Source organism: Ostrea edulis, chromosome 8, assembly GCF_947568905.1.
Source record: "Ostrea edulis chromosome 8, xbOstEdul1.1, whole genome shotgun sequence".
Taxonomy (NCBI): domain Eukaryota; kingdom Metazoa; phylum Mollusca; class Bivalvia; order Ostreida; family Ostreidae; genus Ostrea; species Ostrea edulis.
Window position 1 is genome coordinate 33933475 of NC_079171.1, and position 72089 is coordinate 34005563.

The 72089-nt window shown below is 35.6% G+C and overlaps 3 protein-coding genes across 3 annotated transcripts in view; all 3 read left to right on the top strand.

Moving 5' to 3' along the window:
- Positions 1 to 1232, top strand: part of LOC125663125 (ficolin-1-like) — a 23862-nt gene extending 22630 nt beyond the window's left edge. Inside the window, exon 6 of the mRNA XM_048895437.2 lies at positions 1000 to 1232. Within this exon, the coding sequence (XP_048751394.2) occupies positions 1000 to 1232 (233 nt within the window). The remainder of the gene's footprint in view (positions 1 to 999) is intronic.
- Positions 1233 to 23208: 21976 nt separating this feature from the next.
- Positions 23209 to 41010, top strand: LOC130049679 (notch homolog 2 N-terminal-like protein A). Its single transcript, XM_056147581.1, has 12 exons — positions 23209 to 23325; positions 23837 to 23911; positions 24379 to 24412; positions 24934 to 24960; positions 26008 to 26118; positions 26736 to 26846; positions 30568 to 30678; positions 32159 to 32269; positions 33752 to 33862; positions 36440 to 36550; positions 39423 to 39533; positions 40991 to 41010. The coding sequence occupies exons 1-12, from the start codon at positions 23209 to 23211 to the stop codon at positions 41008 to 41010; spliced, it is 1050 nt and encodes a 349-aa protein (XP_056003556.1).
- A 4117-nt stretch (positions 41011 to 45127) lies between these two features.
- LOC125663127 (ficolin-1-like) lies at positions 45128 to 54461 on the top strand. Its single transcript, XM_048895439.2, has 4 exons — positions 45128 to 45246; positions 47696 to 47792; positions 48819 to 48983; positions 54229 to 54461. Exons 1-4 carry the CDS (start codon positions 45205 to 45207, stop codon positions 54459 to 54461), a joined length of 537 nt encoding a protein of 178 aa, XP_048751396.1. The 5' UTR covers positions 45128 to 45204.
- Positions 54462 to 72089: the final 17628 nt, after the last annotated feature.

Sequence of the window (72089 nt, forward strand, 5' to 3'; positions counted from 1 at the left end):
AAGCTATGAATTGTCATAACAAACGTGCACTCTAAACATTTTACCAAAGATGCTCTTTCGCAAGTAAACACGCTGTAAACATTCAGTTAACAGCAATATGTACATAAATCTCTTGTAGAATAATTTGCATATAAAATGTCAGGTTTAACTTACCATCTTAGAAGTTTCTCTCATATAAAAAATGTAGGGCTTTCAGCACAGGTGACTAGTAATCTAACTAAATGGCTGGTAAATTTGTACTGAAGCTCGTGTACCCGCGAACAATGTAAAATCCAAGCTAAACCGGATATTGAAACATTAAAATAAATCCAGTAAAATATGGAACTGAAAAATCCGGAAAATGTTTGGTACAATGTTAAATTGGCCATAACAAGCATATCATACATTTATATCAGTTTACTGTATACGGTTGTTCCTAAAGCTTTGTTAAAAACCTATACTTGTTATAACTATGTAATCAAATTTACAAATACAATCTGCCATGAGGTCGAATGCTGTCTGGCGTGCTCCATAATACTTGTTACATAGTTATTTAGCTCACCTAAGCCAAAGACTCATGTTTGTTTTCCCTGCTGTCTGTCCTTGGCGTCGTCGTAAACTTGATATTTTCATCTTATCTTGAAAGGTTTAAAAATTTGAATATTACCGTAGACCAGATATTCTGTTACCACACGTACCATGGCCATGGTTCTAAACCATACACCAGATGATGAAACTATGTCATTCAGTCGATTGAATGATCACTAAAAGGCCTGGAAAGGCGACTGAATGGTAGAGCTCCATTTTGCAATGGCATGGTTTCATCCCGTGCGTGCTTTTAATGACGAGTTCATAGAAATTAATGGAATGTTATCTACAAGCCTCAGCAAAGTTATCATGATAAATATGTTACTGACTGGCATCAATGTACATGTTTTAAATAGTTCTATATATAAATATATATATACTTATACATATTTATATGACTTATATATTTAAACTGACAATACTGTATTGTAGGTGATGGTTTCGTGGGCCTCGACGGAAGAAAGTTCAGTACACACGACAACGATAATGACAGTAGCGGTAGAACAAACTGTGCGTCACTATATGGCAGTGCGTGGTGGTACGCCGGCTGTGGTTTCTCCGATCTGAACGGGAACTACTGGATGTCTAATTCCAAGTATTTCATGTTTTGGAGAATTAGGCGCTCAATGAAAGAGACCATCATGATGATCAGAACAAAGAAATAAAATAGCATATTTTACTTACTAGTCTTCCTTTTAATGACATATTCATCTCGCTTCTCACTTTTATTTTTATGTTCTTATGAGGCAGAATTTAGTGAAAAGCTTCTATAGCATTTCGCAAATTCTATGGTCGTTATAACGATCTAGTTCGTCAATACAACCTCGCATTGGGTCAAATGCTGTCTGAAGTGTTTCATACCGATTGTTAAGCCGTTCTTGGCACACTGATTTTGACTACGGATAACTCCGTTTACTTGATCAGGATATGGGGCTCACGGCGGGTGTGACCGGTCAACAGGGAATGCTTACTCCTCCTAGGCACCTGATCCCACCTCTGGTGTGTCCAGGGGACCGTGTTTGCCCAACTATCTATTTTGTATTGCTTGTAGGAGTTATGAGATTTATCACTGTTCGTTATCTTCACCTTGCATGAGAAGACAAATCTTTGACTGTGTCCATCAATTCGATATTTAGATGTATCGACGACTTCTTTATCTACTAACAATAATCATTTTCAGTCATACGTCGATTCGATATATTCCAGTAATACACAACCGTCTACCACATCTTCTTCGTACTTCGATATTTAATTGAACATAGGTGGACGTCAGACAACGTTTGGCCCAATGATAGGTTGTATTGGCAAACCAAATGTTGAATTTAAAGGAGACTGTTGAAACCCCTGTAACATTATCTTGTTTGACAATAAGCTGCCTCGATTTAACATGAGATCCATAGGCCTTATAGGCCACGGGACTCATCTGAGTACTAGTTAAAAGTATCACTACTCACAAGGGCTATGGAATTTAGAAAAATTATGTTCTGAATATCTAAGCTAATTTCAAAATCTAATATTCAGCAACAGTATGAAAACAATATGTGTTCTTAAAACTTCAATTCCCTCCAAAGTGCATACACTGATGAAAGACTAAATAATATAATATATGTATTAACATTAAACAATATAACTAATTTAAATCCATCCTGGAGTTAAATACCCTGGGGTTGCAAAATGTACCATTTATTGTACATCCTTTTCTGCAATTCCTAATTATGCATTTAGATTTGATACGGTATTAAGACATTTAAATAGGTCCTTCAAATAATTATAAAATTTTGAAACCAACCCGAAACCAAACCCTTACTCTCTAGGATAATGAAATTTACAATTTTGGTAAAGGACAATCTACTCTTATACATCCATTTAGTTTCAATAGCATTAAAGGAGGCATCATTTATATGTTTTGCACATATACAGTATACCTACCAAATGTGACCCACCCTGGAGTCAAAACCCTATCCCGGGGATCCAGAAATGTACCATATTGGTAGAGGTCTTCCTATTTTATATTATTATGCATTTAGGTTTTCTTAAAGATATGCAGCTGTAGAGAACATTTTAAATATTGGTTAAATTTTGGCAGATTTTGCCCCACCCCTAAGGCTCCGGGGGTGCAGGAGTCCTGAAATATACAATTTATGTTCCGCGACTCCCAGAGTTACTTCAGTAGTTAAAGAACTTGGATTTTGACTTTTTCAATTGAAATGAGATCAACAAATGAAATGTTTTATACCGATTGTTAAAGTCAGCATCCTAAAGTCAAAACACGTCATTACCGTCTCGTGGGGATCAGGGTTTGAATATTTCCTCAGTATCCCTTGTTTTTCGTAAGAGGTCACTAAATGCGACGGTCCTTCGGATGATACCGGAAAAATCGAGGCCATGAGCAGGTATGCCATGAGAAAGACCCCTCCCTGCTCAAATTCCGTAAACGACGAGTATAGGCCTAAATTTTCCAGCCCTTTACCAGCAATGGTGACGTCTCCACACGAGTGAAATATTCTCGAATGAGACATTTTGGCACGCTGTTTTTGGCTATAATAGCTCTAAAACTTCATTGTTATTTCGGATTTCAATCATTTCGGTTGAACATCACTGAAGAGACATTATTTGTCGAAATGCGCATCTGGTGCATCAAAATTGGTACCGTACAAATTTTACATTATGACCCCTGGGTCGAGGCCTCTGCTGGTGGACTGCTAGTCCTCGAGGATCTCTACAGCCCAGTAGCTAAGTACTTCGTTACTAGATTGAAAATACGGATGTATATTTAATTGCTGTTATGAAATTTAGAAATTCATTTCAAAATTAAGGATTATCTCCCTCATGCATAGCTCTGATCCTTAGACGAATTTGACTGCACTTTTTTTTGGCACGCTGTTTTTGGCTATAATAGCTCTAAAACTTCGTTGTTATTTCGGATTTCAAACATTTCGGTTCAGCATCACTGTAGAGACATTATTTGTCGAAATGCGCATCTGGTGCATCAAAATTGGTACCGTATAAGTTTTACGTTAAACAATATAAATACAATCATAACGTAACGTTATGTGAGTCTATACAAAACGATGCTTTTAAGCATGCGGTAATACATTATCTTTACCATGTCAATAAATATTTCCATAATGAAAGGTGAAAATAACGAACAACGATCGATCTCATAACTCCTATAAGCAATACAAAATAAAGAGTCTGGCAAATACGGAACCTTGGATATACCAGAGGTGGGATCAAGTGTCTAGAAGGAGTAAGCATCCCTTGTCGACCGGTCACAACCGCCGTGAACCCTATACTTTGATCTCGTAAACGGAGTTATGCGTAGTCAATATCGGTGTTCCAAGAACGGCCTAACAATCTCTATGAAACAAGCCAGACAGCATTTTACCCAATGATAGGTTGTATTGGCAAACTAGATTGTTGTAACGACGATAGAGTTTACGAAATGTTGACTTTAAACGAGACTGTTGAAACCCATGTACCATCAACTTGTTTGTCAGTAGCCTGTCACGATTTAAAAACTGATCATACGCAGACGCGTATGACTTAAGGTCATGTGTAAGAATTATTCAGAAAAATGAAGCTTTGTATCCCATTGTTTTGGGTGTAGTTCATTTATTAATATTACAAAACTAAAGACACTTTCCAAGTACCACAACATATATACTCCTCCTGCACTTTCACTTCGCATGTTTACTTAAGATTTCAAGGGTCGTATGACGTCATTTGAGCAGATTATACAAGACGCAAATAGATGATCATAAATCGACACGGCGCACAGGCAACTGTACATAAATCAATAAAAACATGACATGATAGAAATGTATAAGTTTCACAGAATCGAGTATTCACTGTCCAAATTGCATCATCCGCTTGCAAATAAGTTAAAAATGGCCCGCTAGATGAAAATATACCCCTGCACTTTGTTTATTTGTGTTTTTTCTCGAGTTCAGTGTATTGTTCAAGAATATTTCAAGATTTGGACAGTGATTTCTAGATAAAGCCTTGTTCAAAGCTTTCAAATAATCTCATGGTATAACAATACATTTATTTTCCTCTTACCGTCGTCCAGTTTTATCTTCGATATGCATGTAAACACGCTATCTAATTAATATTCAAACGCAGCACTGATGTAGAATATTGATCCAAAATTAGATACTGGAAAGGGAAGTAACACAGCGGGAAAATTACAATTTATTATGTAAATGTATACATGATACATGTACGCAGGACAACCAATGTATTTTAATCAAGAAACATTGACTTTAGTTTTAATCTTTTAACTCTCTCTATATATATTGTTTATTCACCAATCAAGGTTCCTTGGGGGAAAAAAAAGGGGGGGGGGGCATGTACAGCAATGAAATTAAAAAAAAACCCAATCATTCAGAATTACTAATACTATCAGAGTTCACACTTCTGCACTACACATATCTATAATTATATGTGAAATACTGATTGCAGACAATATTTAAATTAACAACATGATATAGGCGTATACAATAAAATAACCCAACTGCCCCACACATCAGTTTCTGAGACAGCGGATAAGTGTGTTGTTTGAATACATATAAAATTGTAATCAAATCAGTATTAATTATAGTTTAGTAAGTACACACAGGATCCAGTTCTGAATGTTTTATATGTTAATGCAGGGAGGTTAGAATAGACTGATTATATAAATGAAAACAATTAATTGTATGAAGTGTTCAGTAAAGAAGGTATAAATTGTTGACTTGATTACAGGGGCACCAAGGGACAGTGCCTGTTAACAGTCTGGTAATAAATTTATTGTACCGGACTGTTGGTCTTGTACTCCAGTAACCAAGACAGTTATATTTAACAACTAATTTCAGAAACATTTTAATCTCTAGTTTGTATTCAAACATTGTACGTTTGTAACGAAATAATAATAACGGTGCGGATCAAAGATCTGTTTACAATCAGATTGTTTAAATTCCAGTCTTAAACCTCATGAATGAATGAGTCTGATTACCCCCCCCCCCTTTCCCCTATCGTCGTCAGGGACCATTAGAAGGGAGCTGGTTTTAATCAGACTACACACATAAATATAAATGCACTATCCATCTACCCTCGATCTAGGCCTAAAACGAAATAATTCCTTCAATGTGAATGTGTTAAACAAACAATATACAGTGTATGTATTACATATATTCAAAAAATATTTCCTCGCTTTGGTTTGAATACAACAACACACTAGTATCTATATATTTTTTTGGAAATTTAATCTGATGCAAGGTAAAGATAACGAACAGTGATCAATCTCATAACTCCTACAAGAAGTATGCATTTGATTTCACAGAGATAGGTACGTGAGAGCCATTAGTACAGCAAGTTCTTATATTTCTGAGCTTAATAACAGATCGAACTCAGTGCGTAATTTGTAACTGACGATTCACGGTGCATGCAAATCATGTGCTGATCCAGGAATATAGTATCGGGTGTCAATCCCTGCATTAGGGGTGTGTGTGTGTCTAAACAAGGTTACAAACATGCAGTATCTACTAAATAGATGTATAATATATACAAAAATATGATACACTACATGTATGTTTTCATGAAACACTGTTGAAGGGTGGTTGTCTATATCTGGAACCATGCTGCTCTTGCAATGAAATACAGTTTAGGGAAAGGCATAACTTAATTTTATACTTTTAAAAACGATGAAAATGTCATGGAGTTATTACTTTTCAAATTGAGTGGGTATGGATAGGAATCTGGAACCATGCAGCATCTGCTTTTGTAATGAAACATACAGAATGAGGGGGGTATATGTACCTTGATCTACAATGAATATTTGTATTATATCACTGTGTATATAAAAAAAATCCGTGGGAATACTTAACGACTCGAGTTGGATTTCTTTTAGAAATAGTTTAAGGTGACAACTTGAAAATTAAATTTGCTTTCAACAAAATATGCATCTAGAATACAGCAATCATACCAGCTACCAGAAAACCAGAAGCGAAACATACTCCTCCATTGCTTGGGGAGGGGGTATGTTTTCCATTTTTAAGAAATATTCTTAATTCATCATTGAAAATAAAGATAAGTGGCTGCATTGTGTAAAATATCTAGTTCACCAAATGAGTGTATACCTTTTTACTTCATATGACACACCCCCCCCCCTCACTCTCAAACACTTTTTATCACTTGACCATGAAAATGTAGAAAGATTAAAATTGGAAGTACTCAGTCAATGGAAAGTAATTCAAAGTGAATTTCAATTAAGTTTCAATAAAACCATTTCTCATTTTGTTTTGTGTTTAATTGAAAACATTTATACGACACAAGATTAGATGCTTTTTCAGCAGTAATTTTCTTCATATTAAAACTTGACAGTTTACTAAAGTTCATAAGCAGAAATGTAGATGACAATTCACATCACTGGATGCAATTAGTGGATATCCTGGTTTGACCACTAAATACAGTGTAGTAACCAGCTGATGGAGGTAAATATTATCCACTGGAGTCAATATGGCTGTCATATGTGGGTACTAAATGGAAAAAAAGAAGAAAGTTGCCAGTCAAAAATATTTAAAACACAATACTGTAGGTTTAAGTGTTCAATTTTATATGTGCATTATAACGTAAAAACATTCAAATTTCATACCATACAGCAATATCAAAACATGCTTCATATGAATTTTCTCTTATTTATCATTTTGAGGAAATTAATATTGACTAGATGTAAATAATGCCTATATTTATGTATATTCAGTGCCTGATTGGATTACTTAAAGTTTGTAGAAATTACCTTGTATGTACATTTGTGGTCACTGCTCTAGAGATGTGGAAAATTGGAAATATCATGCTCTTTGAAAAGTTCACATTCTTGTTGGTATCACGCACATCTGTAAATAACATTATCTCATATTATAAAACATATCCCGCAAACATTCGATATATTATGGGTTTTTTTCTAGTATGTCACTTGATAAAATTGAATGTGACTGTAAATCTAGAACATCAAAATTAATGTAGTTATACGGGCATTTGTACACGATATTAGCACAGGTACCTTATACACTGATACTAACCCCTCCCCCTCTTTCCCCCTTTTTTGAAAATATGTTTTGCAGCGATAAATCTGAAATGTGTTGATTCCCTGTCTAACTCATTTCTATTTCGATTTAAGTACTGTAATCGTTTCACACTTTTGTAAGCTTTAGAGATTGGCCTTGTTAAAACAAATGGGCTAGCCTAATGTTATACATGCAATACTAAATATATACAGTTTGACGTCATTTGTACATGCCAAATATTTATAAACGTTTTTACAAATATGCATATGAACTGTTAGTATTTAGTTCGTCATCATTATACATATCTCATCATTGTGTAACATGATTGTATGCCAACTAGGGCTGAAACGATATGTCCCCTTCACGATACGATACATATTGCAATACTTATGCCACGATTCAATACCTTCAATACAATAGAATTTACAGAAGAACCCAATAATAACATTGAAGAAGAAATTAATTATCAAGATTCAAAATCATAATTTTAAAAGCAAAACTGCCAAACGGTGAGATGCCTGTTCGCTGTAGTTTAAAACTGATAATTAGTTTATTATTATTTTCGTCAACCTCAAGGCAAACAAAAGTTTGAACATTATTCGACACTATTTTGTCCCACACGCAGGTAGAAATAATATGTACAGGCCGAATCTGATGTATTTTACTGAACCCATTTGTATTAAACGTATTGAACCGAATATCGAGGCAATGAATCGAACATTGATTCCAGCGTTTATATTGAACAGTATTGATATTTCGGTGAATCATTTCAGCCCTAATGCCAACATGCTTGGTGAATCAATAAATTCAATTCAATTCAATTATTTATTGATTCACCAAGCATGTTGGTATACAATCATGTTACACAATATGAGATATATAATGATAATAAACTATATACTAACAGTTCATTTACATATATGTAAATACAAGTATATATTTGATATGTACCTGTGATATTAGACTATGTATGTAATTTAGTATTGCATATTACATAAATTAAATTTTGTTATAGCACTCTACTTTTTGTGTGCAATTCAAAATATTCATGTAAAATTTCACAAAACCTTCTAGCATGAACTACATTGACAGAGTTGCATAGTACTTTACAATGGTTTTCCTTTGATATATCATCGTCTGAATTGTAAATGTTCAAAGGGTAATATTTCTTTCTTATATCTTTATACATGAAGCAGTCATATAAAAAATGTAACTCATCTTCAACAGTAGTTTTACAAAATTGACAATAACGACATTCTTTTGGAATACATGGTTTTGAATATCTACCAGTTTCAATTTCTAAAGGTTGGGCAGATATTCTTAGTTTTGTTAATCTAGAGCATTCTACTTTCGCAATTGGAAATTTCAAATAGTCTTGTAATTCATAGTTCTTTCTAAAATTACTGTAAAATATCAATTTTCCACGTTTAGAGAATTCAGTATTTTTCAGTTGCATGTTAATATTATCAATATAGTAATTCTTCATGTAATTGTAAAATGTGCTTTTATCAATATCCAATGATGGAAGATTTAGCTTATTTCTTAACTTTATTATTTGTCCTTGCCAATTTTCCTGTATGCTAGTACTATAAAGGTTATCATCTTCCAGTTTAGCAGCCATAAGTATTGGATTTTTAATAGCATTTTCACCATCATAGCTTTTTAGTCTTTTGTAAAATTTGAACATAGGGAGGAGAGCTTTAAAGCAGATGGGGAATGTTCCTAGTTCATATTTGATGACTAAATTTGAAGGTTTTTTTCTGTAAACAATAAATTAAATGATACTGGTAGAAGCTTACAAAGAGCGTGAACGGATTACATGAATGGAAAGAAGGATGAGATAGACAGGGAATCTACTTATTTCAGAGAAATTATAGTAAGAACAAAAATCAAAAGAAAGAGTATGGGGGGGGGGGGAGTACATGTAATATTCATACTTTAGGTGCCTGTGGATTTTACTGCCTAGATACCCGCCTATACACATGTAAATCATGTTTATATAAACAAACAACAACTGGTACCCTTTGAGCATCAGTTCTCTAACATATAAGGCTTATTTTGCGTGTGTACACCTAATATGCTACACATCGGCTACGTGTGACGTGTGCAGTATGTAAACAAAGAACATCAAACTATGTATATACTACAATTAAAAGAATTTACCTTGATTTTTCCGATTTCAAGTTTGTACAGCTGACATCTTCTGAACGTCGTCTTTGCCATGTACCTAGTAAGCGCATTTTAGACGCTGATTCCAACCATACGACAAACTTCACCGGGGTATTTCTCATCATAATGCCTTGTGATGTGTTGTCAAATCAGGGAAATTTGACTTATTTTCAGTGTAGAATAAAGGCAATATTCGGATATATTTTTTTATGATCCTAAAAATAGAGTTTGTGTATCTGTATTCAAATATGGATTGATCAAGGCGGAGCAACTGTCATGAAGCATCCCCTCATTATGATGTAAAACTTATACGGTACCAATTTTGATGCACCAGATGCCCATTTCGACAAATAATGTTTCTTCAGTGATGCTCAACCGAAATGTTTGAAATCCGAAATAACTATGAAGTTTTAAAGCTAAATATAGCCAAAAACAGCGTGCCAAAAAAGTGGAGCCAAATTCGTCCAAGGATAAGAGCTATGCATGAGAGAGATACTCCTTAATTTAGAATTTCTAAATTTTATAACAGCAATTAAATATACATCCGTATTTTCAAGCTAGTAACGAAGTACTTAGCTACTGGGCTATAGAGACCCTCGGGGACTAACAGTCCACCAGCAGAGGCCTCGACCCAGGGGTCATAATGTAAAACGTATACAGTACCAATTTTGATGCACCAGATGCGCATTTCGACAAATAATGTATCTCATTATCATACCGAGTTCATTCGTTACCTTAAGTGTCCTTCGGAACAATATTTTGCGTATTGAATCAGTTGAGAGACCTAGACACCATATGCAGGTAATAATGGAATGTTGCTACAAAATATGATGGAAAAGCTGAATTGATCCCGTTGATTATAATGTTCAGTTGTTAGTTTGCCGTTAATATTTATTTCATTTGCCGTTAATATTTATTTTCCGTTGACGTTTACTTTCAATGAAATATTTAAGTATGAAGCAGAAGTGGACGAATCTGTGGTGTATTATTTCGTGTTCACAGGGATATATGGAATAGACATATGGATAAAAATTATTATTGCTGATAGATAAAACGCCGTCGATACATCTAAATGTCGAATTGAAGGCAACATCAAGATATGTTTTTCCCTCACGTACAAGTTTTTGAATAAATTTTGCTTCATAAGAATATAAAAACAGCTCAGGTAACAACGGAACACAATTCGTGTCCATGGGGATTTCAACAGACTGTTGGAAGACCTGATCACAAAAGACCACGAAAATATTGTCAATGGGGAACTCCAGTATATTTTTGATTTCAACTTCAGAGTACTTGTGCGTGGAATCAGAGTTTTGTTTAACAAAGTAATTTTTAGATGACTGATCACTAGATATGAATATATCCGTTTTCCATTTTTTGTTGAAGAAACATGATGTCAAAAGTCTAGTCTTTAATTCATCGTGAGAAATGGTCATGTAAAGTGTTGAAAGGTCATACGTTTTGATGTTGTGGATTTGAGAAAAGCTTTGCGATTTCAAGTTTACTTAAAGTTCTTCAGAATTTAAGTTTTAAGGGGAGGGGGTTGTTGATGAAAACTGTGAGTTAATTTTTGTCAGATATTTCGCAGTTGATTTCACCCATTAGCAATAAACCTTGTAAATTCGTTTGTCATTCTAATGTTTTTGAAAGAGTGTTTTTATTTGATTGTTAACCTATATAATCCCATGCAGACGATTGAAAAAGGTTCAAAATACAAATCTTAAACGTTAAACAATATCCAATTAACCAAAAAGAGTTCTCCACAAAATGTGTTTTCGTCATAGATATTTTACAGCATGATAAAGAGTTTGGCACCGTAAGCTTTTCTATATCCTGCTATTTTATGTGAAGTTTAGGACTGTGTAAAAATATGTAGCCCAAGAATATTTGTAAAAAAGGTGTTCACTTAGTCTACCACTGCTTTTACAAAGAATGGAGGGAGAGTTTGTGTGTTTGTGTGTGTGTTAAAGGTAAGTTTACTTGCCAAACCAAATCTTATTAAATACGAAATAGTTTTCCTCAATATTTTACATGTGTTACTATTTAATAGTATTTTTTGTATCTAAAAGTTGCAATCAGGTTGGTATATTTATTTTCCCAAAGCAAATAATGGTATCGTAAATTTAGGCTAGTAAAAAATTCTCTTCGACACAGACTCGCACAATACATCAAACACACTTTTCTAAACTCTTTATTCATCGAAGTACATGGTTACCGCTTTCATTTATGAGGTTAGTTTCTTGAACATTTTAACGATACTCGATAAAATAATGCTCCAGTTTGACATGTTACATGTGATTTCTATGTGCAGGCCATGTGATTTGTGAATCCCATGCTGGATCTGGATGACGTAACATCGATTGTCGATTTTCTTGTCTTCTATTGATAGAATACATCGTTATGCAAAAGGTGCTTATTAATGTTTTTGACATTTCAAATTTTACATATCACACCACGGTCATAATATATATATACATGTAAAAACTTTTGTTAAAACAAAACAATAAGTTGAAGAAATCATACATTGATGGTACAGGGGTTTCAACAGTCTTGCTTGAAGTCAGCATTTCGAAAATTCTATGGTAGTTATAACGATCTAGTTCGTCAATACATCATATCATTGGCTCAAATGCTGTCTGACGTGTTTCATACCGATTGTTAGGCCGCTCTAGGCACACTGATTTTGACTACGAATAACTCCGTTTACCTGATCAGGATATATGGCTTACGGCGGGTGTGACAGGTCGACAGGGGATGTTTACTCCTCCTAGGCACCTGATCCCACATATGGTGTGTCCAGGGGTCCGTGTTTGCCCAACTATCTATTTTGTAATGCTTATGGGAGTTATGAGATTGATCGCTGTTTGTTATTGTTTACCTTTCACTTTATTAGAATACTTTAGCGGTAACAGACATCTGTCCCACAGAAACGCATGCGACTTCTCAATTGTTATTTCATATAATGGTCTGACTCGTGTCGGTCTATAACAAGATACCAACATATCATATTGGTCACCTGAGTGCTAGTTAAAAATATCACTAGTCTGCTGGGAAAAAGACTATCCAGAATAAAATTCTCGAAATGTGTTTATACTACAGCGTATATATTAGTTACCTGAGTGCATCGAACTTTTATTTTGAACATCCACAAAGAAATGATGCACGTTATAAACAGCAAATCCATTTAGTCTGAAATTTCTTCAAATGAAAACATTTCAGGGCTGTAGTACGCGAAGAGGGAAGGGCGAGGCGATCCCCTCCCCCATTTTAAGATTTTCAAAACAAAATTTCACATACAAAATTTGGATCAAGATTATGCCCCCTTTCTCATTTTGAAAAAGGCTGCTACATGATTGATTGATTGGGTTTTTACGCCGTTTTGGCAATATTTCAGCCATTTTACGGCGGTTAACTAACTCAATTATGTTTGGTTGTGAGTGTTTGAGTATGCCTAACGGCCCCGAGGGAGCCTACTCTTTTTCGAACATCAGGGAAAGAATCTTTTGCGTGCCAAGGGGGTTGTGATCCTTGACATGGGACACCCTTTAACATAGGTCAACGACGGACATAAAAGTTAACCTTCAATTTTTATAACCAAAGTACAATATGCACATGTTAAATGCGCATGATAATTATAAATTTATCTGACAACTATTACTAACCATAGCTGGAACTGCTCTCTCTTTATAAACTTATATCGTTCTTATTCACTGTGTCGGAGGCAAATGAAAAATGAACTGCAGCTCAAACAAATCAATACATGATTATATTATACTGACAAATGTGGTGTCAACTTTGCTGCAAATACTATAACAAGTCGTTCAAATTTGGTTGACGTAAGCTCTCTGATTTAAATAAGACGCCTACGTGAAGTCATCATAATATGTTGCGATATTAACTGCAATATTTAATTTTAAGCGGCATATTTTATATGCATTATTTAAGAGCGACATTAGGGAATTTGACTTTGATAATGAAAGTGTATACATGCAAGTCGTCCAAAACTTGTAAAAAAGTGTTATTCATTAGAGATTATTGTCGTAAAAAAGTGTTATCCATTAGAGATTGTTGTCGTAAAAAAGTGTTATCCATTAGAGATTGTTGTCGTAAAAAAGTGCTATCCATTAGAGATTGTTGTCGTAAATAAATTACCAAACTTTGATGCAGCTGTATTTGACAGGTTTTTTTTATAAGAATATATCGCATTCTAACGCAACAACACGAGGTGGTTATACGTTCAAGTAGATACTAAGTCGTAATAACGAGATACTAAGTCGTAATAACGAGGTGGTATGTCGTACTGACTATATACTAAATCATACGAACGAACTGACAAGTCGTACGGACGAAATAATCAGACGTACGAACGACATAATCAGTCGTAATAACGAGATACTAAGTTGTACGTACGAGCTAATAAGTCGTAATAACGAGATAATAAGTTGCAATAACGGGATAACAAATCGTACGAACGAGATACTAAGTCGTAATAACGAGATGATCAATCGGAATAACGAGATAATAAGTTATTACGACATTATTAGGCCGGATGAATGACATGATTTCATCTAACAACCATGTATGGACGGCGTAGAAACAGTTGACGTGTTTGTTAAGTTTTATTTCAAGGAAGGATTTAACCACTAAGAAATTCTACAGTCCTAGCTCTTTATAATGGGATCGTTATTATTATTAGAACCTTGAGACGTCTTTTGGCAAAAATTTGTTTATTTTGCCGCAAATTATTTATTATTTATTTAATTTTTCTTTAGGTGGCTATGTTTATAACGGAAAAAGTTGACAAATTAAAGCTGTATGATCCGATGTTCATGTATTATTTTTGTACATAATTACTTTAATGTAGCTTAATTACTTTATAAATTTATTAACTTTCCCTTAATTACATGCTTGAAAACATCTGCATGTAAAAGAAAACAGTGAGAATATTATTTAGAAAGTAAAAATAGTGTGGTACATATATAAATCATCCCATACATTATACAGTGTTAGACGTCTATAGATATATCAACGCGCGTCAGGGGAATCACAACATGATGTATGAACCCATACGCAACTGTCTAGTTTTAAGGCTGAAAGAGCATAAAACAACGAATTACTGAGAGGTATTTTATATTTTTATTTCTATAAAACTTATGGCACGGTCCTGTTGCAAAAACATACACAGATAACACCACCGATGATCCGAAAGTTTGAACTGGTCACGTGACTGTCACTTGAAATGGCAGAGTGACGCGGTTATTTGTAAACATCGATTTAAAATCAAATAATTTTGGTTAAAACAGGTGAAATAATGAATGATATGTCATACAGCCTCATAACTACTAACGTGCGATGATTTAATAGCGTTTAAAATTACGAGATGGAAAGAAAAAAATTATAATTCGGATCATACAACTTTAAGTCAGTTACATGGATATAAATTTTTGCACTTGGAGTGTATCAAGAATGGTTTTCTTGTGAATCAAGATAGTGTTCAATTGTTGCTTCAAGGGATTCAACCAGAGGACGTTGCAACAAGACAGCGAAACAGACTTCAGAGGCGGACATGCAGTGGACTAGATTTTGTATAGCATGTAGACTCTTATGATAAATTGAAGCCATACGGATTTTGCATAAAAGGTTGTATAGATGGGTTCTCATGAAAAAAATCATATGGTTGGAAGTTTATACCTCTAACAGTGACCCCCGTTTGATTGCTAGTTACTATATGAACGCAGTTACATTTAGAAAAGGTTGCCCAATAAGTTGCGATAAGATCGTGGTGCAGAAAACGTTTCCATTGCTCAAATGGAAATGTTCTTTAGAAATGAAGATGGCGATGTTAACGGCTGTGTTATATTTGGATCTAGCAACCATAATCAGAGGATTGAATCATGGTGTGGATTTTTCTGAACGCATTGTAGTCAATATTGGATGAATTTAGCCGACAATTGGTCCTTAAACTATTTACCACATTTTCATTTAGCCCCCTTTCTCACCCCATTGGTAGTCACAGCACACCAAGGCAGTTATATTTGACTAAAGAATATACTTGAATTACTTCCTTAAATGGACATATCACATGTTGAAGTGTTATCTTGCATGAAGTTTGTTCAAAGCTTATATTTTCAATTTGACAAATCGTTAAACATGTAGCTTCATACCCTGGGGTATCATCAGCATATAAACAACAAGGCTTAATTACAGGAAAATGAATGGACACCCAGCCAAACAGAAACAGTGATTTAAATATGAGCACGGACGGCCCTAAATAGCAAGTGATTATAAAAAAAGATTAAAATATGTCAATACCTTATCTTCGCATAACTTGTCCAATTGGCCTTTATGTACACCGCGTTTGCTCAGAAACTCTTTATAGTTCTTACAAAATTGATCACTGTTATATTTACCTTTGTCATTCCAATAATTCTGTATAACTGTTAATTTTCAGCCTCACCGTCTCTTTACTGTTGTAGAATTTTCTCTTACTAAATTTACTCCATGTCTTTTCAGAGGACAAACATAATATAAACATGCAACCTTTCTGAAGTTTTGCAACATTTGTAGGATATTTCGAGGGAATTTTGAAAAAAGTTAATATTTCATAAACTTTTATGACAATTAATGCGATTCGTATTTAGACATTCTGGTGGACAGGGATAATTTTATTAACATTTCCACATTTCGCAACATACAAGGTTTCCAACACCTGAAATTAATGATTTTCCTTCCATGTAATGAAAGTATAAAACATTAAATACAAGACACAATGTATTAAATATCTGAACTTATTCATATTCCTTCTATTTAATGTAAGCATAGAATATCAAACACAAAATCCGCCAAATACTAGCATTCGTATCGTTTAAACCTGCGGTATTGATCTCTAAACAAAATAATTCTCTTACAACACATAATAAATCACTATCTTCATAAAATCGCTAAATTTCCATTATTAGATAATACAGACGAACTTGGGAGGTTCAACATCCTGTTTTATTACAAATCTCAAATTAAATTTTCACATTTTATGTAGATAATAAATTCGCATACAATGGCTGCCGTGAATTAATGCATCATTCTGCGGGGCGATTAATCAAAACATGTAAAAGTAAAGTCTTCTTATACCATCGATGTATAACATACGGTACTTTATCGCATCTTAAGTACTTTCACATCATCCTACTACAGAACGTGGTTCTCGAGAAGGACGTTAACTAACCCACAATCAATCCATACTACGTTATGTGAATTTGATAAAATGTTCTCCCTGTGCAACTAGTCGGGACAATGCAGATTGACAGTATAGCATTATACGCCAAACACGCGATATTTGGTTATTAGGTGGGATGCTTTCATATTAATTCAAGTTTAAAGCAATACAAGCTGTAACTGGCGGTAAATAAATTGAAAAATAAAAGAACAAATATTTAACATATTTTTATTAAATGCAAACAACTTAATAGAATCAGAGTGAATGCAAGGTGAAGATAACGAACAGTGATCAATCTCATACCTCCTATAAGCAATACAAAATAGACAGTCGGGCAAATACGGACCCCTAGACACACCAGAGGTGGGATCAGGTACCTAGGAGGAGTAAGCATCCCCTGTTGACCGGTCACACCCGCCGTGAGCCCTATATCCTGATCAGGTAAACGGAGTTATCCGCAGTCAAAATCAGTGTGCCAAGATTGGCTTAACAATCGGTATGAAACACGTCAGACAGCATTTGACCTAATGCGAGGTTGTATCTGAAGCAATAAACCCGTCAAATCAGCAGAAAATGTCGATTCATGAATCATTGTCATCCTGTCAGTAATTCCTGCGCGTAATCGTCGATGTGCATTGACCTCGGAGGTCACCAGTTCGGAAAAAAGCGAAAGAGAGGTACTGATCACGTGTCAGATTTCTAAACAATTTTACCTGCCACTTTTATAGAAAATTTAGATGATCAAAATTTCATTTGAGTTGCACATTTGCGTAATCATTGCTTTCTTACACTTATAGTACTTCTTGTCATTCATGAAACAATGTAATATTTTAAACAAACGAAACGTGTAACCACTCACGTCAGTTTCCATCTTTGTATATGACGTCGGTCTCATCAACCCGATTATATTCGGCAATCATCGTTCCCGTATCCATGTATACGACGCAATGGCGGTTTATACGAAACGCTCATTGTAGGTATGCTCTCAAACAATATTCCATTGTTTATGTTGTTGAATTTTTCTTCAGATCTTGGGGATTATATCAGGTACATACCGATAGGAGTTAATTGATTCATAATTGGATAATTGAAAAAATACCGTCATTTACAGCTTCTATTGCTTTAAGAATACCAGGCTGAAATATCAGTCTATTGTGAGACATTCAAATCAAAGTACTTATAGTACTGAAAGCCGGGCTTTATGATGATATACTTCATTGCATAGTCGAGGTGATTAATAGCAAAGTTTTCTACCTCTTAATTGCTTGAGTTTCTTAATTCAGTACTAGTTAAACAGGTTTTGAAGCAGACACCATCGTATATGTTGTATTGAGGCCCAGATATAGCCTTTTAAAAGGTCATATATAAGAGAAAATTCATTTTACATAAACGATTTTGTAATGAATTGGTACATGATGGAAAGGAACAAAGAAATAAAATTGTAAATTGTGTCCGTGATTTTAATTAATTTCACAGTGATGTACATCCACAAGTACATGTAATTACAAGAAGCAGTATTTATATATTGTAAAAACAAAACACTGAAAACAATGACCAGAGCAACAATATCCATAAAGAATGCAGGTTATTGGGGGTAGTATTTAAGCACTAAAATCTCATTATTTCATGTTGGAGATATGGTATTGTTTGTGGTGCAAATAATATCTAACTATTTTCATTTTAAAACAACTACATAAGGTGAGTGTAAGATCATATTATATTAATGGAAAGCACGATTTTCAAAGTTTGAGCATCAATTCCATCATTACTAACCGATATCTAACCACCCAAGTACACACACACGTTCACAAAAATTACAATTACATAATTTCCCCAATTATATATATATATACCAATCACCATCTAAATCTACAACATAGTATATACAAAGTATATACAAAGTATATACAAACTTTGGAAAGGCAAGTAGCAAGGACTGTATAGGGGCAGTCAGTTTTTGTTATCCTTAGATAAGAGGGTAGCGGCATCTCGATACATACATATATATCCAGAAGTCCGTATTTGCCCAACTGTATAGTTTGTATTCCTTACAGGAGTCATTAGATTGATCACTTGTTGTTATCTTTACCTTCTCATACCAATTCAAATTTCTAATTTTCTGTATGAAAACATTACTAAAAATTCAAAACGTGCATATATTCAGTAGTATCAAATGAAAGAACTGTTGATTTAAATATGATGAAACTCATGGCGATACGTTCCAATGGCAGATTTGTAAAAAAAAAAAGGGGGGGCAATAAGCTGGAGAAGGGAGAGGGCTCTCCTGGACCTTTAGGGTTTTTACTTTACTTTATACGTAATAAAATCAATAAATAACAACATGTAATTGATTTTCAAAAAGGAGTAGGCTCACTGGGGACCGTCAGGGAAAATCAAACTCTCACAACCAAACATATTTCAATTCTTTAACCGCCGTAAGATGGCTGAAATATCACCAAATCAGCGTAAAATCATAATCAATCAATCAATAGGCCGTTCTTGACACCCTGATTTTGATTACGGATTACTCCGTTTACCTGATCAAGGTATAGGGCTCATGGCGAACATGGGACAGACTGACAAATGGGGAAGAAAACTAAGTCGCCTTCTGTTTTACGAACCGGTAGCGTACTAATAATGGAGAACTCAATTATGCCAATTTTTATCTACACAATCTGATTGGATGAGTTTGTAGTCTTCTTCAAAAAGACTATCGTCAGACAATTTCATAATTCACTAAACACCAATCCCGTGGGGATCCAGGTTAGAATAGGTCCTCAGTATCCCTTTGCCTGTCGTAAGAGGTGACTAAATTGGGCGGTCCTTCGGATGAGACCGCAAAAACCGATGTCCCGTGTCGCAGCGGGTGTGGCACGATAAAGATCTCTCCCTGTTCAATGGCCATAAGCGCCGAGCATAGGACTAAATTGTACAGCCCTTCACCAGCAGTGGTGACGTCTCCATATGAGTGAGATATTCTCGAGAGGGACGTAAAACAATATTCAATCAATCAATCACTAAACACTACGATGATCCACCATTGTAATTAAAGTTGTAAAAGAACTTAAGTTCTGAGGTGTCATTTTTGATAATAAATTTTCTTTTACTCCTCATATAGCAAAAACAAATGTACAAAAGCCCATGATATAATTAAAGTCGTTGCAACTTTACTAGAATGCTATCTTTACCGAAAAAATGAATAGTTTGAGAATACAACTGTTTATTGTACACGAATTTTTTTTTTACCTGTTTTATGTATATTAAATTTTTATGTCTGTCGGATGGGATGTTAAAGGGGGTCCCGTGTCAGGGATCGCAACCTCCTTGGCACGCAAAAGATCATTTCCATGATTCTCTTAAATGGTAGACTGATTGGGGATTCACAACTATAGATATTTCAATTTGTTAACCGCTAGAAAATGGTTGAATTATTGCCAAAACGGCGTGAAATCAATCAATAAAAAAACTAAATGATCGATCATGACTGACACCATCCAAGAAGAAGAAAAAAACCAAAAAAACAAAAGGCAAGTGGGAGGAGCTATAGTATAAGTGGGAGGAGTTAATATCTAGATTTTTTTCGCCCAGTATGTGTCACTCAGATTTCGTGGACGTTATAAGGATCGCATGTGAAAAATAACAATTTCATTAACCAATCGCTGTTCTCATAATTATTTTTGAACAGATAAATAGGAGACGAACTTCACTGTTGGTATACCAGGATCACCATGCACTGTTTAGAGGTAAATTACTTCTTTTTCAACAGAAATTAAAATGAATTGATTTTCGTTTCTTGTATACAGTTATTCACTTGACTAAAATGTTCGAGTTTGTACTGCAATATACGTAGATGCTTTATGAAAAACTAATCAACTTACTGACTAAGCTATAATATTGGCGGAAATGTGTTATCAAAAGCACATAGATGCATACATTGTATTTTTGTTTATATATAATTCAGTTACATGTGTTTTCCAGGTGAGATTACTACACACACTTTTTAACTGGATAAGTGTATGCGTTGTCCAAAGCTAACTTGCCAATAATATGATTTACTTTATACAAATTAGATCTTTTTGGCTGCCGTTGTGCTTATTGCTGTCATAAATGGAGGGGATACAAAATTCCTACGCCTGTACCGAGGTAACACTATTTACTGAGAGATAAAGATAGCTTGTGTAAGAGATTCAGAAGACAATCCATAAAACATATTTATAATGTTCAAGATGCAAATGTTACATTGTTTTATTCGCATTTGCATACTAGCGTGATTTCGGTGTTTCAAGCTTAATTTACATTTACCACAGTGGTTGTTCGATTCATTTGAGTACCATTTTTGGAGGATCTTATGAGGATATGACGTTTATGATTAAATTATATACGGATATTGTGCCATTTTTGCAATTGCACTTGAAGAGATCGGTTTGAATCCGTTCGCTGTATGTGCGGAAAGTGTTCAAATACCGTGTAAGTATGTAACAATCGCCCGATCTTTACAGGTTTTTCTCGAATGCCATAAACTCAAATCCCTGGGGTTGCGAAATTAACCGTGTTTTTTTGTTGTTTTTTTTTTACATCATTTTCTGCTATTCCTAAATATACATTAAAGTTTTATACGGTATCAGTAAACCTAGCAAAGTCCTTGAAATCATTATAATAATTTTGGCATCATCCTGAATCCAAACCCTTACTCCTTATCATTATGAAACTTACTATTTTCGTAAAGGACTACCTATATATACTCCTTTTAAATATCCATTTAGTTTCAATTTAGTATGAATTGCATTAAAGCAGATATCATTATATGATTTGCATATACATGTATATATATACTATATATATCAAGCGTGTTCCGACCCTGGAGTGAGACTCTGTACCCCGGGAATCATACAGGCTATCATTGTGGTAGAGGCGTTTCTGCTCTATGTCGCTATGTATTTAGTTTAAATATCCAAGTATAAAGAATATTTTGGAAATTCGTAAATTGTTTGGCAGTTTTTGCTCCACCCTTAAGGCCCTGGAGATGCAGGAGTCCTGAAAATTTATGTATATATTGTCCCAAAGATACTTCATGCGAAATTTGAAAAGAATTGGAATGGCAGAGTGAAGAAATTAAATATGATCTATTGTTCACACATTTAATAACTGACCATTTTGGCGCCACCCTGATGTCAATTGCACTAAAGATGTAATTGAAGTGTTTTACACATAAACACTATATAGTAAGGTTTCCCCGCCCTGGGGTCAGAACACCTTCCCCGGGGATCATGAAATTTACAATTTTGATAGAAGTTTTCTTGCTCATTATTACTATAAACTCACTTTCTGTGCTAGATGCCCAGGAGTAGAGAAGATGATTTTTAAATAAATACATCAATTCTACAGATGTTACTCCCAAATTAAGGCCCCTTAGGGTGGGATGGGTCATGCAATTTACAGTTCACTTACTGATCCTATATACCAACTTTGGTCAAGATTGACCCAGTAGTTTGTGGGAAGATCTTGTGTGGGAAGAAATTGTTAACGGACGACGCCGGACGCAGACCAATACCATTAGGTCACCTGACTCAGGTGACCTAAAATGTTCAATTGTTAACGTACAACGAGAACCAATTGCAATAGGTCCCCAAAGTTTACTCAAGTGACCTAAAAGAATATAAGATACTTATCACAGACTGAAAACACAAGCACAAATGATATCTGGATTTTGGAAAATCCTGAATCTTTAGGTAGGTAAAACAAGAGGGTCTGTCACTTTTAGACACTGTTTATTTTCCACATTGAATATACATCGTGTGACTGTCCCCTACAATTTGTCATAGTATTAGTGAATGTGAAGAGTGTAATCTTGAATTCATGAATATTGAAGGGCGAGCGCCCCCTACCCCTACCCAGCCAAGCTTTTAAGAAATGGAAGTTTAGACAAAAACAATTTTGAGGTAAATGTAGACCCCCGTCCCTCCGTTTTAGGATAATGAACTTTCTGAAAATGGCGGGTTTTTTTTAGCTTATGGAAAATTTTAATTAGACCGATTCTTTTGTTGTCTTTCCCACGTGCCTGATGTTAACCCCGCTTTCCCCTATTTTAATGCTGCATGTGACAGTAGCACAAGATCACTAAGAATTGTGTTGTAATGAAAACCTTCAATACTTTGGTATATGTTTGAAAATGAAAGTTACATGGTTGATAACTGTTTTTCCCTGCAGTAAGAAATGCCTGCCGGAATAGGAATATTTGCCAGAACGGCGGAACCTGTATCTCCTATACGAAACATTGGATGCATTGGAAATGCAAGTGCCCGGACGGGTACTTTGGAAGACTCTGTCAAAGTAAGTTGTTGAAAGATTTATTTTTAGATGTAAATACAATGAGTCAGATATATACGATCACCAGATCTTACAGTGTTCAACAGTCTTGTTTAAACTCAATATTTCGCAAATTATATGGTCGTTATATAACAATGATCTCATTTGTAAATACAACTAGTTTGACCGATCGACAGGGCATGCTTACTTCTCCTAGACACCTGATCCCACATCTTGTGTACCCAGGGGTCCGGGTTTGTCCAACTCTTCATTTTTGCATTCCTTACAGGAGTTATGAGATTTATTACTGTTCGTTATCTTCACCTATTCGTTATACCATACAACCTGTCAATGGATCAAATCCTTTGACGTGTTTCAAACCAATTGTTAAACCGTTCTCTTGCAGCGGGATACATTCTTTTTGTACTTTCTATCCGTCCGTTCGTCTGTCACAAAATCTTGTGAACGCTTCTCCTCCTGTAAGAGTTATCGGATAGACTTGAAACTGTGTATAATGCTTCATTGCCATTTGCAGATGTGCATACTGAAGGGGCAGGAGGATCCAGTTGTTTTCCTAAAAGTTATAGTGGATCTAAGAGGGGTGGATGATGTACGATAGTTTGTGAACACCTCGCCTCCTATATGGCGTATCAGATAGATTTGAAACTTTGTACAATGCTTCATTGTCATTTGTAGATCTTCATATTTATGGGACGGGATGATCCCATTATTTTCCGATATCGAAATGGCATTTGAACGCTTCTCCTCTTATATGGCTTATCCGATGGACTTGAAATGTTGAACAATACTTCAATGCAATTTGCAGATGTGCATATTGTAGGGACAGGATGATCCAATTGTTTTCCTTAAATTTATAGTGGATCTTGGGGATGGAGGGTATAAATAGTTCGTGAACAATTCTCCTATGTGGTTATGGGATCTCATATTGTCTTTGTTCCTCCTCATGTTTTCTTCCCCATATCATGCTGTACATTAAGGGGAGGATATTTGATTTGGAGCACTTCCAATTTGAGGAGCTGGGAGACATTACTTTTTCATAAAAAAAACATTCTCTAGTTTGACAATGGATTTACCTGTTCACGTGATGAGGGTATAGGGCTTACGGCGGTTGTGACTCGTCGACAGGTGATGCTCACTCCTTCTAAGCACCTGACCTCAGGATCATGAATAATCTTAACCTTCATTCCAAATCTAAATATTGCGATGAAATGATTGAGATTGAGACGTTCATCATTCCAAAATGTAATTGTTATACAGTATTATTTCATCAAATTTCTAGTGGTGCAAATTCAGAGTTTCAGTTCTAATGTAATGAGAAACTGACAATTTTGGTTTGAGTCGGACTTCGGGGTCCGATGACACCTCTGGTGTTTCCAGGAGCACGTGTTTGTGGTACCGGAAATTGTTGTATTTTTGTGTTATTTATGAAATTGATCGTAATATCTTCACTTTTCACTTTTCATATAAAACATTAATGCTACTTTTTATATTGCGGTAAATCACAAGTTCCGGTTGTTGTTTTTATACTGTAAAATTGAATGCATAAATTACAATATTTTACATTGTTTATTAGTATTTTAGCTCTTCAAACTATTCCCATTTTCATTACAGGACAAACACCAAAAACCGAAGAATGCGGTAAGCAATTTAAAACAATATGTTAAAGGAGCATTAGCTGTGAAAATTATGGCACCCTCCCCCCCCCCCCCCCCCCCCCAAATTCCTTCAATGACATCATAATGTATATAAATGATTAATTCAAAGAATTTGTACAAAAAGATGAGAAACCCATTAAAAGTACGTTAGATAACCAATATATAAGGAAGAATTATTGTCTTGCAAAACAATTATTATTTAATCACCAAAATCGGATATTCATGTGCTTGTTTTGAGGGTTAAACATGTTTAACATCATTAACTTCTGGAGTTATTACTGTAATATATAAGTTGGGAGAATTTTCATTGAATTAGAACCCCGTGGGGATCTGGGTTATAATAGGTCCCCAGTACCACTTGCGTGTGGTAAGAGGTGACTAAATGGGGCGGTCCTTCGGACGAGACCGAAAAAACGAGGCCCCGTGTCACAGCAGGTGTGGCACAATAAAGATTCCTCCCTGTCCGATGGTCATAAGCGCCGAGTATATGCCTAAATTTTGCAGCCCTTCACCGGCAGTGGTGACGTCTCCATATGAGTGAAATATTCTCGAGAGGGACGTAAAACAATCAATCATGTATACCATCAATCTATCATTGAATTAGATTTTTGTGACAAAATTGCAGCTGATGCTCCTTTAACTGACGGCAAGTGTATGCTAGTGAGTAACATCAATGTACTGACCGGAGAGAGAGAGAGAGAGAGAGAGAGAGAGAGAGAGAGAGAGAGAGAGAGAGAGAGAAGAAGTAACATTTATTGAACATATATCGTAGGAATATTGTAGATTAATGACCGCGGCATTTCTTTGATCTTTAGAATAGACCACTTCCCATGTAGAAAATATCCATGGTGTACTTCCTTTTTCTTTAACATCTTTTACATAGAGAATGAATGATTCGTATACAGTAAAGATATAGAGGACACGGCAGATGTTACCGGTGTATGAGATGGAAACAAGGAACGTTAAAAAAAACCCTGTTGTACTCAAGATATATAATTCTAATTAGAAGTAGTGATTTGTTTCCTTGCAGTAATCGATCACTGTGCTTCCTCTCCGTGTAAACATGAAGGTACTTGTACATCCGGTTCATCAACGTTTTCATGTCAGTGTGCACATGGCTATAAAGGAAACATGTGTGAAGGTATGTGTTTTAGCTGTGTGTGTTATGATGGATGTGATCTTCAAATATTCACCGCTATGCTTTGACATCATATTGGCATTGTCACGAAAACAGTTATCAATAAATGACATTTGCGGAATGAATGACATTATCAAGCTTCCATACTGTCTAGGGAGAAGCGGAACAAATCATTCAATTGTGAGAATATGTGTGAAAAGATAGTTTATTGTATAAACATGTGTCCCCAGTCCTTGCGTTTAAAATGAAAATATACTGGAGTTCCTAGGGGTTCGTGTTTCCCCTATTCTTGATTTTTTTTAATTCCTTATGAAATTTCTGAAATTGGTCACTGATCATTATATGCATTTGTTTTTTTCCCCCATTGATATGATCACGATAATCTACTAGATGAAAAGGTGGAAACAATTTGCCATCAATCTCATAAATTCTTTGAATAGTGTGTAGTCACACCGCATGCAAACACCAAATGATGGCTGGTCACGTGACCTATATCTTGATCCTATACAGAGCACATTGAATGTAGAAGATTAAACGTAACTAAAGAATAAAATACACATGCTGATTTCTATTAATATAGATAATTCAACTTATAATGATATTTTATTTTCGTTTTACAGACATCGATCATTGTGCCTGTTCTCCATGTACAAATAACGGAACGTGTACTTCCGGTCCAACAACGTTCTCATGTCAGTGCGCAGATGGCTTTATCGGAGACACATGTAGAGGTATGTGTTCTGCTTTTCCGGATATTTTCCACTGTCACTACAATTCAGATTTTTTTTTTAAACAAAAGTTCTATTACATTCTAGTAATACATTCCAAACACATATATAACTGGTTGCAACTATCTTACTTTTAATATTTCAAGATTTTCAGAACAACTGACGAAAGTATTTCAATATGTTGAAAAATGTCATTTAGAGATATTCCCGTTTGTTCTCCTAAGTTTGGGCATCCAAACTTCTAATAGAGACGCGAAATGAATATAGAATATTACGTGCTAAAATTTATATCCTGTCCAGGGGTCCGTGTTTGCCCAACTATCTATTTTGTATTGCTTATAGGAGTTATAAGATTGATCACTGTTCGTCATCTTCACCTATCGTATCTCATATCAGCCCGTGTAGCACTATATCAGCCGGAAGACCCAAGACCCGAAGAATAATATGGTGTCCAAGGACTGCACTTTTTCATACTTATTGATAAATATTGTAAACATGCAGTAGAGTCTATTTGAATGGTTTTATTTAAAACTGATATGGGGTGGGAGGGCTAATGTTACATAATTGTATTAGTTTTATTATATGTGGATTAATGTTTTGCATTTTAAATGTAGAGCAAGGAATATTTGATATACTGCCTCACTATGGTTTAAAAAACAATTGAAACAATAATTTACTATGGAAGAAAATTGCTCCATTGATCAACAACGGTAAAAGCTGAATTTGATGCATTGATTAGATATGCTAAAACTTTGATACAATGATTTACTACAGGAAAAAAATCCTCATATATTGATTTAACATTGTAAAATATTGGATATATTGATTATTACGAACTAATACGTAATTTCCAGATGGGATATGCATTTTTTACACCCCGGTTTGATTTGTGATATAAATTTTCGGACCGGTCGTTAATATCGGGTATTGTGAAGTAATCCGTATTGCGCAGTGCAGAATCGGCACAATCATTACCAAGTATATGATGAATAATTCTACAATGAGAATATGAATAAAAGCATGAAAGGTGAAGATAAAGAACATTGATCAATCTCTTTAACTCTTGTAATGTAAAACTTATACGATACCAATTTTGATGCAGCAGATGCGCATTTCGACAAATAATGTCTCTTCAGTGATGCTCAACCGAAATGTATAATAATGACATCTGAAATAACAATGAAGTTTTAGAGCTCTTATAGTGAAAAACTGTGTGCCAAAAAGTGGAGTCAAATTCGTCTAAGGATAAGAGCTATGCGTGAGGGAGATAATCCTTAATTTTGAAATGCATTTCTAAATTTTATAACAGCAATTAAATATACATCCGTATTTTCAAGCTAGTAACGAAGTACTTAGCTACTGGGCTGTATAGACCCCCGGGGACAAACAGTCCACCAGCAGAGGCCTCGACCCAATATAAGCAATACAAAATAGAGCGTTGGACACTTATTGGGGTGTCTAACATGGGCTGATCGGAAACGAATGGAAAACAAGTATAAGAGGAAAATTAAAATATCGGATAAGACTTATTAAAACAAAAGTGAAAATAAGTTTGTGTTACAGATGATTAAACAGTTTAGTTTAAAATCGGTATTTTGCAAATGTTATGATCGCTATCACGATCTAATTTACAAATAAAACATGTTATTCGGTTCAATGCTGTGTCTGAAATGTTTCATATCAATTGTTAGGACGTTTTCTTTACGCAAAAATAACGAACAGTAATTGATTTAAGAAACCCTAGAAAACTACAAAATTATGAGTAGGGTAAACACCTACCCTTGTACACACCAGAGGAGGTGAGCAGTAAACATCCCCTCCTGACTAGCCACACCCACCTATTCTTCTATACTTTAATAGTATATGAATCCCTATTGAAGATATAAACATACATGTAAGAATAATGATATTGAAAAAGTAAAATCTACCCACTTTCTATCCGAGTAATTGGAGAGTGACATCACTTCGAAGGAGGAGTAAAGATTCCCTCTTGACTGGTCACACCCAATTTGTATTATATACGTCAATAGGAAGAGGAGCACTCTCCCTATGAAGATGTAAAATTAAAATAATGGAATTAAAAGAACAAAACATATTCACTGTTTACTTTCTTTAATGAAACCATTTCCCCCCGGATTTTGCAGACACTGATCACTGTGCCTCTTCTCCATGTAAACATAACGGAACGTGTACTTCCGGTCCAACAACGTTCTCATGTCAGTGTGTAGATGGTTTTATCGGAGACACGTGTGGAGGTATGTGTTTACTATGAGTGGTATGACGAATGTGCTTATCAGAGATTTACGTCTATGCAGTAACGATGTATTGACATTGTTAGAAAACATTTCATTATATTCTTCTCATACGTTCAAAGGACAACATTGAAATATATCATCTACTTTGATTGTAGTTGAAGAAAGTACTGACCATTGACACGTACAAAGTGTCATTATTATGATATCAAATTTGAGAATCCAAAATATGAATTTTCTCTAGAAGAAGGGTGTGGTAAATCTACATGCACCTCAGTATTTGTGTCAGACATAATAATACATAATATCATATATTCTTATCAAGCACAATTTACTCAAAAACGTATACGCGAGAAGAAAAAAGATCTTGCTGTGGCATTCAATTCGACATTTAGATATATCGAGGACGTTTTTTGTCTATTAACAATAATAACTTTCATTCATATGTCGATTCGATATATCCCTGTGAGCTCGAAATAAAAGACACAAGAGTCGTCCACTTCTGCTTCATACTTAGATATTTTATTGAAAGTAGACATTAACGGCAAACAGACAACTCAATTGTATGACAAACGGGATGATTGCAGCTTCTCCATCCTCAACTTCCCATATTCATGTAGCAATATTCCATTATCACCTGCATATGGTGTCTATGTCTCTCAACTGATTCGATATGCAAGACCTTGTTCTGCGTATAGTCAGTTTTTAAATCGAGGCAAGCTACTGACAAACACGTTGATGGTACAGGGGTTTCAACAGTCTCGATTGAAGTCAGCATGTCGCAAAATGTATGGTTGTTATAACGATCTAGTTCGTCCATACAACCTATCATTGGGTCAAATGCTGTCTGACATGTCTTATACCGATTGTTAGGCCGTTCTTGCTACACTGATTTTCACTACGGATAACTCCATTTACTTGATCCGGATATAGGGCTCAGGGCGGGTGTGACCGGTTGACAGGGGATGATTACTCCTCCTAGACACCTGATCCCACCTCTGGTGTGTCCAGGAGTCCGTGTTTGCCTAACTCTCTATTTGGTATTGCTTATAGGAGTTATGAGATTGATCACTGTTCGTTACCTTTCATGTATATTTAATTGCTGTGATAAAATTGATAAATTCAGTTTAAAACTAAGGATTATCTCCCTCATGCATAGCTCTGATCCTTAGACGAAACTTTGAATCCTGTCTTTGGCACTCTGTTTTATTTCTTACAAGTTTATTGTTATATCGGATATCGAATATTTCGGTTGAGCATCACTGAAGAGACACTATGTGTCGAGATGCGTATCTGGTGCATCAAAATTGGTACCGTATACATTTTACATTAACATAATGATGATCAAAATAGCATTTACAATAAAGTGAAGATATGAAACAGTTATCAGTTTCCTTTAAAGATAAAAAGAATGGAGAGGTCAAACATTTGTTGATGTAAGCTTACATGACTGATTTATTTCTCATTTGAAGATACCGATCACTGTGTCTCCTCTCCATGTAAACATAACGGGACGTGTACTTCCGGTCCAACAACGTTCTCATGTCAGTGTGCAGATGGCTTTATCGGAGACACGTGTGGAGGTATGTGTTTACTGAGTGGTATGACGAATGTGCTTATCAGATATTTACGTCTATGCAGTAACGATGTATTGACATTGTTAGAAAACATTTCATTATATTCTTCTCATACGTTCAAAGCACAACATTGAAATATATCATCTACTTTGATTGTAGTTGAAGAAAGTACTGACCATTGACATGTACAAAGTGTCATCATTATGATATCAAATTTGAGAATCCAAAATATGAATTTTTTCTATAAGAATATATTTCTAAACAGGGTGTGGTAAATGTAGATGCACCTCAGTATTTGTGTCAGACATAATAATACATAATATCATATATTCTTATCAAGCACAATTTACTCAAAAACGTATACGCGAGAAGAAAAAAGATCTTGCTGTGGCATTCAATTAGACATTTAGATATATCGAGGACGTTTTTGTCTATTAACAATAATAACTTTCATTCATATGTCGATTCGATATATCCCTGTGAATTCGAAATAAAAGACACAAGAGTCGTCCACTTCTGCTTCATACTTAGATATTTTATTGAAAGTAGACATTAACGGCAAACAGACAACTCAATTGTATGACAAACGGGATGATTGCAGCTTCTCCATCCTCAACTTCCCATATTTATGTAGCAATATTCCATTATCACCTGCATATGGTGTCTATGTCTCTCAACTGATTCGATATGCAAGACCTTGTTCTGCGTATAGTCAGTTTTTAAATCGAGGCAAGCTACTGACAAACACGTTGATGGTACAGGGGTTTCAACAGTCTCGATTGAAGTCAGCATGTCGCAAAATGTATGGTTGTTATAACGATCTAGTTCGTCCATACAACCTATCATTGGGTCAAATGCTGTCTGACATGTCTCATACCGATTGTTAGGCCGTTCTTGCTACACTGATTTTCACTACGGATAACTCCATTTACTTGATCCGGATATAGGGCTCAGGGCGGGTGTGACCGGTTGACAGGGGATGCTTACTCCTCCTAGACACCTGATTCCACCTCTGGTGTGTCCAGGAGTCCGTGTTTGCCTAACTATCTATTTGGTATTGCTTATAGGAGTTATGAGATTGATCACTGTTCGTTACCTTTCATGTATATTTAATTGCTGTGATAAAATTGATAAATTCAGTTTAAAACTAAGGATTATCTCCCTCATGCATAGCTCTGATCCTTAGACGAAACTTTGAATCCTGTCTTTGGCACTCTGTTTTATTTCTTTCAAGTTTATTGTTATATCGGATTTCGAATATTTCGGTTGAGCATCACTGAAGAGACACTATGTGTCGAAATGCGTATCTGGTGCATCAAAGTTGGTACCGTATACATTTTACATTAACATAATGATGATCAAAATAGCATTTACAATAAAGTGAAGATATGAAACAGTTATCAGTTTCCTTTAAAGATAAAAAGAATGGAGAGGTCGAACATTTGTTGATGTAAGCTTACATGACTGATTTATTTCTCATTTGAAGACACCGATCACTGTGTCTCCTCTCCATGTAAACATAACGGGACGTGTACTTCCGGTCCAACAACGTTCTCATGTCAGTGTGCAGATGGCTTTATCGGAGACACGTGTGGAGGTATGTGTTTACTATGAGTGGTATGACGAATGTGCTTATCAGATATTTACGTCTATGCAGTAACGATGTATTGACATTGTTAGAAAACATTTCATTATATTCTTCTCATACGTTCAAAGCACAACATTGAAATATATCATCTACTTTGATTGTAGTTGAAGAAAGTACTGACCATTGACACATACAAAGTGTCATCATTATGATATCAAATTTGAGAATCCAAAATATGAATTTTTTCTAAAAGAATATATTTCTAAACAGGGTGTGGTAAATCTACAAGCACCTCAGTATTTGTGTCAGACATAATAATACATAATATCATATATTCTTATCAAGCACAATTTACTCAAAAACGTATACGCGAGAAGAAAAAAGATCTTGCTGTGGCATTCAATTAGACATTTAGATATATCGAGGACGTTTTTGTCTATTAACAATAATAACTTTCATTCATATGTCGATTCGATATATCCCTGTGAATTCGAAATAAAAGACACAAGAGTCGTCCACTTCTGCTTCATACTTAGATATTTTATTGAAAGTAGACATTAACGGCAAACAGACAACTCAATTGTATGACAAACGGGATGATTGCAGCTTCTCCATCCTCAACTTCCCATATTTATGTAGCAATATTCCATTATCACCTGCATATGGTGTCTATGTCTCTCAACTGATTCGATATGCAAGACCTTGTTCTGCGTATAGTCAGTTTTTAAATCGAGGCAAGCTACTGACAAACACGTTGATGGTACAGGGGTTTCAACAGTCTCGATTGAAGTCAGCATGTCGCAAAATGTATGGTTGTTATAACGATCTAGTTCGTCCATACAACCTATCATTGGGTCAAATGCTGTCTGACATGTCTCATACCGATTGTTAGGCCGTTCTTGCTACACTGATTTTCACTACGGATAACTCCATTTACTTGATCCGGATATAGGGCTCAGGGCGGGTGTGACCGGTTGACAGGGGATGCTTACTCCTCCTAGACACCTGATTCCACCTCTGGTGTGTCCAGGAGTCCGTGTTTGCCTAACTATCTATTTGGTATTGCTTATAGGAGTTATGAGATTGATCACTGTTCGTTACCTTTCATGTATATTTAATTGCTGTGATAAAATTGATAAATTCAGTTTAAAACTAAGGATTATCTCCCTCATGCATAGCTCTGATCCTTAGACGAAACTTTGAATCCTGTCTTTGGCACTCTGTTTTATTTCTTTCAAGTTTATTGTTATATCGGATTTCGAATATTTCGGTTGAGCATCACTGAAGAGACACTATGTGTCGAAATGCGTATCTGGTGCATCAAAGTTGGTACCGTATACATTTTACATTAACATAATGATGATCAAAATAGCATTTACAATAAAGTGAAGATATGAAACAGTTATCAGTTTCCTTTAAAGATAAAAAGAATGGAGAGGTCGAACATTTGTTGATGTAAGCTAACATGACTGATTTATTTCTCATTTGAAGACACCGATCACTGTGTCTCCTCTCCATGTAAACATAACGGGACGTGTACTTCCGGTCCAACAACGTTCTCATGTCAGTGTGCAGATGGCTTTATCGGAGACACGTGTGGAGGTATGTGTTTACTATGAGTGGTATGACGAATGTGCTTATCAGATATTTACGTCTATGCAGTAACGATGTATTGACATTGTTAGAAAACATTTCATTATATTCTTCTCATACGTTCAAAGGACAACATTGAAATATATCATCTACTTTGATTGTAGTTGAAGAAAGTACTGACCATTGACACGTACAAAGTGTCATTATTATGATATCAAATTTGAAAATCCAAAATATGAATTTTTTCTATAAGAATATATTTCTAAACAGGGTGTGGTAAATGTAGATGCACCTCAGTATTTGTGTCAGACATAATAATACATAACATTATTATATACTTTCAATTTCATATCTTCTTTTTTCTTTAAAAGTTTGCGGGCATATATCACACGATATATGCCCGGAAACATTCCGGCCCGTAAACATTACGTCACAATCAAATTTCTACGCCGTTAATTTTCAATTTTTTCGTGTTTTTCATCTTTTAATCAGTTAAACCGATAAAGTTATTGTTAAAAATAAAATTATTGTTAGTTTCTAAATGAAATTGAAAGTATATAATAAAAAGAATATAGACTTTGTATGGGAAATATGACGACCTCGTTTTTTGTCGCGAACGGACCTCGCAAGCTCGGTCCGTCTACGCGCCAAAAAACTCGGTCGTCATATTTTCCCATACAAAGTCTATAACCTATAATTATATATTCTTTTCAAGCACAATTTACTCAAAAACGTATACGCGAGAAGAAAAAATATTTTGCTGTGGCATTTAATTCGACATTTAGATATATCGAGGACGTTTTTTGTCTATTAACAATAATAACTTTCATTCATATGTCGATTCGATATATCCCTGTGAGCTCGAAATAAAAGACACAAGAGTCGTCCACTTCTGCTTCATACTTAGATATTTTATTGAAAGTAGACATTAACGGCAAAAAGACAACTCAATTGTATGACAAACGCGATGATTGCAGCTTCTCCATCCTCAACTTCCCATATTTATGTAGCAATATTCCATTATCACCTGCATATGGTGTCTATGTCTCTCAACACGTGTGAGGGTATGTGTTTTACTATGAGTGGTATAAGGAATTTGCTTATCAGAGATTTACGTCTATGCAGTAACGGTGCATTGACATTGTTAGAAAACATTTCATTATATTCTTCTCATACGTTCAAAGGTCAACATTGAAATATATCATATACATGTACTTACAGTTGAAAAAAAGTATTGACCATTGACACTTACAAAATGTCATTATTGTGATCTCAAATTTGAGAATCCAAAATATGAATTTCCTCTACAAGAATATATTTCAAAACAGGGTGTGGTATATCTATATGCACCCCACTATTTGTGTCGAGACATAATATTACATAATATGTAGCAATACTCCATTATTACTTGCATTTGGTGGTTATATCTATTAACTGATTCGATACGCAAGAGTTTATTGTGCGTATGATCAGATATTAATCGATGCAGGTAGGCTACTGACAAAGAAGTTGGTGTTATAGGGGGTTTTAACAGTCTCATTTCGCAAATTATATTGTTGTTATAACTATTTAGTCTGCCAATACAACCACCATTGGGTAAAATCCTATCTGTAGTGTTTCATACCGATCGTTAAGCCGTTCTTGGCACACTGATTTTGACTGCGGATAACTCCTTTGACCTGATCAAGATACATGAATCACGGTGGGTGTGACTGGTCGACAGGGGATGCTTACTCCTCTTAAGCACATGCTCCCACATCTGGTATGTCCAGGGATTCGTGTTTGAGGAACGCTCTAATTTATATTCCTTAAGGGAGTTATGAGATTGATCAATGTACGTTATTTTCACTTTACATGATGTATGACATTTAGGTGAACTTGTCGTGGGTCAATTAAGGTTTGAGAGCACACTTTTCTCATTTGAAATGCGGAAAAACGACTCTAAAACGAGAATATATATGAAAGCATGTTATACTGCATCTAAATATACACCCATGTTGAGTCGAAGATAAAAGTATTAGATCAATAAACTTATTACTTCCTATATCCTGGGAAGTGATTGATTGAATATTGTTTAACGTCCAGCTCGCGAATTTTTCACTCATATGGAGACGTCACCACTGCCGGTGAAGGGCTGCAAAATTTAGGCCTATGCTCGGCGCTTATGGCTATTGAGCAGGGAGGGATCTTTAGAGTGCCACGAGAACTCGGTTTTTGCCGTATCATCTGAAGGTCCGCCCCATTTAATTGGCTCTTACGACAAGCAAGGGGTACTGAGGACTTATTCTAACCCGGATCCCCACGGGACTCCTGGGAAGTGGAACACTTGGTAGGGTACCTACACGTTGACAGTTGGACACTTGACGTTTTGATAGTCATACTCTGTATATTGCCTTCACATTTTCAACTCAGCACACGAAACCAATAGATATCCCATATTGATGATCAAAATAACATTTACTTTATGAAAAATCGAAGATATCAAACAGTAATCCGTCTCCCTTAAAGACTACAAAATGTAGAGGTCAAACATTTTTCATGTAAGTAATTTGAGCTAACATGACCGATTTAGTTCTGATTTTGCAGATATCGATCACTGTGCCTCTTCTCCATGTAAACATAACGGAACGTGTACTTCCGGTCCAACAACGTTCTCATGTCAGTGTGCAGATGGCTTTTTCGGAGACATGTGTGGAGGTATATGTTTAATTGAAAGTAATATGATGACAGCTTTCCAGATATTTACTACTATGCATAAGTTGGTCCGCATTTTCTTCAATTGTAATCAACAGCCTGTAATATTCAAATCACGCTACATGAAATATTTCATTGAATTTACTCCGGTCATTTAAGGTTTGAGAACTGAATTTATAAGAAATGTGAACGAAACCACTTGAAGGTAACTTCATAATCAGAGTTTTATCTGATACAAGTTTACAAAGTGTATTTATTTCCATTTATTAGAGTTCAAACTAACAAATTATAAAATAAAATAAATAGGTCACCACACTTTTTAAGATGTGAGGCATACATAAACACAATCATATATCACCGTCAGAAAATTGCTATTTTCCTTAAATAACGTTATCAAAATTTATTAAAAACTGGTTATGACGATATAATAGCATTCATAACAAATTCATAAAACTGCTTCTTCACAGAAATATACAAAATGCGTAAATCATAAAGGAAATCTGTGTATATATATATATATATATATATATATATATATATATATAAATTCAGAATTAATTCTGAGGAGGAGAAGGGATATGTGATTGTTCAGTTTCCCTTATTCTTCCCATTCTATATATTCATATATAGGTTTTTGTTAAATATATCTAGCTATTTACCATTGATTAAAATTTAGATACCTCTAACATCATTAGGTGGGGTGGGGGGATAATTAATATGTCATTTTTAATAAACCTATCAAGGTGCATATTTTCGGGGGGGGGGGGGATATACATACGTGATTGGGCAGTTTCCCTTATTCCTAGCAGAAACATATCACGTATGCACTAAATATCAGTAATTTACTTACCTGAATATACCTCACAATGCATGAACTCAGAAAATTCCCACGGAAGCAATATTTTTTCGTTATGTAAAAAGACAATATACCGGTGTTGACAGGTCGACGAAGCTTGTGAAATATCTTTATAGCTTTCAAGAATTATGTACGCCTCAAGAATTAATTCAGAATTAATTTTGTAAATAGACACGTATGGTAATCTGAATTAATTCTGTATTGTAAACACGTGGGGTAATCTGGTAATGAAACAGCGACGTTCATCAAATTATTTTAATTACTCAGTGTCAGAGATAGCGCTTTTAATTCCTACATACTGTCTTTGTGCACGCCAACGTGCACTAGGCCTAATATGACAATGCACAAATACAAACTTACCTGCAGTCTTGTTTTCTTTAAACTGGTTCCCTGTTAATTGGTGCAACCGAAGCGACCAGAATCGTAACTTGACAGGGTACCAGTTTGAATTAATCGGAAGTGAGTATTGTCAAATCGTACATAAAATTTCACGGTTTTTTAGGTAAAGACGCGATATTTTAAGAAATATTTCACCGATTAACTTGACAATGAATAGGATTCGTCTTTTTACAATGCACATATGTATGCGAAGGCTGAAAATCGTTAGTGCAAAGGTTCTCTTTAAATTTTGCCCACAAGCTGTAATGGACACATAAACACACACACGAACACATGCACAGTGGTGATGCTATATCCCCTCCGCAACTAGTTGCGCGAGGGGATAATAAATCATTGATTTTGCAAAACCTGATGACATCACAGGAGGGTGGAATTACTTTAAAACAAGTATATATGCGAAAGCATGAAAGCTGAAGATAACGAACAGTGATCAATATCATAAATCTCATAAGCAATACAAAATAGATAGTTGGGCAAACACGGACTCTTGGACACACCAGAGGTGGGATCAGGTGCCTAGTAGGAGTAAGCACCCCCTGTTGACCGGCCACACCTGCCCTGAGCCCTGCATGTTATACTGTACCTATATATACACCGCGAAATTGAATCAAAATAAAGAAAATGAGATTCAGTATCCATGTAGTTAGTCTACCCCGTGAAATACAACACTCGTAAGGTGCCCACATGTTGAAAGATAGTCAGTAGGATACACCTGAAGTTGTGATAGTCATATAATGTTGGCATGGGGATGATTATTCCACCTAGACACCTGATCCCACCTCTGGTATATTTCCGTGTTTCCCAACTCTTTATTTTGTATTCCTTATAGGAGTTATCACTGTTCATTATCTTCACGTTTTGAAATCAAGACAAAAAACAAATTTATATTCCATAGTGATGATCAAAATAGCATTTACTTTATGAAAAAGAGAATTTATGAAACAGCTCTGAAATATACGAGAGTCCGTCTTTCCTCAACTCCTTATTTTGTATTCATTATAGGAGTTATGAAATTGATCACTGATGAGTGTTCGCTATCTTCACCTTTCATTCTCTGTTCATTATCTCCAATTTTTGAAATCAAGACACAAAACCAATATATTACCGTACAAGTTTTACATTACGATCCCCAGGGTCGATGCATCTGCTGGTGGACTGTTAACCCGCGAGGGTCTCTACAGCCCAGTAGCTAAGTACGTCGTTACTAGCTTGAAAATACGGATGTATATTTAATTGCTGTGATAAAATTTATCAATTCATTTCAAAACTAAGGATTATCTCCTTCATGCATAGCTTTGATCCTTAGACGAAACTTTGATTCCACTCGTTAGCACTCTGTTTTATTTCTTACAAGTTTATTGTTATTTCGGATTTCGAATATTTCGGCTTGAGCATCACCGAAGAGACATTATTTGTCGAAATAGAAATCTGGTGCATCAAAATTGGTACCGTATAAGTTTTACATTAACATATTGATGATCAATATAGCATTTACTTTATGAAAAAGCGAAGATATGAAACATTAATCAGTTTCCTTTAAAGATAAAAAAATAGAGAGGTCAAACATTTCTTCATGTAAGTAATTTGAGCTAACATGACCGCTTTATTTCTCATTTGAAGGCACCGATCCCTGTGTCTCTTCCCCATGTAAACATAACGGAACGTGTACTTCCGGTCCAACAAGTTTCTCGTGTCAGTGTGCAGATGGCTTTATCGGAAACACCTGTGGAGGTATGTGTTCTGCTATGTGTCTTATGATGAATGTGCTTCTCAGGGAATTGGTCTTCTTTTCAATAGCGTTAAAGATTTTATCTAGTTGTTTTACACAAAAGCAATATTTTTGAAGAGTGGCCCCACCATGGAGTCAGATCTTCTATCCCCAGGTATCATGAAATATAGAATCGTGGTATGATTAGTTTTTCTTAGGAATGCGTGGTTCTAGAGATTTTGGGTGGGTTTTTCAAAATTTTTGAAAGAATTGTAAATAAGTTCTCTTCTGAATTCCCTCAGGAAAAAAAACCCAATGCAATGTATTTGAATTGTTCAACAATTTCTAGCACTATCATAATTTTTATATGACCTTTGTGATGACTGATACTCAAGTATGTAGCTACTAGTAAGCCTAGAGGATTCTCAAACTAAAGCGTTCTAATACCTTTCTGACACACCACGCGCCCAATGTCGACATAATGATGCACTACAAATTACAATTGTTGAACGAATGTTGATTTGACGTGTCAACTACGGCACTTTTTAAGTTGTGTAAACATTGATTACACACAAAGAAAAATTCAAAGATTAATGGACTATTGGATTTACCTATATGAAAACATTTTACACTTATACTTATCAAAGAGCAATTTGCACAATTTAAAAATTTTGAATACCCATTTCTATTTAAACACAAAAAGAATAATACATTGCATAACAACATTTACACAGGACTGTCATTGCAGTAAGTAAACGTACTGTAAAGTTTCAATACAACAGGGTAATGTTGATATTACAGGGGTTTTCAAAACTATCGTTTAAAGTAAGCATTTCCCAAATCTTATTGTCGTTATGACGATCTAATTTGCCAATACACCCTGTCATTGGATCATATGATATCTAACGTGTTTGATAATATTTGTTAGGCCGCTCTATTCACAAAGATTTTTACTTCGGATTGGTCCATTTAATTGGTCAAGATATGAGGCCCACAGCGGCGGGCGTGACTGGTCGACAGGGGATGTCTACTCCTCCTTGGCACCTGGTGACATCTCTAGTATATGCAGTAGTCCGTGTTTGCCGAACTCTCTGTTTTGTATTCCTTATTGGAGTTATGAAATTGATAACTGTTTGTTATGTTTCACTTTTTCTTAATACCTTTATCGGTTCTACATTTACGTTTAACAATTTTATATTGAACAGATGATTTAGTACGTAGTTACAAGTTCATAATTACAGGGATAAAATTTGACTGCGTTAGCTTTTCATAAACATAGATATCAGCAGGGGTTTTTGTTCGTTGTGTAATCGAGATAGTTTGGGGGATTTCATTTAATCGCTGGTCACTTCGGCCCTCGTCGCTTATAATTATATATGGTTTTGCCGTCTGGTGGAATTATCAAAGACTGTAAGCGCCGAGGATAGGCTTAAATACAGGCCATGCCTTGATGTCAATTTTTAAAATCTGTCCTACACAGAGTGGGAGCTATTGAAGTAGTGTAAAAACCAGAGTTCTGGCACAGATACTTTACTATGGGCTCCTCAGAGGAGCCTATGACGTCATCCATAACCATGGCAACAAACATTAGGCTTTTGATAATGGCAACAAAGAGGGTGGGAAATCCAATGACGTCGCAGTTGGATGGGCACCAAGACGACGGGGTGCATGTAGAAACAATAGACCTATTGTTCTCCCTATTAATCTCGAGAACAAAAGAGGGGATCATATGACGATCTAGACCTACTTAAAGCTGTATGACCCGATGTTCATGTATTATTTTTGTACATAATTACTTTTAAACAGATTAATTACTTTATAAAGTTATTAACTTTCCCTTAATTACATGCTTGAAAACATCTGCATGTAAAAGAAAACAGTGCGAATATTATTTAGAAAGTAAATATAGTGGCTCCATATATACATCATCCCATAATAGACGTCTATAAATAGACCCACGCGCGTCAGGGGAATCCCAATATGATGTGTTAACTCATACGTAACTGTCTAGTGTTAAGGCTGAAAGAGCGTAAAACAACGAATTACTAAGAGGTATTTGATATTTTTATTTCTATTAAACGTATGTTACGGTAATGTTATAACAAAATACACAGCTTCACACAGATAAGACCACCGATGATCTGAAAGTTTGTACTGGTCACGTGACTGTCACTTGAAATGGCAGAGTAACGCGGATATTTGTAAACATCGATTTAAAATCAAATTATTTGGGTTAAAACAGGTGAAATAGTGTATGATATGTCGTACAGTCTCATAACTACATACGTACGATGATTTAATAGCGTTTTTACGAGATGGAAACAAATATTGTAATTCGGACCATACAGCTTTAAGGATCGAAGACGAAAGGGAATATAGGATAGAATTGATTGATCAAAGGGAGTCATATGATACGGTTCTACTGATTAACGGAGGTCATATGACAGGTGTTGAAAGGTTCTATTGTTGTGAAAAGTCAATAGAACTAATAACATACAAGACCCAAGAACGCGAATTACTATTGGAAATTCCATGTCATCATACCTGCGGGAAACGATAAGAATAATGCATCCACCAGCGCATGTTCAATCTTTCAATCGTTTGTAAACAATTGAGGTCAAGATGGAGAACACGCTTAGGATATTTAAAGATAACGTAATCATCCGACACATTATACAGGTAGAAACATGTTTGAATGGAATGAGTAAACACGAGTCTTTTATACTCTCAATGCAGTTAGTTTTACAAGAGAAGATAATACAAAGGCTCATTCACACATATTCCTCTTCAGTGTTCCCTGTCTCGTTTGTTCTTGAGATTAATAGGGATAACTATAGGTCTACTATTTCTACATGGACCCCGTCGTCTTGGTGCGCGTCCAACTGCGACGTCATGGGATTTCCCACACTCTTTGTTGCCGTTATCAATAGCCTAATGTTTGTTGCCATGGTTATGGATGACGTCATAGGCTCCTCAGAGGAGCCCATAATAAAATATATGTGCAGAACTCTAGTTTTACACTACTTACTAACCTAAATTTTAAAACTATTTTGGTTGTTTACATGAGAACATTTTGTATCCCGTGGGGATCCGGGTTAGAATTGGTCCTCAGTACTCCTTGCTTGTTGTAGATGAGACCGCAAAAACCGAGGTCCCGTGTCACAGCAGGTGTGGCACGATAAAGATCCCTCCCTCCTCAAAGGCCATAAGCACCTATTTTGCAACACTTCACCGGCAGTGGTGACGTCTCCAAATGAGTGAAATATTCTTGAGAGGGAAATTAAACAGTATTTAATTAATCAACCAATAAAACATGTGCTTCCGTATGACGTCATTGCATGACTGTTATAAATAGATCACGGATGTACCTTAATAGAAAATGGAAAGTAGCACACTACCCCAGGATTTAAATATTGGTCTAACTTACGATAATGACGGTAAAATACCTCTAGTTTATCAGAATTACTGATAGAATCCTGCCACTTTCAGTACGAAATAATTATTAAACATTTAAACATGAAACCTCCAGACCATGTTTTACATTTGGCACTGATGCTATGGAGTTTTCTTCATAAGTTTTCTTAACAGACGATTCTAGCAGTAATTGCCGTGTACATTACTTCATGACCTTTCACACGGTGTATAAAAAACGTATCCGGCGTAGTGTGCTACTTTTACAGTTTTATTTCAGTGTGTGACAGAGCAAAACCGGATCGACATGCTAAATGGAATGTTTTTCTGTTAAAAAATTGTAAATGAATGAAATCAACATACATGTATCTTCATAATATCAATAAATTCTCAGCGTTTCACATATATATATTCCATGCAAGGTGAAGATAACGAACAGTGATCAATCTCATAACTCCTATGAGCAATACCAAATAGATAGTTGGGCAAACACGGACCCCTGGACACACCAGAGGTGGGATCATGTGCCTAAGAGGAGTAAGCATCCCGTTGACCGGTTACACCCGCCGTGAGCCCTATATCCTGATCAGGTAAACGGAGTTGTCCGCAGTCAAAATCAGTGTGCCAAGAACGGCTTAACAATCAGTATGAAACACGTCAGACAGCATTTAACCCAATGCGAGGTTGTATTGACGAACTAGATCGTTATAACGACCATAGAATTTGCGAAATGCTGACTTCAGTCGAGACTGTTGAAATCCCTGTACCATCAACTTGTTTGTCAGTAGCTTACCTCGATTTAAAAACTGACTATACCCAGAACAAGCTCTTGCATATCGAATCAGTTGAGATATATAAACACCATATGCAGGTGATAATGGAATATTGCTACACACACATATATCCCAATTCAATTATTTCAAATACTCCACATTTTGTCGATATATTTACATGGCACACATTAACAAATTCCTTCCATGTGTTAACGCCACTCGATGTATAGTCATTACGTCGTTAGTTTACTTTTATATTGATCAGACAGAAATTACACGACAGAAGTATAACATTTCGGATTTCTTTAGATCTTAATAGCTGCATTGTTTATTTTATGCATAAATAAAACTTACATAAAAGAAAAAATCGGAATTTATTATATACTTATTTCAATTACAACGTCACATTGTTTCGCGGATTTTATTCCAGTAAAGATTTTCATAACCTGCCTTAACGTACCAACGTAATGGAAACATTTAAGCTTACAAATTTAAGGACTGATGGTGTTTATATCTCTCAAATGATTCGATACACCAGGGCTTGTTCTAGTTATTTAAGTTTTAAAATGGGGTTTATATCCCTAAACTGCTTTAATATGCAAGAACTTGTTCTACGTATGATCAGTTTTGAAATCGATGCAGACTACTAAGAAACAAGTTGATGTCACAAGGGGCTCAAAAGTCTGGTTTAAAGTTAGCATTTCGCAAATTCTAGGGTCGTTATAATGATCTAGTTTCCCGATACAACTTATTTTTGGGTCAAATGTTGTCTGACACGTTCCATACCGATTGCTATGCCGGTTTTGGCACATTAATTTTGACTTAGATTAGTCGGTGTACCTGATCAAGATATAGGGCTCACAGTGGGTGTGACCGATCTACAGGGATGAGCCCATCTCTGGTTTATCCAGGATCCCGAGTTTGCCCAACTCCCTATTTTGTATTTATTATAAGAGAGTTATGAGGTCGATCAGTGTTTGTTATTTTTACCTTTTATTTCGGTCTTAAAAGGTCCCGTGGCGATCCGGGTTAGAATAGGTCCTCAGTATCCCTTGCTTGTCGCAAAAGGCGACTAAATGAGGCGGTACTTCGGAAGAGACCGCGAAAAAGGAGGTACCGTGTCACAGTAGGTGTGGTACGATAACGATCCCTCCATGCTAAAAGGCTGTAGGCACCGAGCATAGGCTTAAATTTTGCAGCCCTTCACCGACAATGATGACGTCTCCATGTGCGTGAAATATTCTCGTGAGTGACGTTAAACAATATACAATCAATAGGTCTTAAAAGTATAATACTAAAGGTAAAACACAAACAATGGAATAATAGAAGCATATGTCACTGAAGACAGAGAACCCTGCCAAGAGATATAATGAAACTAATATGTTTAGAGAATATAAGTAATGGCTATGTTTATCTTCCAGTAAAACGTTGCATAGATATATTACAAAGTGACGCAAACACGAAAGGAAAAGATGGGGTATATCCGATATACATAGATGGTGAAGAAAAGATGGTGTACTGCGACATGACAACGGAAGGAGGAGGATGGACGGTGAGTTTATATAACGTTCTCGGTTTTAAGGAATTATCGTTTATTAATGAGACAGTAGATATGAAATTATCACCCAAAACGAGACGTAACCTATTTTAAATCAGTAAAAGCTTAAATTCATAATGCGACACTTTCCAGGGAAATCATTGATGTACAGTCCCGAAAAATTGCGTTTTAAAGGAGTTTTATGAAATGCAGAAAAGAAAACTTCTTTGTAAACAAACGTAGCGACGCATATGGTTTCCAAACAGATAACTCCTAAGGCTTCTTTGCATTTAAACTGTGGCATTTTATGAATAGCAATAATGAACTCGCTAACAGTCAATAGAGTTTAAGAAAGTATTTAAGTGAAACGACGTTAAAAATGAGTTTAGATAATATATAAATGTATGAAATTGCTTATTCCTCCTGGGCACCTAATTCCACCCCGGTATATCCAGGGGTCCGTGTTTGCCCAACGCTCTATTTTGTATTGCTTATATGTGTTATGACATTGATTCATGTTCGTGATTCTTACCATTCATACATTGTATATTTTAGTATACATGTATATCCTGGTTATATTTCAAAATGCGAATTGAAAAGAATATAATATAAAAGTGAAGATAATGAGCAACAAGAGGTACTGTGAGCAATGCTCACTAAGAATACCCCCCGCTTACCCCAATCTCCCAAAGGGTGTTGGTAATAGGTAAAACTTCAGTATTATGATCCAAAAGGTATCTAGGAACACAGCATCTCCATGCGATGAAAAAAGCCATTAAAGAATTTAAATGGAAACCATATTGCTACTTTGATGTCCAGTGCGCATGACCTTTGACCTTTTGATCCCAAAATTGATAGGGAACATCTTCATCCCACGGGTAGTCCATATGTATGATATGGTGACTGTAGGTGGAAAGGATAACGCTTTAGAGCCCGGAAACCATATTGCTACTTCAATGTCCAGTGCGTTTGACCTTTGGACCCCAAAATCGATAGGGAACATCTTCATCCCATGGGTAGTCCATATGTATGATATGGTGACTGTAGGTGGAAAGGATCTTTAGAGCCTGGAAACCATATTGCTACTTCGATGTCCAGTGCGATTGACCTTTGACCCCAAAATCGATAGGGAACATCTTCATCCCATGGATAGTCCATATGTATGATATGGTGACTGTAGGTGGAAAGGATATCGCTTTAGAGCCCGGAAACCATATTACTACTTCGATGTCCAGTGCGCTTGACCTTTGACCCCAAAATCGATAGGGAACATCTTCATCCCATGGGTAGTCCATATATATGATATGGTGACGGTAGGTGGAAAGGATAATGCTTTAGAGTCCGGAAACCATTGCGTCTACAGAAGGACGGACGGACAACCCGATTCCAGTATACCCCCCACAACTTGTTGCGGGGGGTATAATAATGAACTATCTCAAATCCCATACTGAATACAAAATGAAGAGCATGACAAATACTGACCTCTGGATACATCAGAGGAACCAGTATCTGCCTAAGACAAATAAGCATCTCCTGTTGACCGGTCACACCTGCGAAGAGCCCTATACCTCCATCAATTAAAGCGTAATCCGTAGTCAAACTAAGTATAGAAGTAACGAGCTACGTATCGGTATGAAACGCATGAGATAATATTCGGTCCTGTGATAAGTTTCATTTGCAAATTATATCATTATTACAACATAGATTGCAAAATACTGACTTTAAACGAGACTGTTGAAATCTTAGTAACATCAACATACTTGTCAGTAGGTTGCCTCGATTAAAAATTAATCATACGCAAAACATGATCTCGTGTGTCGAATCATTTGAGACACAAAACACCGTTCTCAAGTAATGGAATATTTCTCCATAAATATGGGACGAAATGAAGTTCTCCCGTTTGTCATAAAGGTTAGTTGATAGTACTCTTTTAGCATGAAAGGCGAAGATAACGAAAAGTGATAAATCTCTTAACTCCTATAAGCAATACAGAATAGAAAGTTGGGCGAACACGGACCCCCTGCTTAGTTGATAGTTCCCTTTTAACGTCTATTTCCAATATTTTATTTCAAGTTCACTAGGATTTATAGAAGCGACACTTGAATGAAAATGATTAATATTATTCAATAAATCGTCGTTGATATATCTCATTGTTGAATATAAGGGCAGAAGAGTTTGCTTTCTTCTCATATAGAAGCATTTGAATAAATTCTACCTTCATAAGAAAAAAGCAAACAAACCCGTAAATAACGGAGCACAATTCGTGACTATAGAAAGACCCGATTACTAAACTCTATGTAGTAATTATTTGGATGACTGAGCACAAAATTTGATTGTTTCAGTCGTCTATCTTATTGAAGAAGCAGCTGTCTATGGTGTCAAAAGTTTTTACTTCATTCGTTAATCACAAACATCCTGTTATGTATTTGAAGTTGCTTGAATTAATTTTTTTATTTTTATGCAGATAATCCAAAAAAGAGTGGATGGTTCTACAGGATTTGATAAACCCTGGCACAATTACAAAACTGGATTTGGAGAACCATCCAAGAATTACTGGATTGGTAGGTATACCACTGATATTGAGATCAAAGGTGTGACATGTCGACAGGGGATGTTTAATCCTCCTAGGCACCTGATCCCACCCCTGGTATATCCAAGGATCCGTGTTTACTCAACTCTCTATCTTGTATTATAGGAGTTATCACATTGATCACTGTTCATTATCTTCACCTTTCATTTAGATACCCATGCCTCATTAAAATAAAATATTCAACTTTTGTAATCTATATAAAAAGGAGTTGCCGATGTATATCTATAGTTTTTTGTTATTATTCTCTGTTGATATTGGCCACATTGTATAATTTTTTTTCGTTTGTCTTGAAAAAGGGACGGGTCGTCCCGAAAATTTGACAATCTGGTTGTTCGTGTCGTTGGTCATTTCAGTGCTTGATATATATACTTTGACACTTGTGCTAGAGGCAACTACAACGTATTTCCATTTTATAAACTTAAAACAGAATCAACGTCCATGAGAAAAATATTTTGAAATGTAACGCCTGAGGATTATAAAATGAAAGCGCTTGCGTTAAATTTTTAACTTTGTGTACTGTTTATTCTATTTCTTTTAATATATATATATATATATATATATATATATATATATATATATATATGACCTTGACCTTATTTATATATATAAGGTCAAGGTCATTATGTCAAAAGTCTCACAAAAATCGAAAAATCGAAATGAAAGGTTTGATCATGAACATCTATAAATGAATATCGAATCCATATCTCCTTCATTGAAAAGATGGAGATAAGGTTCAAATTTTCCCTTCGATTGTGAAGTCGACACTGAGATCGTGGTAAGAGATTTTCGACCATTCGTACCGGCGAGTTTAAAATTCATTTTGACAAGTTTGAAAGAATATGTGGGAAAACGTCTTCTGATATTCACAGAAAAAACAAATATGTCCTAAAAGGCAGATAAATTTATTGTTTGTCTATTATGTTACATTTATTGTTGGTGAACCCTCCTAATTCATCACTATGCGTCAATACTATTTTATCATTTTATATTTGAACAGGAAATGATGCAATCCACAATTTGACTAAGGCGAATAATCAGGAGCTTCGGGTAGATATCACGATGAATTCTGGTGAGAAAGTGTATGCCAAGTACTCCATATTCCGCGTCGGAGATGAGACCAGTAAATACAGAATCTTCGTCAACGGATTTTCCGGAACGGCGGGTATGTGTGTCTACATATCCTGATTCATCATAAGATATTATACATATATATTGCCCACAAAATATTATACAGACCCTGGGGCGTACTACTATACCAATGGAACCGTGAACTAACGCTAAACGTTTTGTGAATGAACGGTCTTGATTGTGCAAAGAACGCTGATCCGTTTGAGTACAATTATTTTTTTTTGCAAGAACAAAACAATCATTATCGAGAACAGAACGCTTGAAAATGCAGACGGAACGGTTTGTGTCGGTAACGGAACGCTTCTGGTCAAAATGAGAATGAACGGTTTGTGTCGGTAACGGAACGCTTCGGGTGAAAATGAGAATGAACGGCTTGGCCTCCTTTCTAATCCCCTTTCCGAACAATTCGGTATAAAAAAATCCCCTTCTATAGAAGTTTCTTCATCTTTTAATGAACAAATTCATTCTGCTTCTCACCGAGTGCAGCATTGACCTACAATGACTTCGTAATGTCTTCGTCAGTTCTGATGACCTAGCGGGAACGGTTTGTAGGTAAGAACACTTTATTGAAAGCGGTTTTCGATGAGAATGGAAAAGTTTGATCTGAAACGTTCCGTTCCGCTATCGTCTGAAATCGGAACACTTACGCTTTGAAGGGAATTGTTTGGTGTGGAAACAGACCGATTCTAGACAATAACAGAACGGATCATTTGGTGCAGTACGACACATCGCAATGTCAGTAAAAAAGTCAGTGCGAGCATTAAATTGGCATTGTCGACAGCAAATAATTTACAAGGCGATATTTATGCCCTAATTCCTTCGTTCTATTGACTGCGATAGTAAATGAGTTTAAAACTGACGCGTGAGTTTGAAATATTTCGTCTTATGAAAAGGAACGTGTATAAGCTGGATTACCAATAAGATGTATGTAATAACAGCCAGATTTGTTTAACGTAGGTCGCGGGTTAGTAGACTTGTTTCAATAGACAACCCCACCTGAAAATTTGACAGATGAATCTTGATAATGTAAATACTACTCTGTGAAAATTGTTTTTCACTGAACAGCAAGTTTTTTTTTAAGGAATAACGTCATTACCATACAACTGTTTCAAATACAGCGGGTTTGTTTTCCGTTTAATTATATAGAACATAATAATGATTGACTTCATTCATTGCATAATTCAACTTAAAATAGATAGACTTTAGTATCGAAGAAATTGATAATATTGACATAAAAACGAAACAAAAACACCCTATAAAATATTTATGAAGAGAAATTATGGAGTAAGCGAACTCGTTTTTGTTTTTAAAGAAACAGATATTAAAATTTGATATATATAAAAACACATCAAAGCAGCAGTTTATAACGAATAACGTTACAAATATTCCCCACGTTATTCATGCACTTTTCATACACTACTTCAAAAGGAGCTCAGAACAGCGTTATTGACCCCTGGTATTGAAGGGGAAATGGAATATATATACACAAAATAATCAATTATTTGCAAGATATCAAAATTCGTTCGCTGAAACTCGGCAAGATGTTTAACTCGAATAACATTTCACTGTTAGCGCTGTCGGCTTTAATGCCTCTTCAAACAGTTATAACTGTTAACTTTAAAACTGTCTGGAGATGTATTAAAGACGAAAGCGCCAACAATGAAATGATATTCTAGTTTTGTGTTTCTTTGTTTATCCGAAAGTCTGTATTGTTAACTCGTACATATAATTCCAGTGTTTAATTGTTGTAATGACGCGATATTTTAAGCAATGGTTCATCAATTTGTAGTTATAAATCGACAAATTCTGCCACTAAGCTCTGAAACGCTTACTCCAGAGTTACTGCTTGCTCCTTTGATATTGTTTCATATGTGAGGTGAAGTCGTAAGCTTTAATAGAATCTTACTTGATTAGTAAATATCGTAAAATTAATTAAATACCTACTTTCATTTTCGATAAATTATCCTCAGAGTACACTTAAAGGCCAAATGGCGGATCTAAGCGAATTTTCTTTTTCGTTTTAATGAGAACTTAAGACCATACGATATGAAATAAATCCGTTGTTTATCGATGCTTGATTTTGATTTCACAGAAGATATAAGTTTCAATACTTGTTGAATAAATAAAAAAACGCCTGTTCGTCTCTTCAATCCGTGATTTTAAGTTTTGAATCAGTCTTCTAGAAATTTCCAGAACGATGCGCCCAGAACGAGACAACATTATAAACGTTTAGGTCTACAACCAATCGCAAATTCTCGGGCCTCTCCGTTGCGATTGGTTTACAACATGACCAGCATAAAATTGTCATTTTATGAAGATGTTATTATTCATATACATCTCAAATCAACGAAGGACAGCCCCCTCCCTCCCGAGACCAATGATCTTGACACATCGTTTTATTCTTAAATACGATATCCATCTCATATTTTCGATGTTCTTATTTCCCCCCATGATTATAGAAGTCACTGTTATGATTTCTTGTAATAATTCATTTAACAGTTACTGATATGTACAATCATCAATGGGCCACATCGCTAACCCGAGTCACCTTGGCCCATATTTAAAGATTTTTCAAAGATTTCCCTACATATTTGCATGTAAAACTCTGATACTTATTGTGGCCCCAACCTATCCCCGGAGGTCATAACCTATCCCCGGAGGTCATAAATTTTCACGAACTTGAAATTGCACTATGTCAGTAAGATTTCATGTAAATGTAAACTTTTCTGGCCCAATGGTTCTTGAGAACAAAAATTTCCATTATATTTGTATTTAAAACTTTGATCCCCTATTGTGGCCCCATCCTACCCCCCGGAGGCTGCGATGTTAACATATTTGAATCTGCACTGTTAGAAAGCTTTTATGTAAATGTAAACTTCTCTGACTCGATGGTTCTTGAGTAGATTTTTTTAAAATTCCCCCTATACATTTCCTATTTAAAACTTCGATCCCGTATCATGGCCTCATCCTACCCCCGGGGCCATTGTCTGAACAACCTGATTCTACTTTATACCGGGACGTTTTCAGGTAAATATCCACTTTTATGGCCTAATGGTTCTTGAGAAGAAATACTTTCCCTGTATATTCGCATGTAAAACTTTGATCTCATATTGTGGTCACACCCTACCCCCGGGGGTCATGAGTTTGATAAACTTGAATCTTACTATGTCAAGAAACTTTCATGTAAGTTTCACCTTTTCTGGTTCAGTAGTTCTTCTTAAGATGTTTAAATGACCCCACCCTTTGTATTTTTGTGATTACCTCTCCTTTCAAGGGGTATGGTCCTTTATTTGATGAAACTTGAATACCCTAGAATGATTTGTACTAAGTTTGGTTGAAAATGGCCCTGTGCCTCTGGAAAAGAAGTGAAAAAAAGTATGAAAATTTAACAGACAGACGGCGGTCAAGGGTGCACTTGAGGTTTCAGCTCATGTGAGCTAAAACGTGTTTATATTGGTTGAAAACACATACCTTCAAAGTAGGTAATAAGTAGAACACTACCCAATATGTCACATATTCAATGGTCTGGGAAATGCAAGCCTTATAACTTTAAACTTAAAACATTTTACTGAAATTATGTACAGTACCTAACAATATCCAAGATATCAGACAACTGTTTACAATATAACAGTTTTTCTGTTTGTGATTCTTAAAGTGCATTATGTTATCGATTATTGCGTTTGACGAGAAGAACGACGTGTATTCATAATGGTGCCCTTAAATTGTCGCATTGGACAAAAACTTCCATAATGTAAACACATTCGAAATACGGAGTATCAAATTTTGAAATTGCATTCGTAGAATTATAATCTAATTTTCAATACGGAGAAAGACCAAGGAACATTTAATTTGGAGCTGCAAGTGAATTCCTAATATTGAAGTTTTATTTTCTGTAAATGTTATCAATAAATATAATCAACGCACGGGAGATAATTTCATGACGATCATATTTACGTACTTCACAATTTTACAGAATGTTCAATCTTTAAAAAGAGAGAGAAAAACGAAGAGAAAATGATGAAAAATTGCAATATAATGAAACTGTGATTTTAATCCTAATCATAACAACTATCAAAACGTTTCTATAATTCAGCAAATAACAAAAATGGTCTTTTGCTGCACGCAAATCTTAACATTCTTCTTGATAGAATTTGGACAATTCTCACATATTTAGTCGTTTGTGTTTCTTGATTTGTGAAAAACTACACACGCTGAACACCTGTTTTTCATTGATTTCTTGAGGTTGAGAAGAAACAATGCTTTTTAGTTTTAGTATAAATATCATGTCTACTTCAAGGTCATACTAGAAAAATTATTGTACAGTAATTTCTAGTAGTTGTTTTTTAAAACTTGATTTTATGTAGGATTTACCATTTTAGAAAGATTTTATTATGTGGTCATTTAATAAAAACATAGATACTTAAAGCATATCATACATTTAAATCAGTGTACTGTATAAGGTTGTTCCTAAAGACGGTAATTGATTATGTGGTCATTTAATGAAAGTATAAATACTTACATCATGTACTGATACCCCCTGTTCAAAGTCAACTCCATTGTAAATGCACACTTTATTAATTCTAGCAACCATGATCCAAACATACAACATTCATGTGTACGCATACATGTGTATGTGTGCGTGTGGTGGTGGTGTGATTTACTGCAAATATACAAAAACAAAAATAAGTAAAGTATTTCATAGCAAAGACAAATCACCTAACATTTGATAAACGTTATCCTAGTAAACAAATACTCTATCAACGTCAGTAAGTAACATTATTTTCAGTAAATACTATACAATTGTGATCTAGAAAACCAGTACATAATGTACACCCCCCCCCCCCCCCAATTTATCGGATAAAACAGTGAAAAATTTATGTTCCTAGAAACTACAAAATATTACACATAAATAGCTAGAGGAAAACATCCCTATCAATACATGAAAATTGCAGAGTGCACAAAAAATTCACACCAAAAGTTTCACAGCATAATTATATGTCCTTCAATACTATGAAAGTTAATATGAACTATATTATCATATACTTTGAAAACGGTACGATAAAGCTATGAATTTTCATAACAAACAAGCACTCTAAACATGTTACAAAAAATGCATTTTCGCAAGTAAACACGCTGTAAACATTCAGTTAACAACAATATGTACATAAATTATCTTGTGGAATAATTTGCATTTAAAATGTCAGGTTTAACTTACCATCTAGAAGTTTCTCTCATAGAAAAATGTAGGGCTTTCAGCATATATATAAACTGTATTGTAGGAAACGGTTTCATAGACCTCGATGGAAGGAAGTTCACTACATACGACAATGATAATGACAGTAGCGGTAACAGGAATTGCGCGTCACTATATTGGAGTGCGTGGTGGTACGCCGACTGTGGTAACTCCGATCTGAACGGGTTGTACTGGAAATCTAAATACAGCCATTCCATGTATTGGAGTTCTAGGCGCCAAATAAAAGAGACTATCATGATGGTTAGAACAAAGAAATAAAATATCACATTTTACTTACAAGTCTTCCTTTTAATGACATATTCATGCAAGGTGAAGATAACGAACAGTGATCAATCTCATAACACCTACAAGCAATACAAAATAGATAGTTGGGCAAACACGGACTCCTGGACACACCAGAGGTGGGATCAGGTGCCTAGGAGGAGTAAGCATCCCCTGTTGACCGGTCACACCCGCCGTGAGCCCTATATCCTGATCACGTAAACGGAGTTATCCGCTGTCAAAATCAGTGTGCCAAGAACGGCTTCACATCTCGCTTCTCACTGTTCTATTTTTATGTTCTTATGAGGCAGAATTTAGTGAAAAGTTTCTATATGAGAAGAAAAATCTAGGACTGTGTCCATCAATTCGATATTTAGATGTACTGACGAATTTTTCTCTATTAACAATAATCATTTTCAGTCATATGTCGATTCGATATATTCCAGTAATACACAACCGTCTACCACATCTTCTTCGTACTTCGATATTTAATTGAACATAAGTGGACGTGAGACAGCGTTTGGCCCAATGATAGGTTGTATTGGCAAACCAAATGTTGACTTGAAACGAAAGTGTTGAAACCCCTGTAACAGTATCTTGTTTGACAGTAAGCTGCCTCGATTTAACATGAGGTCCCTAGGCCTTATAGGTCACGGGACTCATCTGAGTACTAGTTAAAAGTATCACTACTCGAAAGGGCTATGGAATTTAGAAAAAAAAAATCTGTTCTGAATATTCGCGTGGGGATACGGGTTAGAATAGGTTCTCAGTACCCCATTGCTTGTCGTAAGAGGCGACTAAATGTGGCAGTCCTTCGGATGAGACCGCTAAAACCAAGGTCCCGTGTCATAGAAGGTGTGGCACGATAAAGATCCCTCCCTGCTCAATGGCCATTAGCGCCGAGCATAGGCCTAAATTTTGCAGCCCTTCACCAGCAGTGGTGACATATCCATATGAGTGAAATATTCTCGAGAGGGACGTTACACAATATTCAATCAATCAATCAATCTGTTCTTAATATCTAAGCTGAATTCAAATTCTAATATTCAGCAACAGTATGAAAACAAGATGTGTTCTTAAAACCTCAATTCCCCCCAAAATGCATACACTGATGAAAGACTACTTAGTATAATATATGTATTAACATTAAACGATATAACTAATTAAAACCCACCCTGGAGTTAAAACCCTGGGGTTGCAAAATGTACCATTTATTGTACATTCTTTTTTGCAATTCCTAATTGGGAATTTAGATTTGATACGGTATTAGGAAATTTAAATAGGTCTTTCAAATAATTATAAAATTTTGACACGACCCCAAAACCAAACCCTTACCATCTAGGATGATGAAATTTACAATTTTGGTAAAGGACAATCTACTCCTATACATCCATTTAGTTTCAATTTAGTGTTAATAGCATTAAAGGAGGTATCATTTATATGTTTTGCACATATACTGTATACATACCAAATTAGACCCACCCTGGAGTCAGATCCCTATCCCGGGGATCCAGAAAGGTATCATTTTGGTAGAGACCTTCCTATTCTATATTATTATGCATTTAGGTTTTCTTAAAGACATGCAGCTGTAGAGAAGATTTTAAATATTGGTTAATTTTTGGCAGCTTTTGCGCCACCCCTAAGTCTCCAGGGGTGCAGGAGTCCTGAAATATACAATTTATGTTCTCCGTCTCTCAGAGATACTTCAATCGTTAAAAAACTTGGATTTTGACTTTTTCAATTGAAATGAGATCAACAAATGAAATGTTTTATACCGATTGTTAAAGTCAGCATCAAGTCAAAAGATGTCATTACAGTTTCGTGGGGATCCAGGTTTGAATAGTTCCTCAGTAACCCTTGTTTTTCGTAAGAGGTCACTAAATGCGGCGGTCCGTCGGATGACACCGGAAAAATCGAGGACCCGTGTCTCAGCAGAACAAGGGACGTTATTGGCCGCGCTTCAAAAACCGATCATATTTTGCAGGTACAAAGGTGATAATTTTCTCGTTTCATTCATATACAACATTTACTTGTTGCTGATATTGAGAAAATACGTTACAATATTGCATTGTTAACTCTGACGCTATCTTCCGACGGTCGCTTTTTCGGAACGACGTCATCGACCTTATAAGTATTAGTCCCCTGATTCTTCTAGAATATATTTCTAAAAGTTACAATTTTAACTTTTTATATAAAGTACTCATTGAGATTAAAGGCAATTGAAAACTGGCATGCTATGGAAAATACATTATTCATTTACTAACTTTATCATTGTCATAGACACTTTGCGGAAGAATCTTGTGTTAATTAGAATGACGAAAATAATGCGTGTAATTGTCAAAAAGTGTTGAGTAGAACGCAATCACATTTTCGAAGGTGCTGTTCGATGTCCTCCTATTCAAATGAAATATGAAAAATAAAATGGCTCTTGGAATTTTTTTTTTTTGGTCATAAATATAAACATTTCGATTAAAAACGTCGATTGAGTCGGATAAAATTACTTGTTATGTCATGTACACCAAGGACTATATAACAGGTCTGCTTACATGTGTATGCAATATACATGTTACAGTACATACGAATGAAATATGTCTGCCTGCTGTGGGTATTTACAAAATATATCGAACAAGAGGCCCAAGGGCCTAGAATCGCTCTTCAGATAAATTGTACAACCCCACCATTTCTATTCTTAGCCTCTTAGTATTCTAAATCTTTAGTTATATCCTAAGAATTCAAAAAAAGTAGGTCAATGTGACCTACTTTTTGGTTTACACATTTTGAGAACCCAAGAAATATCAACTGACAAAGTTTGATGATTTTAAGCCAATTAGTATCTGAATATTGAAGTATAGCTGTCAAATTCCAATCGTAGGTCATGGTGACCTACTTTTTGGTCAACGAACTCCGAACATGCTGGACCCATCAACTGACAAAGTTTGATGACTGTAGGTCAAATAGTATCTGAAATATATAAATATAGCCGTCCAATTCCAAAAGAAGTTCAAGTTTACCTACTTTTTGGTCGAAACCCTTCGAACATGCAAGACCCAACAACTGACAAAGTTTGATGACTGTAGGTCAAATAGTATCTAAAATATATAAATATAGCCGTCCAATTCCAAAAGTAGGTCAAGTTGACCTACTTTTTGGTCGAAACCCTTCGAACATGAAAGACCCATCAACTGACAAAGTTTGATGACTGTATGTCAAATAGTATCTGAAATATATAAATATAGCCGTCAAATTCCAAAAGTAGGTCAAGGTGACCTACTTTTGGGTCGACACACTCCGTAGACTCAAGATGCATCAACTGTCAAAGTTTGATGATTGTAGGTCAATTAGTGACTGAAATATATAAATATAACTGTCAAATGCCAAAAGTAGGTCACAGTGACCTACTTTTGGGTCGATACACTCCGAAGACTCAAGATGCATCAACTGACAAAGTTTGATGATTGTAGGTCAAATAGTGTCTGAAATATAGTAATTTAGCTGTCAAATACCAAAAGTAGGTCACGGTGACCTACTTTTTGGTCGACACAAACCGAAGACCGAAGACGCATCAACTGACAAAGTTTGATGATCCTAGGTTTTACAGTGCCCAAAATATCAATCTAATTGAAATTAGATGTTGGATCCGCTTGCATACTCGCTACACAAACATCTAAAAACATCCCATAGAGGGTCACGTCAGAGGTCAAATTCGGTATCACTCTAGACTTATCGGCTTCAACAAACATTCAATGATTTTGCCAGCGGTGATTTCATTGGTCAATCGAATTTGACCTCTGACGTGACCCTCTACGGGATGTTGTTAGATGTTTGTGTTGCGAGTATGCGAGCGGATCCAACATCTAATTTTAATTAGATTGCCCAAAATATGCATCTAAAATTGAAAATGTGAAATTTTAATATCTGCAAAATTCAAAAAGTAGGTCACTGTGACCTACTTTTTTTTATAAATATGTTTCAAGGCCTCAAGATGCATCAACTTACAGGATTTGATGATTCTAAACCTCTCGGTATTTGAAATAACAACTTAAAATATATCTATAAATGATAAGCCATAAATTCAGAAAGTAGGTCACGGTGACCTATTTTTCAGTTGACGCATTTCAAGGTCCCATGATCCACCAACTGACAAGTTTTGATGATCATAGGCTTCAAAGTGTCCAAGATATGCATCAAAATTAATTTTAAAATAAATACCTGCAAAATTCAAAAAGTAGGTCACCGTGACCTACTTTTGAGACAACTTGACACAAGGTCCTAAGATGCATCAACTGTCAAAATTTGATGATCTTAGTCCTTATAATGACTAAAATATCAAAGATTTAAGGAAATATAAATTTAGGTCAACTTTGAAGTGACCTTGAGACCACGCCCTTTGCCCCAGGGTAATGCCTTGAACAATTTGAATCTACAACATATCCTCATCCTTATGTGTAAGTTTGGTGATAATCTGCCCAGTGGTTCTTGAGAAGAAGATTTTTTAGTAACCACTACTTTTGTTTGTATTTTCCTGATTATCTCCCCTTGTTAAAGGGTCGCATCCCTCTATTTAGTATGTATGATAGCCCTTGGGCCAATGATACCCTGTAACAAATTTGAAAAAAATTGGCCAAGGGGTTCTTGAGTTATAGCCCTTTTTCTAAAAAGTTTACGCACACCGCACAAATGGCCATAGCATTAGCTCTTTGAGCCTTCGGCTCAGAAGAGCTAATAAATGGAATATCATATTGATGAGATTTTTTTTTACGATTTCCTATGAATGCTGATGATCCTGAAACAATGTTTGACCTGCAAAAATGTAATACAAGGTCAAACGATCCTAAATATGAGCAATTTTTGGAAGCCTTCGAAAAACTACTTCAAAAGAAATCTGCTGGTTATTAGCGTAGACAAATTGATTTGCAGTATCCCCCTTTTGATACCTCGGTTGACGATTACAGACAAGAAGTAATTGAGAAACTTCTTCCAGGTACACCTGCACCTTCAGTTTCATGGATACGCCTTAATTTTCAGCCTAAAATCCATGTAAGAAAAGTGCTGCATAGTATGTATACTGGAAAAATCAACAATCTTAAATAAAGCAAAGACCACTGCGGTTTCAACATATGAATTCAGAAGTCTGCAGACAACAGATATCACTACTGGAATCCTTTGCAGTGAAATGGAAAGACTTCAGTATCTTTCAAAGTTTGGATAAGAAGGCTATTGTGCCAGTAGGGAATCCGGTGTCTACAGGTGTTCGATCACATCAAGGAGTAATCGTGACAAATGACAATAAAGATGTAGCAGTTGATCATGACTTTCATGTTTCCGGAATAGTCCCTTCAGTGTACTTTGGAGTAACAATACCCGGGTTCATTTATGACATCTTCTATACAGAGAGTGTTCATGTAAGCATTATCTTTATGTTGCAAGAATTTTGAAGTTACCTTTATTTTTTTTTCAAAACTTAAATATTTACATAAGTTTTTTTTCTTTCAAGATTCCTTTGAAATAATTTTGAGTCATTCATTTATGAAGCCATGAACTCACATTAAGGAATAAAAGGTGTTATGATATAATTATGACTTAGTAATTCCCATTAATGATCCTCCTTTGTACAGATGAAGAATAATGATTTCACAAGAATTGTTGCTACTTAGAAATAAAACATTTAAAGATATTCATGCTAATTTTAGGTAATATTTACTCTAACTGCTCTTTTTCATTTTTAGTGTTTGAATGATATAGGTGGACATATGGAATGATATAAAAATGATTGATGATTGAATATTGTTTAACGTCCCTCACGAGAATGTTTCACTCATATGGAGACGTCATCACTGCCGGTGAAGGGGTGTAAAATTTAGGCCTATGCTCGGGTATTATGGTCATTGAGCAGGGAGGATCTTTATCGTTCCACGCCTGCTGTGGCAAAGGACCTCGGGTTTTGCGGTCTCATCCGAAGGACAGCCCCATATAGTCGCCTCGTACAACTAGCAAGTGGGTACTGAGGACATATTCTAACCCGGATCCCCACGCGACAAGATTCATGTGAAGAGAGAGTCATCAGAATTAAGATCACAACAGTCTTCGAGATCACAAAGATCAGCAGCATCCAGCACAAGAACAATCATAACACAAGAGGCTCATGGGCCTAGAATCACTCTTCTGATACATTGTAGAACAGGCAAAAATTCTCTCTAACCAAGATGCATCAATTAACAAGGTTTTAAAGACCTATCACATGATAGTGTATGAAGGGGATATTATACAGTAGACTATTAAATTAGGCAATCAAAATAATTACAAAATGAACCTGAAAATTTAAATCCAACTGTCCAAAAGTAAGTCACGGTGACCTACTTATGGTCGACACACTGAAGACTCAAGATGCATAAACTGACAGGTCAAATAGTATTCAAATATAGCCGTCAAATTAAAAAAAAAGGCCACAGTGACCTCCTTTTTGGTCGACACACTCCAAAGACTCAAGATGCATCAGCTGACAAAGTTTGATAATTGAAGTCAAATAGTATCTGAAATATTCAGATATAAACGTCAAATTCCAAAAGTAGGTGACAATGACCTACTTTTACGTCGACACACTCTGAAGAATCAAGACCAATCAACTGAGAAAGTTTGATGATTGCAAGTCAAATAGTATCTGAAATATTCAAATATAGCCGTCAAAATCCAAAAGTAGGTTACGGTGACTTACTTTTTGGTTAATAAATTATGAAGACTCAAGATGCATCAACTGACAAAGTTTGATGATCCTAGCTTTCATAGTATCCAAAATATGCAATTTGAATGTCTGCAAAATTCAAAAAGTAGGTCACCGTAAATATGTTTCGAGGCCTTTAGACGCATCAACGTACAAGGTTTGAAGATTCTAAACCTCTCGCTATCTTGAAAAAAACAACCCAACCGGAAATGTATTCATAAATGATTAGCCATCAAATTCAGAAAGTAGGTCATGGTGACATCTTTTCACATGACGCACTTCAAGGTCCCATGATCCATCAACTGACATTTGATGATCATAGGCTCAAAAGTGTCCAAGATATGCATCAAAATCCATTTAATAATAATTACCTGCGAAATTCAAAAAGTAGGTCACCATGACCTACTTTTGAGACAACATTTTAGGTCCTAAGATGCATCAACTGACAAAATTTGATGATCCTAGTCCTTATATTAAGCAAAATTTAAGGTCAACTTTGAAGTGACCTTGAGACCACACCCTTTGCCCCAGGATGATGCCTTGAACAATTTGTTATTTACAACCGATCTTCATCCTTATGCACAAGTTTGGTGATAATTTTCCCAGTGGTTCTTGTGTTTGCATTTTCCTAATTATATCCCCTTGTTAAAGGGTCACAACCCTAGTTTTAATACAAATGAAAGCCCTTGGGCCAAGGATACCCTGTGACAAAAGTTGGCCAAGGGGTTCTTGAGATATAGCCCTTTTCCCAAAAAGTTGACGCACACCACACGCCACACATATGGCCATACGATTAGCTTTTTGAGACTTCGGCTCAGAAGAGCTAAAAATACTTCAATTTCTGAAAAAAATCAATATATGCACCCAGGGGTTCATGGGCCGAGTTGCATGGGATATATTGTAAAGTCGGGAATGATGTGTCATATTTATAATTGTGAAGAACTAATTTCAGTTTTAAACTTTTGAAATTACTGTCCAGAAACCATATTTGTCTGAAGATTTCAATCTATTTTCGGTCACCGTGACCTTGATCTTTGACCCCTTTTCTCCAAATTCAATAGGGGCCTTGTTTTGCTGGTATCCAACAATATATCCAAGTTTCATTCGATTCAAATTAAAAAAAATTCGAGTTATCCTCCTGAAACCAGTGACCTTGACCTTTGACCTATTTTCTCCAAAATCAATAGGCGTCTTTCTTACCTGGTACATAACAAAATCTTTAAGAATCATTTGATCAGGATTTAAGGTTTTTAAGTTATCATCCGGAAACCAAATGTTTCGGAAATTTTCATTCTATTTTCGGTCACTGTGACCTTGACCTTTGACCATTTTTCTCCACAATTAATAGGAGTCTTCCGTACCTGGTACTCAACAATATATCAAAGTTTCATTTGATTTGATTGTACATTTTTCAAGTTATCATCCATAAACTAATTGTTGACACCCAACCGTATCACCAAACCAATAGCCGATTCAACTTCATTGCAACACGGCTAAAAAGAATCGGAATTGAAAATTTGGTACCAACAGATGTGGAAATCTCTACTCCAGAAATTCAGTGTTAAGTTACATGTCTCCGCTGCATTTGACACGTTCCGGACGTTTAGATACTCACACGGTTTCAACATCACAGCCATATGATCCCTTACAGGATGCCTCGAGCTTTTCCTTCAAGAATAACATGAAAGGTGAAGATAACAAACAGTGATCAATCTCATAACTCTAACAAGCAATACAAAATAGATAGTTGGGCAAACACGGACCCCTGGACACACCAGAGGTGGGATCAGGTGCCTAGGAGGAGTTTCTGTTTCCAATAATAATTCGAGGATAGACCTGATAGGTATATTGTTTGGAAGAGTCAGTTCAGAACTATGGTAACAGACATGAAATGCTCACCACTTGAAGAAATTTGCCTTTTGACGAACTGTATTCACAAGGAGGCAGATGCTTACAAACTAGTGATGAGTGCTATAACTTCTTGCGCAAACAATCCTAAACTGTCTGCACACCATCTGAAGTTGTATAGATGAGCGTTTCGGTTCCACAGAGCTACTAGAGTCATCTCTCAAGGCAAGACTTTCAGACCTTCCACATCGCAAACAACTTTACGCATTACACGATCTTACAGAAATAGAAGCCGTAAAGAATATCCAGGAGTATAGTGCGACATTTCCCTGTCTCGACTCTCGGCATGAAACCTATTATACAGAGACTACCAAGGCACATTCAGGAGAAGTGGGTCAGCCATGTGAAAAGATTGGGAACAGGAATAGCACAGTCTCAGTGATAATCAGAAGGACACATTCCATGGGTGTTAGTTACATCAAGGAGCAAAACAAGGAGCAAAACACAATATAAACGAATGCAAAGCTTTCAGACACGAAGCTTAGAAAACCGAAAAACACCTATGCGGAATAACAATATCTGTCTTACGTGTTGTGAAATTTCTGACCACTTTGCTAAAAAGTGTCATTCGAAAAAGCAGGGTTAAGATAACGAACAGTGATCAATCTCATAACTCCTATAAGCAATACAAAAGAGATAGTTGGGCAAACACGGACCCCTGGACAAACCAGAGGTGGGATCAGGTGTCTAGGAGGAGTAAGCACCCCCTGTTGACTGGTCACACCCGCCGTAAGCCCTATATCCTGATCAGGTAAATGGAGTTATCCGCAGTCAAAATCAATGTGCCAATAATGGCTTCACAATCGGTATGAAACACGTCAGACAGCATTTGACCCAATGCGAGGTTGTATTGACGAACTAGATCGTTATAACGACCATAGAATTTGCGAAATGCTGACTTCAATCGAGACTGTTGAAACCCCTTTACCATCAATTTCTTTGTCAGTAGCTTACCTCGATTTAAAAATTGACTATACGCAGAACAAGCTCTTGCATATCGAATCAGTTGAGATATATAAACACCATATGCAGGTGATAATGGAATATTGCTACATAAATGTGGGAAGTTGACGATGGAGAAACTGAAATCACCCTGTTTGTCATACAGTTGAGTTGTCAGTTGTAACATTTGTAAAAGCCATTTACACTGTACAGCTTTACATCCACCAGATGAACGTTGTGGATCCAGAGAGCTTCAGTCACCCAACGTACCAGTACACAAGGATGGCGAGGAGGATGCACGCTCGTTCAGTCAACTGGCTGTAAACGCAAATTCTCCATCAGCATACGTCAGTATCGAGATCACGTGAGATTGCAAAGCAAATCCCAGAATTCAATGCGAAGTTTGACCCAGATTCGATCGGTTGTGAAATTTTAACGCTCTCTCTCTATATATATATTTGGAATTAACCTCGTTTTATGACCTTTAATAGTACATTTTTAATGATTAAGTTGGATAGTGAAATAGTGCGAAACATCTGGGGGAAATCTGAAATTAACATCTGTACCAATTTATTATTACGGTGTTGTATTATGGATGAGGAGAGTCCCTCGGGCGCCGATGTCATTTTGGGTGATTTTTTTTTTTAACCCAAGTGACTTACTTCTGCAGAGCAAACAGACAAACCAGCTGAGAAAGATGTTCTTACAAGTGTACTTTCATCTCGTAAGCGAGATGCACTTATTGAACGTTCGTCGCTAGATGCCCATAAGTGGGTAGACCGATTTTCTGTGTCAGCAAATACCAAAAATATATAGTGTTTGGAACAAGACAGTGGTCACGACATTGAATTTGTAACTGAATCAATGTTCAAAACATTCATGCATGATCAAAACTCAGCTATGATGGCCATGAAGAAATCGCTTGGTCCGGTGATCAAAGTTGTGGACACTTTGCTAAAATCTAACAATGAATTTGACAGAAACAAAGCGACCTAAGATCTAATCGATGGAGTGGACATGGTGGCCTCGGCTAACACAGAGCTTTTTCTGCACAGAAAAGCATGTATTAAGAATAACACGAAACAAGAGTATAAGAAACTATGCACAAGTCAGACGGAAATAACCGCATACTTGTTTGGTGATGATGTGGTGGATAAAATGAAAAAACATTACTGAACATTATACAATTATTGCTGTTTTTGAGATCATTACGATGATTTAGACACCTGAGAAGTACAATATTCACCGAGCCCTTAGGGCTCGGTGAATATTGTACTTCGAAGGTGACTAAATCATCGTATTGACCTCAAAAACAGCAATAACTGTTTTATTAAATGATTAAAAAAACCTTCTAGATTGTTAATGTGACGACCGGAAAACAAACCTGCTGAAATCTTAGCGGAACCCATTGAGAAACGCGGAATTTCATTGGACGGCAAAAATAAGTATAATCGATCGTGTCAAATTGGAAGTTCCCGACCTATTTTTGGTCCTATGTGGAAAAAATAAATCCTTATGTTCACCTGGAAGGTCACATGCAGGTAAACATAACGTAGTATGATTTCTACATTGTTGGATCCCAGCCAATTAGAGAGCTAGGAATTATTCAATCATATAATAAAACAAATTAGCTAACAAGGTAACTTCCAAAACCAGACACAAGTTCCATCCTCGCCTAAGTTCAGGGAAAGAGGCAAAGCCAATTTTTAGAGAGAGGATCCCAGCACTACCAGCTGGGGACTTACAATCGGAACTACCATCACGAGTCAAAGAAAAGCTACAAAGAAAACTGTGTCCCACCAGAAGTAGAGAAGGTAGGTGGCATCAAACATGCTGGGCGGATTAGTGAGTTTCTGCCTGTATGGAAAACTATCACAAAGGATAGATTTATTCTTAGTGCTGTAAAAGGATATTCACTAGAATTGACTTCATTACCTGTTCAATATTCAGAGAGAGAAGTATACGTAGTATACGCCGGTATTTGGGATCAGGTACCACACCGCACCCACCCATTATTGAATGTTTGGATTTGTGGCCACCTCACCTTTAAAGATTGAATTCTGGGATTTGCTTAGCAATCTTACCTGGAATATGGAATCTATTGATAGACTTATCATAAGGATTTGCTTAGCAATCTTGCCTGGAATATGGAATCTATTGATAGACTTATCATAATAGTGTTCGTTATCTTCACCTTTCACAAGACAATAGTGACTATTGACTATAATATAGTCCTAGCTTTTATAGCAATAATAGTTCCTGTGTACTTGACACATATACATTTCTAATAACATGTGGAAAAAAAGATAACAAAAGAAAAGAAATATTCAATTTTGTAGAAAATATCCAGAATTTTGTACCCTTTTTAAGTTTCAAATTTCATATAAACAAATAACAGATACAACTAGTAATCCTAATTGTTCGCGAACAATTAGAGGGCTTTCCACCAACAATGATTTAAAAAAAGAGAAGATATTTAAGAATATTTAAGATGATGTACGAAACTCAAAACGACTTGAAAATTTAAATAATAATTTTCACGATGACCTTGACCTCATTTTGAAGGTCATCGCTCTTAATGCAAGTGATCCCATGTCTCTATCTATATTAATGTAAAAGCTATCAGCTTAAAAACGTTAATCAAGACATTCAGGGGCAATAATTTGTTTAGGGGTTTTCGGTTACTTTCGGTTAGTTTCTCAATGCTAAAAATCCTTTGAAAGACCTTTAAAATGGAAAAAAAAAATTGATGACCTGACCTTGACCTCATTTTGAAGGTCAAAGGTCATCGATCTTAAAGCAAGTGGTCCCATGTCTCTATCTATATTAATATAAAAGTTACAGGCTTAAATAATGATATTGGAGACTTTCAGGGGCAATAACTATGCTTAAGGGTTTTCGTATCCCTTTGATTATTTTTTTTTTACTGTGAATTCATTAGCGAAGGTTTCGTGTCTCTATGACTTTCCGTTAAGTAGGAGTAGCGATAACAAGGTTTTCGACGCGAGTCTCCGAAATTCACAAAAGGGTCAAAAAGTTCCAAGTTGTAATGCATACTATCAAAACCAATCAAGAGGTCAATACTTAACCATGTAATATTTCAACGCTATCTTAAGCAGGAAAGAGAGTATAAAAAGTGCTATTTTTTCCTTTTTTCTGATGACCTTGACCTAATTTTCAAGGTCAAAGGTCACCGATCCTATTCCAGTTGGTCCCATGTCTCTACGACAAACCGTTCTCAAGTTCGACATGTTTTACGAATAAATCGCAAAACATAAAGAGGCATTAACTCCCTTTAAGGGACACCGAATCCCTTCATTTTAAATTCTTCGCTTCTACTAATTAACCTCTATGTTTTAGAAAAGGTTTCATCCTCCTATCATTTACGGTTACAAAGTAGAAGCGCTAACAATGATTTCTGCGAAAGGTCCAATAACTCCGTAAGGGGTCAAAGTTCAATTACGCAGGGTGAACTGTATTCGTTTCTCAAGAAGTACTATATGATGGACTATAAAGTTTTTCAATAAGTCTTAAGACGAAAATTTTTTTTGATGGCAGGAAAATAATAATAAACAGAACAATAACAATAGGACTTTCCACAAAAAGGTGGAAAGCCTTAATAACTTGTCAAAATTTCAAATAATATATACAAAGAACATTAGATGAATAGACAACATTTTTCAAAAGGTTTATATAATCAGCAAGTGAATTAAGATTTTTTAAAATATAAGCATAATTCATTACTGAAAATTGGACATGGTGAAAAATATTCTACTTTAGATAATGAACAAAAGCTATTTTGGTTACTCAACACAGAAGAGAAAAAAATTGTTGATTTATTAACAATAACATGGTAGATCTATAGTAATACATACGTATGTATGACATTTGTAAAATAATTACGTGTTCTTGATTATATCTTGTCATTTATTGTTTTTGATTTATATGCATATTCTACCCTTTGACATATCTTCTTTTCATTGTTGTAATCATCTTATGTTTGTCTTGTTTTGGACTCTGAATTAGAAATAAAGCATCATATTCTATTTTATTCATTTACAGTTCATCCATGACAACAATGCTATGGAACATACAATTAATGCACATGTATAATATGTACTTTAAACCACAGTGGACATGTCTGCTGGATTGCGGAAAACAATATAATAAGTGTGTAATCTGAACGATGTATTAATTACCTATCTTTATGAGATCGACTTCAAAGGTGATCAGTGATTTTAAAGAGGATTCATATTTTTACCCCCTCCCACTCAATTCGGAAGACAAGTCTCTGCATGTGCATCAACTTGTTGCAAATAAGTTGGGGATGCTATATAGAAGTAACGATTACAAATGGTATCCAGTTTATGACGCATGTCAAACCAAAAAAAAAAAAAAAAAAAAAAACCAACTCCGAAGTATAAAGGGCATGACATGATAGTAAAATTATCCTTGCAAACTTTCGTAGAACTTTGCAATTGCATTGATAGAGCATATAGATTCATTTACATCATTAGTTGCTTCTGCATACTGGTTGTTCCATCGAAGTCTCGATTACTTCCTCACCGTACTATTGATAATCTACTATTTATTTGCAGTGTAATGAATGTTGCGCGATCAGGTAACATATTCAGCTACGTTCACATGTTGCCTGTGAAAAAAATCGGGCTAACAGGAAGCGCTTCATAACGCGGTGTCTTTTCCTTCGTTACCCTACTTTTCGTTTAATTTTAAAGTGTAATTCGAAACGGTAGCATATATTCATTTATTCAAAAATGTTATTAAAAAGAATCTTCAATTATTATATACATAATGTGCTTTTTAATTATTTTATATATGTGAGACGCTGTATCCATGTATATTATATATATGCTGATGGACGTTACATTGAAGCTAGTGACAATAAAATGCCCTAATTTTGAAGACATGGTATTTGAATACTATAAAATACCATAAAGAAAAGATAAACGATTACACGTAGCACAAATCCTGGGTAATATTTCATATCAAAATCAATCATTTTTAAGACTAGGCCATATCTGGTGGTTTGTGGGTCCAGCTGGACGCGACATACAGTTCAGAAGTCAACGTCTACTCAGCTACTCGTAAGAATAAAATCTCGATACAAGCTATATATTTTTTCATATTCCTGTCTTCTTCATTTAATAAAGTAGTAAATCATAGATTTCAATATTTATAATTCTATTTAATACATGGTTATTAAACAGGTTGAATGTAGTGGTAATAGAAAATTTACTATGTACAAGAGATTGATTGAATATTGATTAAAGGTCATATGAAACGATATCTGAAGAAATTGAGTTATTTATGGAAAATCATTAATCAAGGTTTAGTAAACAATAATTCATTTTTACTTTTTTATTCAATGCATTATAACGTCAAAACAGCTGATCAAATGTACTCGATCACGAAAATTATTTTTGATGATCGCGGCTGATCTCCCTTGCTGATGACGTCAAAAAGACCCACTGTGATGTAAACAACTAGGCCTTATAACATGGTATAACGAAGTATTTTAAAACTGCATAACTTTTAAAAATGCCAAAGTGTGCTGCATTTAATTGTAGTACATGTGTTAGGTTGTAGAAGAGGGTGCATATATACCTCTTCCCAAGGGATACCAGATTTAGAAGAAAAAATATATGGGTATACAAAATCTCCGATGCGATGGATTCAGTGTTGCCATGAGCATTGTACTTCAGTACATCCGTCGGTAGCCAAACAATGTGGACACAAATAGATCAATTTCAAATCAGACGCTGTGCCAATAATTTTATATTTTCCAAAGACTGAGACAAATCAAAATATAAATTAAAGTCAACCGCTTAGTTAAAGTTGTCAACCGCTTAGTTAAAGTTACTACTAAATTACACAAAGGTTGGATATCATTGTAATCACAAAACAAGATGTGTTTGTGAAACACAAATGCCCCCGATAATGGCCAATTCCGAAGATGGCCAAGGTCACAAGGGCAAATATCTTGGTACCAGTAGAAAGATCTTGTCAAAAGAAATGCTCATGTACAATATGAAAGCTCCCATATTTACCATTTAGAAGTTATGGCCAATGTAAAAAAAAGTAAGTTAAAGTAGCTCAAATGTCAAGGTCAAAAGGTTCAATAACAACGGAAAGGTCTTGTCACAAGGAATACTCATGTGAAATATCAAATCTCTATCTCTTACTGTTCAAAAGTTATTAGCAAGTGAAAGTTTTCAAAAAGTTGGTCAAACTCCAAGGTCAAGGTGTCAAAAATGTTGGTACCCACAAAAAGGTCTTGTCACAAGGAATACTCATGTGAAATATCAAAGCTCCATCTCTTACTGTTCAAATGTTATTAGCAAGGTTAAAGTTTCAGACAGAATGACAAAATGACAGACAGGACAAAAACAATATGCTCCCCGATCTTCGATCTCGGGGGCATAAAAACATTTCATCAATGAACGTGAACTTTGAATAAATCTACTCAAAATTATATTCTATTTTCATATCTTATCTACATTACAAACTATCAGTCAACAGTATTCGTATAGTTTCATGTTTATTAGGCCCATATACGTGTAATATACATGTACCTACACGAGTATCCCAAAAGTATGTAATTTTTATTTTATTTTTATTAATTGTAAAATTCAGTTGAATTAAAATTGTAAATAAACCTTTAATTCTGAAATTCAAAAAAGAAAATCATTTAGTATCATTCAGAAATTATAATTTATATTCCATATACTATATCAGTACTGATACTACTAAACATGCTTATCAATAAAATTATTTTTTTTTCTCTATTAAATTATAAACGCAAGCAATTTTTTACGATTGAAAAATATAGAAGCACCCCCCTCTCCCATTAAAACAACGATTTCTGAATTTCATACTTAAATTGGGACACATGAGAAAACACTATATATATATATATATATATATGCACTAACTAATTATGAAGAACCGTGCGCAAGTACAACAGATGACATCCATGATAAATTTACCACATTTAGGGTACTTTACACTTACAAGAATATTTTAGCGCTATTTCAATATCGTGGTTATTCGTATCCCGTGGGGATCCGGGTTAGAATAGGTCCTTGAGCAGTAACCTTTTGCTTGTCGAAAGAGGAGATTCTTCGGATGAGACCGCCAAAACCGAGGTCCCGTGTCACAGCAGGTGTGGCACGATAAAGATTCCTCCCTGCTCAATGACCATAAGCGCCGAGCATAGGCCTAAATTTTGCACCCCTTCACCGGCAGTGATACGAGTGAAATATTCTCGAGAGGGGCGTAAAACAATATTTAATCTCAATCAATCAATTATCTTATAAAAATGAAAATGGGATTGCCATTACCGATTTTAAACTTTTTCATAAATGAAATGTACACAAGTTCAAACGACTAGAACTAATCTTTTGAAAATGATAGTTAAACTTCAGTATCTGATGGCATGGGGTCTTGAAATCCACAGGCATCTGCATGATGTATGGACAGTACCCCCCCCCCCCCCCCCCCAGCTCCATTATGATTTTTTTAGCGGCGATAATTTCTCTAAAATATGTGGATTCTCTGTCTAACTCATCCCAATTTCGATTTATGTAATCGTTTGACTTTCCCACTGTTTGTAAAATTTAGAGATTGGCCTTCTACCGGCTTTATTGTTACCAGTAGAAGGTCAATCTCTAAAGCTTACAAAAAGTGGGAAAGGATTACATAAATCGAAATTTGCATGGGATAGACAAGGAATGCATGCATTTTGGAGGAGAAATTATCCCCGATAAAAAATTCAGAAAGGGAGGGGGGGGGGGGGGTAGTAGTGGCCATACTTCAGGTGCCTGTGTAGTGTTGACTTCTTCAATATCATCCTCTGTTGAAGAACATTATTCGCTTACCGTGCATCATTCCTGACTGGTTTATTAAACTTATATTGTTGAACCACAAAATCGGGCAGTTCGTCAGAAAACAAAAATTAGTCCATATCCGTTAAATGCAGCGAGATATTTCGTTGAACAAAACTGTAGGCCTACACTATTTTCATTGCGTTGTTTACA

Bases quoted from the DNA above. Each gene is read 5' to 3' on its own strand.
- LOC130049679 (XM_056147581.1), top strand. From the start codon at position 23,209: ATGCCTGCCGGAATAGGAATATTTGCCAGAACGGCGGAACCTGTATCT. The intron at 23,326-23,836 runs GTAAGTTGTTGA...TGCCATTTGCAG, and splicing joins CTTTGGAAGACTCTGTCAAA to ATGTGCATACTGAAGGGGCA. The intron at 36,551-39,422 runs GTATATGTTTAA...TCTCATTTGAAG, and splicing joins TTTCGGAGACATGTGTGGAG to GCACCGATCCCTGTGTCTCT.
- LOC125663127 (XM_048895439.2), top strand. From the start codon at position 45,205: ATGGTGTACTGCGACATGACAACGGAAGGAGGAGGATGGACG. The intron at 45,247-47,695 runs GTGAGTTTATAT...ATTTTTATGCAG, and splicing joins CGGAAGGAGGAGGATGGACG to ATAATCCAAAAAAGAGTGGA. The intron at 47,793-48,818 runs GTAGGTATACCA...ATATTTGAACAG, and splicing joins ATCCAAGAATTACTGGATTG to GAAATGATGCAATCCACAAT.